The sequence below is a fragment of the Lygodium microphyllum genome, chromosome 19, assembly GCF_053477565.2.
Source record: "Lygodium microphyllum isolate KBCC chromosome 19, Lygodium_microphyllum_v1.1.10, whole genome shotgun sequence".
Classification (NCBI taxonomy): Eukaryota; Viridiplantae; Streptophyta; class Polypodiopsida; order Schizaeales; family Lygodiaceae; genus Lygodium; species Lygodium microphyllum.
The window spans coordinates 217,702-289,790 of NC_141153.1; the positions used below are offsets into that span (position 1 = coordinate 217,702).

The 72,089-nt window shown below is 40.4% G+C and overlaps 2 protein-coding genes across 3 annotated transcripts; both read right to left on the minus strand.

The window, feature by feature from the left end:
- Positions 1–6,050: 6,050 nt before the first annotated feature.
- On the minus strand, positions 6,051–50,849 carry LOC148019482 (protein CHAPERONE-LIKE PROTEIN OF POR1, chloroplastic-like). Of its 2 annotated transcripts, XM_087700969.1 has the most exons (5): positions 50,833–50,849; positions 39,335–39,647; positions 6,958–7,346; positions 6,772–6,848; positions 6,051–6,682 (listed from the first exon to the last, which is right to left on the minus strand). In XM_087700969.1, the coding sequence occupies exons 2-5, from the start codon at positions 39,579–39,581 to the stop codon at positions 6,532–6,534; spliced, it is 864 nt and encodes a 287-aa protein (XP_087557095.1). In that variant the 5' UTR covers positions 39,582–39,647; positions 50,833–50,849; the 3' UTR covers positions 6,051–6,531. The 2 variants fall into 2 exon arrangements, with proteins under 2 accessions (XP_087557095.1, XP_087557093.1); XM_087700967.1 differs by lacking the exon at positions 50,833–50,849 and having other exon boundaries at positions 39,335–39,684.
- On the minus strand, positions 39,972–46,154 carry LOC148019483 (uncharacterized). The gene is made up of 5 exons (XM_087700793.1): positions 41,155–46,154; positions 40,986–41,082; positions 40,436–40,546; positions 40,168–40,228; positions 39,972–40,084 (listed from the first exon to the last, which is right to left on the minus strand). Exons 1-5 carry the CDS (start codon positions 46,152–46,154, stop codon positions 39,972–39,974), a joined length of 5,382 nt encoding a protein of 1,793 aa, XP_087556919.1.
- Positions 50,850–72,089: the final 21,240 nt, after the last annotated feature.

The following is a 72,089-nucleotide window of genomic DNA, read 5'->3' on the forward strand; positions in this document are numbered from 1 at the left end:
TCTTGATCAACTAGTTAATTATTGCAAAGACTTTTGTAAGGAGGACTATGCAAAGTTTGAAGATTTAGCATGACCAATTGTGCAAGTGGAGTCAAAGGTTTTTGTTCACAAAAGACATCATTCACAAAGAAGTGTGGAAGGCATTCTTTGGAGAAGTTTTGTGGTTCAGATGTTGTTTGCTCTATCACCCAAGGAAATGTAGGCTTATGTTGAAGTCTATTGTATTCATTGTGTATTCCCTTATGAAGTATCCAGTGAGTTCTAATGAGCAATAGATGGAGACAATGAAATCCTCCAGCTATTGTCTATTCAAGGACATGGAGGCTAAAAAGGATGTGGAGGAGTGGGTTGATCCTCAAATGGAGGGACATGTTGCAATGAATCTAGACGTTGCTCATTTAAAGGCTGAGACTTTTATTTAAAAAAGAAGTGTTGAGCAATAGATGGACAGTGAAATCCTCCAACTATTGTCTACTCAAGGACATGGAGATTAACAAGGATGTGGAGAAGTGCTGAGTAATAGATGAAGACAGTGAAATCCTCCAACTATTGTCTACTCAAGGATGTGGAGGACGTTAATCCTGAAATGGATGCATTTGTTGTTTGCAAAGAATCTAGATGTTACTCATTTCAAGGCCGAGACTATTATTGAAAAAAAAAAGTGCTAAGGTCCCTAAAATGTCTAAGCCATCCTTGAGCCTTATTATTCCCTCTCTGCCAACCTTTCTAATCAAAGACAAGGAGTACTTACTATTGTCTAACATCCAAAGGCTCTTTAATTTGAGAGAGGAATATTGTTTTACAATTATTGTGCTGAAGCTTCTGCAAATGCTAATGGCATTATTGATTTTGAACGCAAGTCTAAAGATGAATTTCTCTTACTAGATACACAAAAGTCTGATGATAAATTCATTGATACACCTGAGGCCTTGTCTATGTATTTGGCCAAAGCAAAAGAAGTTGAGAAGGATTTACATATTACTAATGAGAAGTTTCACGAGCTTAATAAAATACTCAAATTTTCCAAGTTTGGGAGAGAATAGTCAAAGTATATTAAGTAACTTAAAGACCTCAATGAAATATATCAATTAACTTATGGAATACAAGTAAACTGGAGAATAATGAAAATCAAACGGTAATACTTTATTTCATTTTCATGAATCTCTAGAGATATTTTACATTTCATTTTCTCACATCTTCTTTTCATCTTATATTCTTTTTCTCTAGTTAGAGATTGTTGATGAGGATAATTTCTTGGGAAGAGGCAAAGGATCAAGAATCAGTGGTGGTTACTCTATCAAGGATGTTGTACTTGGACACTACCTTGTTAGAATTGATCCTCGTATTCTCTTGATTTTATACATCACATTCTCAGAGGAGGCTTCATGGCCCATTCTTTGTATAAAAGCTCTTACAAGGGTTCTTTGCTACTCACGATTACAGTATAATGCCCACAAAGTAATGCTTCTTTAAAAAGACAGCGGCCATTTGAATTTTTGGCTATCCACTTGGCCAATCTACCTCCAAAGCTAGATACTTTCTAGCATTCTTCTCTTATGCTTTGACAAAATAACAAACGAATATTAAATTCATTGTTGGCTACAAGAGGATAAAGTTTTTGTGTTGTAGAGGAAATATGCCCAAGGATGAAGACTATGAACAAGCTATCTCAAGCTAGCTAGCCCTTTGTGTAATTGGCTAATCAAATATCCTAAACATTTGTTGTATTCTTCAATCTTTGAAGTTATCTTCGAAAAAACCAATTGAATAACTCTTTGCTCCACCACAAAATAAGGCCCATGAATTAGAAGAATATGTTGCATCATATAAGAAGCAAGAGTTAGTTTCTATCATTTGTTTTTTTATTTTCAAAAATCCATGATTGAGTTCTTTCTTTATCTTACCAAATAGAAAGTGATATCCTTTTTTCCCCATACTTTCTTTATTACTTGAATAAAAATTATAATTGAAGATCTATACTCTTCTGGATACCTGAACGATATCTATTGTTACATAAGCACTTTCAAAAAGATGTTCAGATGTCTCCAAACCTCCATTTGCAGATTTGCAACTTAGAACGTGTTGGTCACATTTGTCTTTATCTCACACAATTCTCTCCAACACTCCCATACAATGCTTACTTATTTTTCATTATGATTTTTGAGAAATCTTCTTGCCTTTACACTTCCCATAGAGTATCTACTAAGACATCTCTTGTTTTTCTTAAAGCTATCCAATTCTTTCAACTAAACTTGTCCCCCATGAAACCCCATTCTTGAAAGTAATGCCTCATATTTATCAATGCACTCATCCGATGAGACTATTGGCTTAATTAAATATGTGTAATCAAGATGCAATCTAAGAAGCTTATCAATTATTCTAATCTCTGAATGCAAAGTACAAATATTAATATTCCTAAGAGAGATTGAAAGAATATGATCTCATATGCCCTTTGTATTTCTAAATTTTCATAAATCTAAAGATTCTCTAATTGGGACTCTTCTTACTGGCCATTCATTACTCCAATCTTTAGACCCCATTCTTTCCATGCAATAAATGCAAGGGTATTTTACATTTTCCCCATTGTACATGCCAAGCATACATTTGAAAGTCTTTAAGTCAATATTGATATGCCATTCTACATTGAAACTACCAACCCCATCAACTATTGATGTTTCTCATTTATCTTGAGACTTAATAACATCATGAATACCTATGTAAGAGAACAATCATTTCAAGCTTTGATGACTTTCAACTAGTACCTCAGCTACACCAATCCACCATATGTCAATCTCGGATTGAATTTTACAATGTTTTTTGTGTCCCTTACTATTATTGTATTCTAGTGATATAAATGTTGACTCTTTCAATCTTTTGTTCTTTTTTAAATTGTGCTTTGTCCAACTTTAACATAGACTTTAAAATACCATCACATTCTTGCACAATAAATTTATACATATGGACCATTGCAATTTGCGCTCTTTTAATATCAATCCAAATATTATTAAATGTGTTGTATCCAAAGACCTTTTTTGTTTTTTGTTTTTTGTTTTTTTATTTTTCGTAGGGCATAAACTCTTTAATATGAATATACTCCCCAAATACATTTGAAATTTTACTGTCCATGGCTATACTAGCACCTGAATCCGCAAAAGGTCAAGGCAAACCAAAAGCACTTATCCTATGACATCTAAGGTTTTTGAACCACAAGGCCACATATGTTTCTTCATGGCCACTACTTCATGCTTCTCGTGATCCTTAATCTATCATACATTGCTATTTGGCCAAATTCAAATACATCTCAATCCTCCATAACCTTAGAGTTGATTTCCACATGGAGTTCCACAATCCTAGTGGCCATCATCTACCCACTCTAGTTCTTGGACAACCTCAACATCTATTTTTCATGTCACTTATATCATAGATTTAATTTTCATGTAGACTTTGGGAATAATTTCCACGTCGTCTCCAAAGGCGGGGAGAGTATGTGTATTATAGGCTTCTCTAGATTCATAAGAGAACTTTACCCCCAATATCAACATCTACAACCTAAAGTCTATGCCAAAGATTCCTTGAAACGGAGATTTCTTGATTGTTATATGTAAATCATCGATCACATGCATTCATGGGCTATTTAAATGACCACTTAACTATAAATTTTACATAAGTATATTTTTATCGACCATTAAAAGGCCTCATTAGATGCCAACCTTCTACATATTAAAAATGTATAACAAGTCATAAAAATACCTTCTACTGAATCAATATGATACATTTGCATATTTTTGAGTGATCCCCAAGAAAAACTAGGAGGTTAAACACAATGTACATCTAAAACAAAGTTTATCTTGATCTAGGGACTTCTAGGAGAACATGAGATTTGTAGAGGTCCAACTAGTGGATGTGTCTACCCACTTACTATAGTTCAATGCATCTAGAGTAAAAATGCAATAGAGCCCACAATAAAACTAAGAGGACCAAAACTCAAATGGACTAACTTCTTAATCAAATTCAAACTAGCTACAAAGGAAAACAAGAGGAAACCACCTTCTTGATTCTAAATGTAAAATATTGATCAATTGAAGCCATGCAACTAAGTCAAAGAAATTGGAAAAAACATACACGATTTGCTATCGTGTTCTTGAAGTTTGCATCCTTCATCCACAATTGGTAGGGTTTTGTTCGGCCGCTTTGGACTTGAGTCTTTTTTCCATATTGTCTAATCTTAAGCAAATTTCTTCCCTAGGGTCATTAGTCTATAAAAATCACTAAACAAAAGTAGGTCCTAGTAGGTCAACACACTCAAATATGACTCGGGCTCATTCAAGACCTTAACCTCTCAACTTAGTAAAATCAAAGACCAATAGCATATCTTCTTTCTCAACAAGAAAAAGAAGTTTTTCAACATCATCATGGTCACAACCCTTGACTAAAAAAGCCCTTAATATATTGCTTCTAAACCTAGCTGCCGAAATCAACAAATTATTTACGAAGGTTATTTACAAATCAACAAAAGGCCTCTTAATATATTGCACTTTCTTTTGCAGCCCCCAAGCAGTGTTCTTTAACCTTATAGCTTGTTTATCCATGTCTAGCATAAACACTTGGTAAGCCCAAAACCAGTGTTTGGTTGCTTGGACATATGGTCACAACCTAGCTGCCGAAATCAACAAATTATTTACGAAGGTTATTTACAAATCAACAAAAGGCCTCTTAATATATTGCACTTTCTTTTGCAGCCCCCAAGCAGTGTTCTTTAACCTTATAGCTTGTTTATCCATGTCTAGCATAAACACTTGGTAAGCCCAAAACCAGTGTTTGGTTGCTTGGACATATGGTCACGAATACACCTTCGTAACATGAGCGTGGTCAGAACTCAATATAGAGCCAGGTCTGTCTCGCCAATGAGGAAAGGCATGCCCTCTGTAATCATAATTTTCAAAAGAGAATAGTGCAAACTTCCCTGACATTATTATTGCATACATTCAATTTGATGCACATAGGTTGTAATTTCAGCATGTACTTTCACGTCCTGAGCATTCACTTTCTGCTATTGGAATTACGAAGCAGCCATGGTGCATGATTACTCCTATCACCACTCAGGTAGGAGCTAATGTCAAAGGCTTTTAACCAGCGATTAGTAGTTTGGATGTGTACCAATAATTGCTCTTTTTTCTTGGGTCATTTTGCCTTTGCGACACTCAATTAATGAAACTCAAATCATATTGAGATCAGCCAAACTCAGCTGTCAATTTGCAGATTAAAATGAGATCAGGGTACCAACATTCATGAAAAGCAGATTGCGTGAGGATGATGGCTCAAAAACAAAAGAATATAGCCAATATCAGACAGGCATATTAGTTGATTATTATTATACTCTATTTAATCCAAGCTATAGGTGAAATTGAGGTGAATTTGTGCCAATCTTGATCTGATGGGGTATATGGCTATGTAGCATCCCTTATCGAAATTGATCTTAAAATTTATTTGGATATTAAGGGTAGATAGCAGGTTTGAAAAGCCTATATAAGCAAAGAGCATACACCTTTCTCCACATACAACGAGAGTTACACACCTTTCTTTAGCTACAGCCTCTTCCACTACAAACAGATGAAAATTCTGCTTCTGCTTGTTCTCTTCCACAGCAAGGCACCTTTTTCCCAATAAAAGTGGAATATCTTACCTGACCATCATAATGCTGAACTTGAATACAGAATTTCTATACTAGATCTTCACAATAGACCATGGTTGACTAACTTTCCATTCCCTAGCTAAAAACTGGGAAAAAAAGTGCCTAGAATGTTAAAGTCTCTGTGTTTTCGGGATTACTGGAGCATCATGTGATGTCTAAAAATTATCCTTTCAATAATTAATGCTAAAGAGTCAGATTCAAAACCCTGAAACAAAACAAGCCTTGCCATGTGCTTGACAAAACTAGTTGCACAGTCAAACATCACAATGCATGTCAGAGCCTTTCAACCTGACTAAAGCAGAGTATAGGAGCCATAGAAAGCTGATTTTCATATAGAGAAAATGTATAATGGAGCTGCTTGTGAAATGAATTTTCTTGTTTTCTTTCCTGCTCACAACCGTACCGTGTCAATTGTGGGTTCATGCTGCTCTCTCTCTTCACTACTGAGAAAATAAAGGCATTACATTCAGCTTGTCAAGAAAGAGGTGATAATAATTGCAGCCTCTGGGAACTTTACAAGTCTTGGATTACAAATTGTGCCTCTGTTCAGGAGCTTCGACAACACAAGGCACTGGTTAGTTACCAGGAGGCCTTGGAAGGCCCTGCACATGAGGGAAAATCGATCCCCACCTTCAGCAACTGGGTTTCCATAACTGCTTGTTCATCTCTTTTCCTATTTGATTGCACCTATTGCCTTGCTGTATTCCTAAGCTGCAAAGCTTCCAACTTTGGAGAACACTCACTAGGGCTGTCCAGTGTCACTGGCTATTTTAGCCCAAAACACTTTAAACCCACTGCTCTCCCAGTCAGAGCAAGAAACCGAGAAGGGGAATGTGAGCTTACTTTTTCAAAAATGTGCATGTTACAAACAAGAACACATAAGAAATAAGCGCACTGGTTAGTTCAAGGCTCCAAGTTCCTGGAAACACTGGTGGTAAAAACGGCACAATACATGAGCCAAAAACCCATCCGACCACCAGGCCAACAAATCTGAGAAAGGTGAAAAACAAATCTTAAAACAATCTGTAGAGCTTCAAGAATCAACACTCAATTTTTCAGAACACTCGATGGTTGCTTACCCAAACAGCAAAGCTTTCCAAATACTTTTCAGTGTTGCATGAAGAAAATACACGCATCCAGGGAATGAGAGAGCCACCTGCAAGTTTAAAACCCTTTCAAACACCTCCAAAAGGATGACCTAACAGCAGCATTTATTTACTCCCTTAATCATGGCTCAAGAAAAAGAAATTAAAACAACTCTTGACCTGGAATGCTGGTCCCCCTTCTGTCCCGCTTAAGACACTCCACAGAGCCAGAAATACAAAGAAAGCTGCCCTTACTAGGATGATATTGCGTGGAGGAACTTCAAACATACTGAATGTGAGTATATTCTGTGCCCATGGAGGCAACTCTGCAAATTTCTTCTTCAAGTTGCTCTTTAAATTATATCTGGATCTCCTCCTGGCATGGAAACTTTCCATGATTATCTTGTCGTATGCAGCTTCAATTGATGTCCTGCTTTTGTCATGTCCACCATATTCAGCAAGAAGATACTTATGTGCTTCCCTTATCTCTTCTTCAGAAGCATCCTGACTTATGCCTAAACGTTTATATGGATCGCGAATATTGATTCGTGGAAAAATCCGGGATTCGCCTGGGAACAAAAATGTTTAAATTAAGTCCCTGTTTCACAGAAAATATAATGACATGACAAAGGTCAACTAACTTAAGTCCCCTAGGTTTGGCCATACCCATTCCCATGTTTCCATGGGTGCAACTCAAGTGAGGACAGCTGCAATTCTATTTGGGGGGAATTATAGCACCTGATGAAAGGGCTGGCAACACAACAATGACATTAGGAACTGATGGCATGTGCAAGAATCCGATAAACAGGTTGTGCTGCAGCAAATCACTTCCAACCAGCAATTTGTCATCATTTTGCTGATATGGCAAAACATTAATCAACAATTTAAACAGTTGTGCTGATTGAATGTTGCAACACATTCAATGTTGGCTGGGCAATCTAAAAGGCGCTGGCTATTTAAGATGTGGAAGTGGCTGAGTGCTCATGGTTGAGCAACATAGTACGAGGGAATTTCGGAAACAAGGGAAACAGACATGGGACAAACCGGAGTTTTGGAGTTTCGGCCAAATTTTGAAAACAAGAAAACGGTGTTTCGGATTGTACACTAAAATAAACATGTTGTTACATGGATATGTAAATATATCAATCCTACAACAATATGTATCCAAATTTTATACAAAACTTTGGAGTCTTCATGTCGTATGGTCAAAATCATGATTCATTACATGTGTCACGAGTGAAGACTCAATGGTTAAGACATTTTAACACAGTCAAAACACAATTTTCAAAACTTTTAACAATAAAATAAATCTAATTTATGACTAATGAATCATCTAAAGACTAATATCAAGAATGGTGGAACCAAGATGCATAGTAAGTAAAATCAAGATACGTGTATGTAACCAACCTTCCTCCTCGGATAGGGTGATAAATAACCTAATTAAGCACTATTTACAGCAATTAACAAATTCACAAAACTGAAATGCACACTTTACCATATAATCTTGGACATTGGACACCTTGTCGGCCCCAAAAATGGTGCCCCTTTCGGTATTTATTTAACTTAATTGAAGAAGAAGTTGATGTACAATGGGATTCTCCCAATCCCTTTCCACATTCCAACTCCCTTTGTCCAAAAATGACTGGCAAGTCTTTAATCTGATTTTCCCCTTGATTCAAGCAATCAATTGGCTTTCTCCCGCTTTGATGGAGATGGAAAATGCCCCAAATTCAATGATTTGTTGGTCTCTTCTTGAATAGGCTAAAAACAGCCTCAGCCCTGTTGAATTCAAGTCTTGGAGCTTTCTATTTCAGGTATGCTTCCCGAGGCTACTGCTAAACCCTAATTTATTTTGCAGATTAGAGTTTACAATAGAGAAATTTGAAATTTCTCAGCCTCTGGTAATCTCAATGTTGTAATCTTCAGAGCAAGGCTGTAGAAAGGTTGGGAGATAAGAGAGAATACTAAGGAGAGATAAAATTCAAACTTTCTTCACGAAGAATTGAAGAAAATCTGTCATTTACTGCTACTGCCCTGTCTCAATAGCTTGTATATCAAAGAACTAAAGAAAATCAGTCATTTATTACTGTTGCCCTATCTCAACAGCATGTAGATGTCATCACCTGCCGTTGATTAGTCTTCTCCTGCTCTTGACTGCCTCAGAAGGTCCTCTAATGGCTGCAAATCAAACCAGCAACATCTCCTCCCCCTCTCTTGCAGATTGAATACACTAAAAATGTCTCTCTTCAGCCTCTAAAGACGTTTTTCAATCTTACATAGGTATTTTTGACAAGTGGCAACCTTTCCAAATGGTTTTTTCAACAATATCCATAATTAAATATTAATTTTCAGTCTTTAAATATCGAAAATTAATATAATAATTATTTTAATACCCTGAAAAATAATCTAACTGGCCAATAATTCAATTGGCTAAGCAGCTTTCATTCCCGAGTGTAACGCCACTTTCCTAGTGTCAACTGACACTCATGGCCAAATGAATGACCTCGTGCCAACAACTGACACTAGATGTGAAGAAGACTGCCAACAACTAGCACCAGATGTGAAGAAAACTCCTAGGGTTTGCATTGAGGAAACACAAAGTGTACGACCACAACAGAAACACAAAGAGACAAGCACAAACACAGAGAGCAAAACTCAAACCCTAAACACAAAACTCAAAACTCACTACACAAACAGAAAAAGGAAGAGAGAACACAACTCTGAAGTGAATGAATGTTGTAAATGAATGTAAGAGTGTACGGTGTACTCAAGGCCAAAGCAATGTTGGAGAGTAACATCCACCAGAGACAGATTCCAAGTCTGTGATCACCAATCGAAGTGTAAAGAGAGAGGAAACTGCAAAACGCTGACACAAGGGCTGACAGAGACAAAGGCGACAACTGTATAACGGAGAGATGATGCTAGGCCACTCCAGGAAGGTACAAACGCAACCTATAGGATGTCGCCTGATGGTGGAGATGCTGGCGATGGCAGCTGGAGGCCAAACGCAGCCTGGAAGATGGCACCAAACAGTGCGTGACAGTTGGAACAAGGCGCTAGGGCACTGCGAGGATGGAGAGAGAGGTGGCAGCAGTCGCGAAGGTTGAACAGCCACATGAAGGTAGACTGATGGCTGCAATCTGCACTAGAGAGTGCGAAACCTGTATAGACGGAATAAGGCTGAATGGGGACAGCCTGTCTCTTTATAGATGTAGAAGGGTACCCCTAAAATTAGGGTTTTTGAAAGACCACTGAAACTCTCTTGAACCGCTCTCCTTTTAGGGTTTTTCATTAATTAACTATGTTTTGGGACTGTTTAAGAATGCTAATAAGCTAAAAAGCGTGTTTTAGCTCAACACACCCTCTCAGGCCCAAAACTGAGCCAAAAGATTAGGCCAACCACTGTGATGTTTATTGACCCCAAGGGGTCCCACCCCAAAGCAACCAGGGCAGGCATTGGACAAAGGGTGCACGTCGGCTGCCCAGTGGCCTACTAAGACTATAGAGGTGATGGTTATTTTACCAAGGAAATCCAAGCAGTCACCTCAAAGAAGACATGGTATCGGACAAAGGGTGCATATCGACTGTCCAAATGGCCTACCAATCCCTACAAAGGCGGATGGAACCACATATAACTTTTTTTTTTTAAATAAGTGAGTTAAATTTTACGGCATGCAGTCGATTGAGTAATAGTAACCTAGAATGCAAGGTACATCCAACACATCACAAAACAATACAAGCTTACCCGTCCACTCAAGGTATCGATGACGAGGAAAAATGGGTAATGAGATATCCATGTGATGAAGAAGTATAGTGGTATGGTGATAACAACCGCCAATGGAAACAGCTTAGGATCCACTCAAGTGGTGCTCTGCACAATGAGATGCAAAGTATGCTACATACTGAAAAATGCTCATGCAGCAGGTGCCACTTGGACAGTTTCCCTCATGGGAAAATTGTTCACTTACCCAAGCGCCCTAGTACAAGGATGATGAAATCATGCAGTGCAAAGGATAAGGTACAATAGGGAAAAAGAAACCGATATCGAAGACGAAGTATTGAAGCCTGTAGAATACCAAGAAGGGTAGAAATCCCCTCTCAACCTGGATGTAGATGCCGAAGGAAGAGGAGCCTAATGTCGGTCTTCATATGATGCCGAGAACCATAAGGAATGAAAGAAGATGAAGTGGATGAAGCACCCCGCTCGAAGAGCAAGGTAGAAGTCACCACCATGATAGCATCGAGAGAGATGCTACACGATCCACCTTGGAAGGGGAAACTGCCATGCTGGAAAAAGAGCAAACACTCCTAAGATAATGAAACTGTGAAAGGAACAGTACGCATCCCCATGTCTCTAGCCTAAGTAGGACCAAAGCAAGCTACAAGTTAGGCTTACACTGAAAGACAAAACACTACAACAAAGATGAGAATCTGCAAACACAGTGGTCAATGGAGAGATTCTCCAAGGCAAAACATAACAGAAAAAAAATGTAACTCAAAATAAATACAATGAATGTATGTGTGTGAGTAAATGCAACAGAAGATAAAAGAATGGAAAAGCTAAGGACAATGAATCATATGGACTCGACTAGAGTGCGAAAAATAAATGCTAGACTGACCTAAGGTATTCGAAAGGACCTAGAGACATGCTAGTCTAAGAAGCTGGACCTAGAGACATGCTAGTCTAAGAAGCTGGCCACCATCGCGTACATCCAATAGCAGGGCTCTGCCAAGGAAACGCCTGATGAGGTGGAGAGGAAGATGAGATGGATGCATGGAGTGCAACATGATCAAAACTTGCAAACCAATCAGCTAATCCCTTGGGGATACTAAAAGAGATGGGCTGCTCAGGCTATACTTGAGCCACATGTCCAACAGCAACAACGGGTGCTGAAGGAGCAGATTAAGCAAGAGCGGAAGGCATAGCCCCACTGGACGGTGCAGTCGTAGTGGTCTGCTGGGGCTTTTTAGGTGGAAGACCTTAGGCCTTGGAGCGACACTCCTCGTTCACATGGCCTGCTCTCTGGTAGTGTGTGCAAAACCGGTTTTTCTTAAGGAGTTGCAATCAAATAGGTCTAGATTCTTTGGTTCCATTTGAGGAAGAGAAGTCACCCTTTGATTGGCTTGCCTTTACATCTTGCGAGTTCTTGCTACCGATGGTTTTCTCTCTCGAAGAAGAGACAACCAACCCCCTCTGCTCTGAATAAGACTATGATAAGGATTTCTTGTGGACTTGATCATGCAACCTCGCGTAACGCAAGAACTGGTACTCAAACTCATAGAAGGTTGCCAATCAAGGCTGGGAGATGATGTGTTGAATAAAATTGAAGTACTTTTCGGACAACTTATTCAAGAAGAATGTAACCTATCTCTCACCTTTTAGCCCCCTAATGAAGTACCATGGTGCAAAGAGGTAGAGAATGGGGTAGAGAAGAAGAAGGTACTAGAAGCAGAGATGGAAGATCCAACTCCTAGGGTGTGTGATGCAGATGTGGAGTGTAATCCACGGTTTTGGAAAGATGATGATGTGATATAGAAGAGGGTGGGATGGGAGAGAAGTGAGAAATGTGTGTGACATGCTAGTTTACATACGCAAAGTCATCTGAATCATGTATCTCAAAAGAATAAACAGACGAGGGTTTTAATTCATGCAACTCAAAACGATTGTATAAACCTAGCATTGGACCTGGCTAAGATCATGAAGATGAATCGCCAGACATTCCGAATGTCGTATATCCTCCATGATCGGAGAGGTAGCCAGTCTCACCAACCAGTTCGATTGTGGTAGCAAAACTAATAGGAGAGGTGTAAACATCACAATACTTATTGCGATAGTACTCCTCAAAGTCCTCCTCTATCATCATGTTAGTGAAATCTAGAATAGGAGTAAAAAAAGAAGGTGAAAGTAAGAGTGGAGTATCGTCCTCACCGAGTCTATAATGCCGTCTCAGGGCCTCAAGTGATAGAGAAGCCTGATAGGACATAATAGGAACTAGAGAAGGTGTCTGGGACATTATAATTCGATTACAAGTGGCAGTGTGTGCCTCGCACAAGGACTAGCTCTCCACAATATCCGCAAGATACTCTTTACAAGAGCCCTAGCTCTGATACCATGTAAAGAAGACTACAAGGGTTTGCACTGAGAAAACACAGAGTGTACGACTACGACAAAAACACAAAGAGACACACACAAACACAAAGGGCAAAACTCGATTCTTAAACGCAACAACTCAAACACAAACAGAAAAAGGGAGAGAGAGAATACAACTCTGAAGTGAATGAATGTTGTAAATGAATGTAAGAGTGTGCAGTGTGCTCAAGGGCAGAGCAATGTCGGAGAGTGACGTCTGCCGGAGACGGATCCCAAGTCTGTGATCACTAGTCAAAGTGTGAAGAGAGAGGAAACTGCAAAACGCTAACACTAGGGGCTGCCAAAGACAAAGGTGACAGCTACAAAAGGGAGAGATGATGCCAGGCGGCTCCAAGAAGGTGCAAATGCAAGATGTAGGATGTTGCTTGATAGTGGAGATGCTGGCGATGGCAGGTGGAGGCCAAACGCAGCCTAGGAGATAGCACCAGATAGTGGATGACAACTGAAGGAAGGCGCCTAGGCACTACAAGGCTGGAGGGAGAGGTGGCAGCAATCACAAAGGCTAGACAACCACGTGGAGGTAGACCGATGGCTGCAATCTGCACCGGAGAGTGTGAAACCTGCACACACGGAGTAAGGCTGAATGGAGGCAGCCTGTCTATTTATAGATGTAGAAGGGTGCCCCAAAAGTTAGGGTTTTTGGGAGACCACTGAAACTCTCTCAGACTGCTCCTCTTTTCAAGGTTTTTCATTAATTAAGTGTGTTTTTGGGATTTTTAAGAATGCTAATCAACTGAAAAGCGTGTTTCAGCTCAACACCACATACCACAAAGTATCTATGCAACATAACTTCTAGCAACTTTTGCCTTTGACATCCCGTGATTTACTCGAGTCCCGAGCTCATAGATTTACTCTAACCCCAGTTACACCTCACATGTGCAACATTTACTTAATCATGTGATTAAAAATTAATCCACATGTCAAGTGGCGTTTCAAAAATGCATGTGCTCACGAAGTGTAGCTGTGTGATGTGAATAATCTGTTCAAAGTCCAGTCGGCACTGAGATCGAGTAACTACTAAGTAATAACTATCAACATCAATGAACAATCATGATATCATATGCATGTAACGTGTAATGTCACCGGTGACTAGTAACTAGCAACTACAATGCTAAACCGACTCCTAACTCTTGAGGTATCATGAGTCTAGTCTCTAAAGTCCACGAATGCCTCGTTCGAATTCTAAGGATCCATGCATTATCTCCTCATCTGACTCTGAGGACCCTTCTATCCCTTGATTGGATTGACGTGCCTCCAAAACAGATCTAGTGCCATGATAAGGTAATGCCAAATAGGAATTCACAAAGAAGTTAAGAAATAAAAGAATATTGAAGAAAAAGGAGGAGGAGAAGGAGGAGGGGGGGAAAAATAATAAAGTAGAAGGAGGGTGGAAGAAGAAGAACTTAGAAAAAAAGAAGGAAGGAGAAGAACCTAGAAAGAGAAGGGAAGAAGGAGAGGAGGAGGAGGTGGAGGTGAAGTCGAGAGTTGCAAGAGGTAATGTGCTAGAGTAAGAGAAGGAGACAATTGCGTAGAAGACAAGGGTAATACTGAAAACCGATCTGCCCGTCCGCCATAAGGTGCGAAAACAATGTTTCTTCATTCCCATTTCGGTCTGAAACGACCATTCTGTTTTGGGGTACTATGCAGAGCAAGACTGACCAAAGGTTGATCATGACCAATCGAGGGATTGTCCTCGATTGAGCAGGGGCGTGCTCCACAAATACAAAGTGTGGGACTCTACCAAATAACACATGGACTAGAGTACACAACACAACGCGAATACACTATCTATCTTAAATACAAATGTAGTACTTTTGCAATATAATATATAAGGATCATTACCACTTTTGCCTTCTCTTTTCTTGAGTTGTGTTTTAATGAAAGTGTCTTACAAACGTATCAAAGCCAACACAACCATTGTGTGATAGTCAACAATCAGGTGAAGAGCAACTAGAACCAAAGGATCCCAAAATTTCCACTTTTTCTCTTGTAGTAAAATGATTTCTTCTTTAGACTTTGGAGAATTCATAAGAAGAGCTCATGGTGCATGTGGAGGCAATGCACAAGGAGACATTGGTGGTTCACAAGAGCTTACTATTCTTCAAAGCCAGCAAATGAATTCTTTTCAATTCTCCCAACTTTGAGGAGAGGTCATCGACATGGGGTAGCATGTGTAGCAAAGCTTAAATCTAATAGAGCGGTTGGTGGTTTCAAATTTAGTTAATTAAGATTTAATGCTGCAAACACTCATCTCGATACTAAACCACTCAATAGGGAGAAAACTAATGCCACTATATACGTTTTCCCACTATCGGCTTACATGGTCTACTTCCTTCCCACCTCAAGCCAGCCCAAGCACCCCTATATGCCTTCTTACAACTATGCTAGCCTTGGGGAAGGGGAGTTGTTTCTCTATTCTTGGTCAACACTCTACATGTTCGGTGAGCCTCCAAATATCTTGTAAACGCCCCGAACAACGTAGTATACTTAACAATTATGATATTCGCTTGTTTCCAAGATTTAATATAAAAGAGAATGAACACTTAAAGCTGAAAACCTTAAAAATTACTCACAAAATTACAGCCATGAAAATGTAAAAGTAATGGAGACAAGATTGAGGGTTGAAGATGGGCAAAACCCCCCCCCCCCGAAGGAATGTATTTCTGCTCAACCCAAGTCCCTTAGGGAAGAGCTCAGTTACAATCAACCTGAGAGTGAGGAGAAGTAATGCTCACTCTCACAAGATCATGCAAAGATGTACAAACACACATGCATTATCTATTATGCAATGATAAGAACTGATTTCTTTACAGTATGAGAGAAGAAAGAGGGGAAATCAGCCTTTCTCCATCGTTGATCAACAGTACATGGATAGGGCTTGCTTCTTGTTGCTAAAATGGAAGAAAGAGCTCGAGAAGGAGGTGCTGTAATAAATTTACAGGCTTGCTGTCCTGTAAAACAGCAGTGATAGAAAAGGGAATATGGAGGAATTTGATAATGGAGAAGTGGGGGATGATGATGGGGATGAATAGGGCCAGTTTCTGGCTATCTGTGGGTGCTGTACATGAGTTTACATCAAAGAAAAATGATGCTGAATGAAGAAAAACGAGCTCTTATTTATAGGAGAGGGAAGAGCTATTACAAAAGGGGAAAGTGGAGTAGCACAAGACAAGTGTCCAGCCACATGTCATGAGATGTGACAAGTGGTGGGACACTTGGAAACTTGTGTGACAAGTGTCTTGACACTTGTCTCTTCTCTATGGCCTTCCTTTTTGGGCTGAATACTGTCAAGAATAGAAACAACCAAATTTAGTAAGCACAATCAGAGTACAAAATTTACTATTTTTAGAATGACATCCCTATTTTTTAGGACTAGTATTTTTAGGCTAATTCGAGGCTCCTAAATTTGGGGACCTCCTAAAATTTAGGGACCTCCCAATATGGGTGTCATATGAAAGCTTTTTCCGTGTACATCGCAAAAACGGTATCAGAATCTTCATGTGACTTTCCTATGCAAAGAAATGTGCATTTCAAGCTTTCAGCCCACACATGCACATTGTACAAGCATTTCATGATCATGCCATCTTGTTGATTATAACTGTCTGTTCTGGCGGATCTAGCCCACACTTCAAGGCATCAATCCTTTCTGTGTGCGAGTCTAACCCTGATATGCGTGAGTTCTGGTCACAAGCGCCCAATCGGGCCATATAGGTGGAAGTGTGAACTATCTTTTCTCTAACCCACCGCGTGGGTCCACCATAACCTGTGACCACTCATCAATGGCCAGCTCCAATGCACTTTTCTTTATATCTAATTAGTGCCAAGGAAACAAATTTAATAAATCATTATACAGACAAATTAATGAAAAAGGATACAAATTCTATTTCTATAGAGTTGTGGCATATCTCTACCCGAGAAAGAACGAGCAATGATGACGATGAAGCTAACCATTCTTAAGTTCCACAACAAGGATGGGAAGCTTGTCAACACTTGGAGAAGAAATTGAATAGTGCCCTTACCTTTGTAATGGCAAACAGATGCCTTTAAGATGTTTCATGTGCAAAACAATCTTCAAGATGGAGCGGCTGTATGGTGAGAGCCATATCTCCAACATCATGAAGTGCGCACATACTAACAGGGAACGGAGGGGACAAGTCCTCGAGATGCTACAACGTCATCCCAAAATGGAAGCAGCTTGACGCCATGTCCCAAATTGGAGGGACAGCCCTTTTCTCATCCACAACAAGGGGACGACCGAGAAAGATAGCTCATAGTAACATGGGATAGGTTTTTGGAATGGGGATAGGAATGGGAACGTGAATAAGAATTACCATTTGCTCTCACCATAAGAGGGGGCCCTAACATGGGGACCTAGCTGGGATAGTATGAGGACGAGAAGCTAGAAAAGGGCCATCCCATGTTACTATGGGATTTCTTTCTCTGATCAGGGATCAATAAGGGGACGGTCTACGACAAAGAGACAGCTAGGGAATGCCTAGGGAACACATCCCCCTTGTCAAAGACTACAAAGGGAACAACCAAGAAGTAGTATGGTGGTGTTCATATGAGCACTTTCTGTCACATGTGCATACATAATGAGGTGACATGTCCACTTGAGACATCCTCAACGGCACGATTTAGTGGTCCATCGAACTGATTTTCTAGGCAATGTCGCTTAGTACTCTTTCAATAACACAAGGTTTGCTACCTAGACCCTCTCAAGTCCACATCAACAAAAGGTCTTGGCCGTTCCTACAAGAATCAACCTAAATTTCGGTTTTAAGTAAACTAAGGTCACCTATCCAGATTCACTAGCGCCGGTTTTTGAGCAACTGCTTGTACTAGATTGCCCAAACCAAAGCCGACTCGTATCGCACTTGGTTCAAGGAGAGTGAGAAACGAGGGGGAGTATGGGTACGTCTATCCCTCTACCTATATGGCTAATTCCCACTTCATTCCCCTAAAACGATATAAAGTCAAGGTTCTAGCTGATCCTATATGGTCAATGTTTCCTATGCTATAAAGCATCGAATCATAAGCAGCTCTCGGCTAACCGAGACCACCCTACCTTAGGGTGGATTCATCAAGAATCACGCCCTCCCACTTCCCTTGGTTGGGTAGTCTTAGTTGTCTACTTACCTAACACATTTATGTTGTACACATAAAATCAGCTTCCTTAATTAGTCCTTTTTAATCACAATGTTCATTCACGTAACTTAAGTCGCAACACACCAACAATGAAAATAATCCTTTGGAAAACAACTTCTTTGTTTAATAGAGATTCTTCTACAAGTATTCACCTTTCACCCATATGGAAGAACGGCACGAAGGCCTTTACTTTACTAAGATTTATGTCCCTAACTAGTGTCGGGGCCCTAAGGAAGTCCACCATCCTGAGTCATACAAGGGTTTGGACGATTCCTAGGAGTCTAAAAGTCTATCGGCCAAAGCCTCCCTGGCACCCTCAACTCCTCCTACCTAAGGATCCCCTTACGGAGCAACCTCTTGCCACCGAGGATGGTCCGAACTCTCCAAGGCAATAAAACCAATCCCTCTTGGTAAAGGGATCGATAGCTAGCCTTGGGGAAGGTTAGTACACTTTCCTTTTTATCATGTTATAAATTTGGTACATTAGGGTTTTGATCAATTTAAATCAAAATTCCTAAGTGCATCAACTAAACTCGCATGCACCTTTTGCAAACACAAGCACTTCTTTTTCAAGCAATAATTCTATACAAAATAGGGAGGCAATCAAAGTAAGGGTTTTAACTTGGCAACAATTCTTTCCAACTTGGTCTTACTTTCTTTTTTTGGATTTTCTCCTAGTCCCCTTCGGATTTTCTAAGTTCCCTTCCAATTAGTCTTCCTTCGTTGAATCTTCTCTTAGCTAATATTAATTTTTCTAACTTGTTTTAATCCTTGCTCGCAATCTTCCTCAACCTAACCTTTGTCAAAGGTTGGTTGATTGACCTTATTACAAGTATTGATTATTTTTCTGTACTTCTATAAGTTGGAAAATAGTTAAATTTTATCTTAATTTGTGGAAACCAAATCGGAACCTTGGAATCTCAATTGTTTTCTTTGGAAGCTACATAAGTCAACAAAGCAAGTGTTTTTCCTAGGAATTTTGGGATTCTATTTTCTCGAAGTAAGATTATATTGTCTTTCCGGTTGCTTCACAATCCTAGAGTTCGTATTTTCACTTTGTCATGTTGGCAAAGTGAGTTGATTTGAAAATTCTAGATTCTAATAGCTACTTGCTCCATTTAATAATTTCTAATGGCTAAATACACAATCTAATAATTTCAACTTGATTAATAACGGTAGAATTTTTCTCTATTAAAGAGGTTACTTCAATTCAACGAATTTAATGACCTACTTTAATTTTCTTAATTCACTTTACATGACTCATAGCACTCCCTACTCCAAAATATCATCTCCTCGAGTCCATCGCAAATAGAGAGTCCTTGTACGCTAGCTTTCTAACTTCATAGATCTTAATTAGAAGCTTCAAGCAACTAAGAGGATTCCTTGTGAGACGAAGATTTTACGGAGAGAAGAAGAGGCCATTCCACAGGTGCTAGAAGCAAGAGGGTGGATGAAGCTTCCACAAGCCAAAGAGGTGCTTCCTATGCGGGGATTATTGAAGATGATAACTTCTTCTTACTCTTCTTTTTCTCCTATCCTATTCCTTACTATTTTTCTCCCTCCCTCCTATCTTCCCTTTCTTCTTCTCTTCCTCTCACTCTTCCTCGTTCCTCCTACTCTCTCCTTCTCTTCTTCTTACTCCTATCTTTTCTCCTACCTCCTCCTCCTCCTCCTCCTCCCTCTCTCTCTCTCTCTCTCTCTCTCTCTCTCTCTCTCTCTAGAGAAACAGCAACTAGCCATGAGTTTTTAAAAAACCATTAGCCTAAGCCTTTGGCTAAGGTTTTCTAGCCTTAGCAAAGGTTAATAATAGTTCTTCCTATCACATACTCAACTGGTTTTTCGAGTACTGCGGACAGATGGAGACATGTAATTTAGCAATACAATCAAAGGTTGAAAGTGAAGTGATGATCACGAGGATTAATCCTCATTGCATGTCTCGATTGCAATGATGGCACGATCAAGAGGGTTGGTGGCGCAGCCTGCCCTATTAATCCGTCGTCCAATTAATTTCTCTTTTATTTTTCCCTTTTAATTCTTTATTTTCTAAGGTTTTTATAACCTTAGTTAATCTTCTTATGTGCCCCTTTATGCACAAGGTCTTTTCAAATGGTCAGGACATTACACATATACACCATTTTTAAAAAACATTAACAATTATAAATCGCATTTCATATATTCTTTATGCATCGCTCTCTTTCCCCAGACCTCCTTTCTTGGGTTTGGTTGTCCCCATGCCCATTCCCTGTCTCATGGTTCTATAAGTGAGTAGGTGCACCAACATGTGTTAGGACATTCTTTACTTGGAGGAACTATATATTGCAACAAAGGAAAGGCTAGGAATCCTTTAGGCAAAAGGAAGAGGAGGATGTGGACTCTTTACTAAATTCCTAATCATATATTCTTTCTCTCTAACTCTAACTGATGACGACGTTTTTTAGTTTAAGGACAACCTTAATACCACCATCTTGAATCAAGTATGGGCATATTCCACATATCCAAATGGTTGATTCTCCTTTGGCTATTCCGGCTATGGGGTGTCAAGTCTACCTTCATCTTCATTATCAGGTTCATCGTGGTTCTCGGCACCACACAAAGACCAACATTAGATTCCTCTTCATCCTTTAGCATCAACATCCATGGTTGTGAGGGGGTTAATCCCGTTCATTGGTACTCTACAAGTTTCAACATTTGTTCTCAACACCCGTCTCCCTTCCCTGTTGTACCTCCCCTTTGCATTGCATGATCATCATCATCTTTGTAAAAGGGCACTTGGGCAAGTGAACAATTTTCCCATGAGGGATACCGTCTAAGTGGCACCTTGCTACATAGCATTCTCATCATGTAGCCATTACTCTATGCATCTAATTATGCAAAGCACCCCTAAGCAAATCCTAAGTTGTTTCCACAGACGGTTCCTTCATCACCTTAGCACCACACCTCCATGCTTCTTAGCCCCTTTACTTCTTTCACCCTTGTTCTTTGTCACTCATACCCACAAGTAGTCAAGATAGCTTGTCTCTTTTGTAATGTGGTGAATCTAATCATCTCTTTCATTCTCTCCTTAGAGCACAGTTACTTAATAGGAGGAAAACCTTATTTCAAGCCCTCAAAAAAACAAGTTCAATGTGGTTCCATCCACCTTTGCAAGTCTTAGTAGGCCACTAGGCAACCCATGAGCAACCGTTGTCCAATACCTTGGCCTCTTTGGGATGATTACTTAGGCTTCCTTGGAAATATAGCCATCACCTCTAAAGTGTTGGTAGGCCACAGGGGAGCTGATGTGCACCCTTTGTTCGATGCCCTACTTGCCTTCAGGTGGGACACCTTGGGGTAAAAGTAGACTTTAGCTTTTCTTTATGTCCTTTTCTGGTTCTAGCTTTGGGCCTAAGAAGCGGTGTTGAGCTAAAACTGCATTATAAACTAATTAGTTCTCTAAAACAACCCCAAAATATGTAAATTACCCAAAATTTCATTTAACGGTCTGGGGTCCTAAAGAGTGTGTCCCATAAGTCAAACCCTAATTCGGGTGGATCCACTTATCTATAAATAGACATGTTGCCCACTATTCAATCTCATCTCTTATCTTGTAGGTTTTAGCCATCAGCTCTCCCTCCAATAGTTGTCTATAAATTGGCAGCCAGCCCTCCACTCTTTTAAAATCTCGTTTCTGCAAGTTTCAGGTGTTACCAGCTTGCTGCCCACACCCCGGTCACGGAGGACATCTCAGCTCTTGCTGTCCATCACTGTTCCCTATAGTCTGGTGCCTATTTCCAGCCCTCCACACGCTGATTGCTGTTGTTTCTGCCTGGCGACTGACTGCTGTTCATCTGCACTGCTGTCGTATAGCTTGCCACACCAGCAAACTGCTGCATTTGCAGGCTCCAACTGCCACCTTGACAGTTTTCTCTCTCCTGTCTGCAGTCGCTGCAGTCTTTCTCTCTCCTGCAGGCTGTCCTACCTGCGTTTTCACTCTTTCTCTTTTGCAGGCTCCGTTTTGTCTTTCTCTCTCTTGCAGGTTGTCTTGCCTGCGTTTTTAGTCTTTCTCTCTCCTCCAAGCTCCGTTTTAAATCTTTCTCTCTCCTCACTACTATCTGCATCAGATCCAGCTTCTCACTAGTGTTTGACATCCGGAGGCTGCCTTGCTGCAATTCGGGATCCGTTCGGAGTACGACACACTCTCCAACTCATTACCCCTGCCCTGATCCTAGAGATACAGGAGTTCAAGGTTCAGTATTCATTCACTGCATAGTGTGTTTGCTACATGAGCATCGTATTATTAGTAGTCATATCATTTCATTTATTCACTGTGTTCATTGTCTCTGAGTTACTCCCCTAACCCTAACTGTGTTCTTTTTATCAGTCTGTGCTTTGTCGTACGGTTTCTGTTTATGTTTCTGTGTTAGGGTATTTTTCTTTACATGGTATCAGAGCCTGGTACTCTCTGAGAAACCTAGGCCTTTGATCTGAAAGCTCTTCGCAAGAAGCAAAAACAACAGTAGCTTCAAATGACTTCGAACACATCAACACCAATTCAATCTCCAGATCAGCCTATGCCGAGAACCGAGCGAGAGTGGGCCGATCAGCTTGCTCCACAAAGTTTCGACATGGTGGGAGAAACATCTGAGTATGTGGAAGAAAAGATAGACAAGCTGACCTCTGAGGAATATAAACTGATCATAGCCTATCGACAAAAGAAGATTGAGGAGCTTGACTGAAGGATTGCCCTTCAAGAAAAGCTTCTAAATGAAGGTATGCATGGATTTCACTCTTCAGATGTTGCGCGTAAGTCTGATGATGTTGCAGGGCAGTCGAGACCTCCATCAGGGATGGGCCCCCCTCTTGGAGAGCAAGATCCGGAGTATGTTCCATTTTTTCAGACTCTTCCATCCTCTCCGGTACAATGTACTTTTGATTCGTCTTTTGTGCCGCCTTCTTTTACCTCTTCTATTTTGCAATATACTGGTAGAGATCATGTGGAAGAAAGAGTCCAGTCTGTTGACTACGGAAAAGGTCCTCTAGAGGACCAATTCTTGTATATTAACACACATCATGGGGATTACAAGAAAAAGCCAGGCAACTCTTCTTTTGTCCTTCCTTCTTTTCCGTCTACTTCACATAATCAGAATGAATTTGGTGTTCCTTTCACTTCATTACATGGTGTATCATCATCTTCACAGTTTCATTTTCAGTCTTTAAATGATAAAAATGAACAAAAAGAATCTGCACCTTATACACCTTACTTTCAAAACCCACCATCCCACCACATTCTTCCAGTGCTTCACCACTTTCATTTACACCATTAACATTTCCATTTCAGACACCTCATGTCGCACCGCACATCACTCCGAGGGGTTATGGAAACATAGGCACATCCTTTAGGACCTCATCCTTCCCTCAGCCGGGTGGTGTTCCACCTACCTCATACACTTTCGGGATCATTGCAGCCTAGGTATCCCACTCGGTCTCTCCCAAGTGTGGATCAGTTGCCTCCACAGTTTGCCTCCATGGCATTGCCTAGTGGACCTTCTGGTCATAATGATGTGTCCCAGCCTTACTTTGGACAAGGCTATTGTGTCCCAGTGCCTCCACCTACACCCGCACCTTATGGAAACATTCATGTTTCAGTGCCTCCGCATCAATCGACACTCATTGGACACTCACAGCCTCCTTCTGCCTACCCACCTCTTCCCCCTCCTTCTTACTGCTATCAGACACTCTCACCTCCACCATCCTTCCCACCATCATCTTACTCCACCCACCCAACACCTCATGGTTCTAGCTCATCTTCTGCCAAGAATGCATTTAATGACAAGACTCGTTTTAACGGGTCAAACTTTACTACTTAGTCGAATTTGATGAGACATGTCCTTGATTCACAGAATCTATGGGATCTAGTGCAGGGGTTGGAACCCCAACCCAATCCCGCGCTTGTTCCATACGAGGTCGTCCGCTCCTGGAAATGCTAGGAATGCCTCCGCTATTGTCGAGCTGATGCAGGGCTTATTGCCTGAGTTTCATTCTCAGCTTCAGCATTTTGACTTAGCATCAAAGCGATGGGCACACTTGACTGACCACTATGCGGCTCGAGATAGGACCCATCGTATTAATCTTGACCATGAGCTTCAGCTTTTCAAAATTACTGACCGAGATGACTTGAAAGTCAAGTTGGCTGAGTATCGCCGTCTCCTCGCTGAATTCTCCACTACGGGGGCTCCCAAGTCCTCTGATGATCACGTCACATTGTTCCAAAATAAAATCCCCAAGAAATACTTCAATTTATAGTTTCAAAGTCTACCATGCCTACATTCTATGAATTTGAGTGTCAGTTGTTGCATTACGCACGGTTATTCGATCAGTTTTATATGAATTCCTCTTCAGAGGGGGCTCTTCTTGCTCATTCTCAGAAAGGGCAACAAGGAAAGGGCAAACCAAACCAAACCTCCACTCAAAATCAAAATCAAACTCAAAAGCTAAATCAATCTAGGGATTCTTAAGGAAACTCCCAGTCACAACTCAAACCTGGGTGGCAAAATGTACCTTCTTCATGTATCAGCTCATACGTCAAGCTATCATTAAGATAATGCTTTTGAATCCATTATTTTGCAATCTCTCTTTTCTTTTAACCTCCCAAATATTCTAACTTCATTGAGTGTAATCTTGTAGGTTGAGCTGCAAAATGTTATGCAAGTTGTCGCGGACGCCTCGAATTGTGCATCTATAGGATGGAAACTCCAAGCTGAGTTTCCATCCATAGCATGGACACCATGCGCTCGCTACACATTGTCTAAATCTTCTTATGGAAGATATAGGTAAGTTGGAGTGGGTGGCAAGGATTATTAGCAACGCTTGCACAATCATTGGCTTCGTCAACTCCAAGGTCCGAGTTCTTGTGATTTATCACTTATACTTGGACTTGGAGTTGAAGAAGCCTTTGAAGACTTGGTTTACGGCCATGCGGCTTCTCCTCAAGCATCTCTATGACGTTCACAATAAGCTTCAAAAAACAATCATGTTGGATGAATTCATGGAGTGCCTTGAAGGGGAACCCACATCAAGCCAAGTGAAAGCAAAGAAAGTTTACCAGCTTTGCTTAAAGGAGGAATTTTGGATGGACATAAAAGGCATTGTCATTGCCGTCACTCCCATCTACAAGGTGTTTCGCATGACGAATATAGAGGGGGCTACTATTGGCCTACTCTATCATCTTATGGCGGATGTGATGGAGAAGTTACAATCATCGACCATCTTGGATGGGGAGGCCTCTTCTTCATGGTACTCTTTTTATTTTCTATTTTTTTTAAATGATTCATGCTTCTTTTTGTTTTAGGATTTATAATTCAAATTGTGTCTCTAATTTTTTCTTTTATCCTCTAAATCTCTATTCTCTTATACCTATGTAGTGACATCTTCGATACTACCTCTAAAAGTGATGATATTCTCTTTTTAATGAAAAAGAGATGGGAGTGAATAAAGTGACCCATCCATGGGTTTGCAGCACTCTTGCATCCTACCTTCAAAAAACCTTCTCTCTCATAGATATCAATGTCCTTGCCGACTGCAATGCCTTTCTTCCAAAGGCTTTAGCACAAGAGCACCATGGTGCCTTCCTCCAAGAGCTCATAAATTATAGTGATCAAAGGGACACCACTTTCGCACCCACCATTTGTTAAAAGCGGAAATCGTTGTTACCTCCTTTTTTTTGGGGGAGCATTTGGCTACCAATTGCCCCACCTCCAAAGAGTGGCCTTAGGCATTCTTGCATAGGTTTGAAAATCTCCTCTTTTTTCATTTGATTCTAGTTACAACTTGCAAGTTTAAAGTTTAAATTTATTTTCTCTAGGATTATTCGTTGGATATATATGAGAGGAATTGGCTCGCCTATTTCCTCGTGCACGCCAAAATTCATAATAAGCTTAGCACGCAGCAATTAAAGCCACTAATTTATTGTCGCTCCAATTCACGCATACTACACAATATGCATAAGATGTCTATAGCAAGACAAGTATACCCTATTTTTATACTTTTTAGTTCATAACTTTATTTATTAATTATGAATTATATTAGAGTTTCATTTGTTTGATCTAAGTTTTTCATCCTTTAAATGTATAGATGAATGTAGATATACTCTAGCACTCCGCTAGCACACTTAAAAAGTGACTCGTAAGAGGGACCTAGAGAAGAAGTAAATATTTAGGAAGCTTTATTTGGAGCTCGAGGATATAGACTGACAGGTCTCTCACACTCCTGCACATCGAGTCTGTATTGTTCGCCCTCATGCCGCTAGTGGTGGAGCTTCCACTTCAGCATCCACATTGGCTGCCCATGATGCTTATGGGACCTTTAGATGCTACACCAGGCACGGGAGTGACTCAAGAAACACTCCTAGTTCAGCCCATGAAGATATACCTATCACTATCTCTCACATAGAGCTTAGAGAGCCCGAGTATGATGAGGAGGGCAATGTCTGTCACAACTCTATAGAAACAGAATTTGTATCCTTTTTCATTAATTTGTCTATATAATGATTTATTAAATTTATTTCCTTTGCACTAATTAGATATAAAGAAAAGTGCATTGGAGCTGGCCACTGATGAGTGGTCACAGGTTATGGTGGACCCACGCGGTGGGTTAGAGAAAAGATAGTTCACACTTCCACCTATATGACCCGATTGGGCGCCTGTGACTAGAACTCACGCATATCAGGGTTAGAGTCGCACACAGAAAGGATTGATGCCTTGAAGTGTGGGCTAGATCCACCAGAACAGACAGTTACAATCAACAAGATGGCATGATCATGAAATGCTTGTATAATGTGCATGTGTGGGCTGAAAGCTTGAAATGCACATTTCTTTGCATAAGAAAGTCACATGAAGATTCAGATACCATTTTTGCGATGTACACGGAAAAAGCTTTCATATGATACCCATATTGGGAGGGTCCCTAAATTTTAGGAGATCCCTAAATTTTAGGAGGTCCCTAAATTTTAGGAGCCTCGAATCAGCCTAAAAATGCTAGTCCTAAAAAATAGGGATGTCATTCTAAAAATAGTAAGTTCTGTACTCTGACTGTGCTTACTAAATTTGGTTGTTTCTATTCTTGACAGTATTCAACCCAAAAAGGAAGGCCATAGAGAAGAGACAAGTGTCAAGACACTTGTCACACAAGTTTCCAAGTGTCCCACCACTTGTCACATCTCATAACATGTGCCTGGACACTTGTCCTGTGCTACTCCACTTTCCCCTTTTGTACTAGCTCTCCCCTCTCCTATAAATAAGAGCTCGTTTTTCTTCATTCAACATCATTTTTCTTTGCTGTAAACTCATGTACAGCACCCACAGATAGCCAAAAACTGGCCCCATCCATCCCCATCATCATCCCCCACTTCTCCATTATCAAATTCCTCCATATTCCCTCTTCTATCACTGTTGTTTTACAAGACAGCAAGCCTGTAAATTCATTACAGCACCTCCTTCTTGAGCTCTTTCTTCCATTTTAGCTACAAGAAGCAAGCTCTATCCATGTACTGTTGATCAACGATGGAGAAAGGCTGAATTCCCCTTTTTCTTCTCTCATACTATAAAGAAATCAGTTCTTATCATTGCATAATAGATAATGCATGTGTGTTTGTACATCTTTGCATGATCTTGTGAGAGTGAGAATTACTTCTTCTCACTCTCAGGTTGATTGTAACTGAGCTCTTCCCTAAGGGACTTGGGTTGAGCAGAAATACATTCCTTCGGGGGGGGTTGCCCATCTTCAACCCTCAATCTTGTCTCCATTACTTTTACATTTTCATGGCTGTAATTTTGTGAGTAATTTTTATTTTCAGCTTTAAGTGTTCATTCTCTTTTATATTAAATCTCGAAAACAAGCAAATATCATAATTGTTAAGCATACTACGTTGTTCGGGGCGTTTACAGTGGTATCAGAGCTTTGGCTCGGTCCTCACCCCCAACATTGGTAGTGCTTACAATTATAAGTTTGTTTGTTTTCAGCCCTTGCATTGAGTGCTTGAGCATATTTTTTTTCTTTAGTCTCAATGGATCAATCGAGTGCTATCCTTCAAGCCATTCAAAGTCTTAGAGAGGAGAATCAGCAAATTCGTGAGCAACTTCTCAAACTAGAAAAAGTTGAGAATCCCAAAGAATTCAAGGAAAGAAGCCCATCTACTTCAAGAAGACAAAGCCATACCAATGAAAGGAGCCGATCAAGAAGTCCAAAGAGGCAGTCCCATTCTACTTCAAGACAAAGAAAGAGATCGCATCGAAGCTCATCCTCTTCTTCAAAGTCATCTGGCACCTATTCTGATGGATCCTCTTCTAGTAATGAAGAGTCTCACCCTTCTCGTGGAAGACCTCATCATCGTCAAAGGCATCGACATTCTTCACCCTCGTCTCCATCTTTATCCCCATCAAGCACTTCATCATCTTCAACCTCAAGATCCGAGCATGGACGAAGGCATAAGAAGAAGAAGAAGACTAAGTCACTATCTCAACTTGAAAAGAAGATCAAGTTCAGTATGTATGATGGTTCCCGAAATCCTGATCTTCTTCTGAAGTTTATTCGTCAATTTCAAATTTTGTATGGTCGTGACAAGTATAAAGAAAAAGAAAAGATTAAGTTTGCAACTTTACATTTAACCGACTTAGCCCATACTTGGTGGACGGGGTTGGAATATGATCATGCTGCCCCAAAATCATGGCGGTCCTTTGTTCGCCTGATACAAAGCCAATTTCTTCCTGTTCATTTCAAAAGAGATGTAAAAATGGAATGGGATCGGCTTTGGCAAAAGAAAAATGAGTCACTTGGTGACTATACCAAGAGATTTTGGGAGCTACTTTTGAAGGTCCAACATTTCAAGAAGATCAGCAGTTCGGAAAAGCTTAGGAAGTTTCAAGGAGGTTTGCATTTTAAACTTCGTACTGCTCTTAATCATTATCATTGTTCTAGTCTCAGGGAACTCATTGACCATGCTAAGACATGGGAAATGGAGCACAATGGCAACAAATCATTCCAAAAGAATGATAAGAAGAGAGTAGCTGATGATGAGGAGTATTCAGCCCCAAATGAAGGACAAAAACAGTGGCAAAAGCAGCCATCAAATCAAAAGAAGATAAAGCCCTATGCACCTCCTAATGCTCCTCAATTTCGCTCCAATCTATACCCACAAGCAAAGCAATTTTCCGAAGAAGAAAAGCAACGCTCCATGAAAGAAGGGAAGTGCTTTAAATGTGGACAAACAGGCCACATAGCGAAGCAATGTCCAAACAAGGGACAAAGCAAGGTTTCTGACAACCAGCCTAAGTCGCCAGTGAAAATCAATGCTATCAGTGATGTAGTTGCAAACACAACTCACACTCTAGAGACGCGCAAATTATTAAAAGCTTGGGGACAGTTGCAAGGTAAGCAAGCACTATTCTTGATAGATCTTGGGGCGAATGAAAATATCATTTCCTTGCAATTAGCTAAAGAGCTTGGACTAAAGAATGAAGAGATGGACACTCCGGCAGAAGTTCGCCAAGCTTTAAATGCTGATGAAGGTGACACAGTGAAGACTGTGATACCCTACATTGGCAAGCTCAAGTTTCAAATTCAAGGCTACAGTGACGAAGATACCTTCTGTATCGGAGACCTTGATGGTTGTGATGTGATTCTTGGCATGCCCTGGAATCATAGAGTAGATTCAACCATCTTCTCTCAGAAAAAGAAGGTAGAACTCACCAACAAAGGCAAGAAGTACGAGATCCAAGCTGGAGTTTCTGGAGACACCATACCTATGGTAAGCCATATGCAAGTCTCTAGAGCAATTAAGGATTGTGTTCAATGTTGTCTGCTTTATGTCACTGATGTAAAAGATAATATGAATGCTGAAAACCAAGAGCAACTTCAGCTCTTGGAAAAGTATAAAGATTGTTTTTCGGAAGATCTTCCTTATCAACTTCCCCCAGAAAAGCCAGAAGACCATCATATTGATATTATCCCGGGCAGTTCTTCTCCTAATATAGCACCATACCGTGTGAGCCGTCCTCAACAAGAAGAAATCAGAAAGCAAGTCGAAGACCTACTCAACCGTGGGCTAATTAGGCCAAGTAGCTCACCATTTTGTTCACCGGTTCTTCTTGTTCAAAAGAAAGATGGCACATTCAGGATGTGCATTGATTATCGAGCCCTCAACAAAATCACCGTGAAGAATCGGTTTCCTATTCCCAGAATTGACGACATTTTGGATCGTCTAGGAGGCTCAAAGGTTTTCAGCCGCATTGATCTAAAGAGTGGTTATCATCAAATTAGGGTAATACCACAAGATGTACACAAAACTGCTTTCCGCACTTCATATGGTCTTTATGAATTCTTGGTGGTTCCTTTCGGATTAACCAATGCACCAGCCACCTTTAATCGAATGATGGAGCGCATCTTTAGAGAGCATCGACAATATGTCGGTACTTTCTTTGATGATATTCTTGTCTTTAGCAAGAATGAAGAGGAGCATCATCAACACTTGGAAATTGTTCTACAATTACTACAACAAAATCAACTCTTGGTAAATGGTAAAAAGAGTGAATTTTTCATGCATAAAATAAATTACCTTGGGCATGTCATCTCTTCTGAAGGGATTCAGATGGATCCTGAAAAGATCAGGATAATCCAAGAATGGCCTCATCTTCGTGATGTACATGAGGTGTGATCGTTTCTTGGCTTATGTTCTTATTACCGCCGCTTCATCAAGCATTTTGCACATATGGCTTCTCCACTTCATGACCTTACAAAGAATAAGATCTCTTTCCAATGGAAGGAAAAAGAGAAGGCAGCCTTCACAAGACTGAAAACAGCTCTTACTTCTGGACCTGTTCTTATCATTCCAGATCTGGTAAAACCATTTGTGGTGGAAGCAGATGCTTGCGGTGATTGTATTGGTGCAGTGCTAAATCAAGAAGGCCATGCCGTAGCCTTTGAAAGCCGCCGTCTAAATGATGTGGAGAAAAGGTATGACATTTATGAAAAGGAGCTCTTAGCAGTGGTTCATGCTTTAAAGATATGGAAACATTATCTTTTAGGCAATGAATTCCTTATTAAAACCGATCATCAAAGCTTGAAGTATTTCAAGTCTCAAAAGCATTTGCAGGAGAAACATGCAAGATGGGAAAATTTCTTGTCTATGTTTCATTTTCAAATTATGTACACTCCAGGGAAACAAAATGTAGTTGCTGATGCACTTTCTAGAGTGCCTCGCATTGCAACTATTACAGTGGCTCATCATGAAGATTTTCAAACGATGAAGAATACTTATGATGAAGATACTGATTTTGCAGCAGTTTGGTCAAATTTACAGCAAGGAGGTTCTCATCCAGATTATTCCATCAAAGACGGTTACCTTCTCATGAACAATCGCCTTTGTGTCACTCTTCCTGTTCGACAAAAGGTGCTTAAAGAAAGTCATGAACCCCCTTATGCAGGGCATAGAGGGAGGGCAGCCACTCTAAGTGCAATTGAGCGCTACTTTTATTGGCCAACATTACGAAAAGATACACATAACTTCATTGAGGCTTGTCTGGTATGCCAAAAATCCAAATATGATAGGCAGAAGATTCCAGGATTGTTGCAACCTCTTCCAGTGCCCAAAGATCCATGGGAATCTATCACAATGGATTTCATCTCAGGTATTCCAAGAACACCTCAAGGTCATGATATGATTTGGGTCATAATTGATAGATTCAGCAAACAATCACATTTTATTCCATGTCATAAAACATTGAAATCCGCACAAGCTGCAAGACTTTTCATTCAACATATCTTCAGATTACATGGTATGCCTTCTGAGATCATTTCAGATAGAGACTCCAAATTCACAAGTAACTTTTGGCGTGCTTTATTTGAGAATTTGGAAACCACTTTAAAGTTCTCCTCAGCTTTTCATCCTCAAACTGACGGCCAAACAGAGGTGATGAATCTCACTCTTTTGGATATGTTGAAAGCTTATGTTAGTGAACATAAGTCGCAATGGGAGAAATATCTTCCATTATTGGAGTTTGCTTACAACAATACAGTGCACTCATCCACAGGGAAAGCTCCAAATGAAATAGTACAGGGTAAAGTGATTCCTCCTCCAATTATTCGCACTAAAGATAAGATTTTTGCTGCTGATGAGTTTGCTTCAGATTTAAAAACCACAATGGATCAAGTTCGAGCCACTATCAAAGTTTCCCAAGAGCGACAAAAGAAGCAAGTAGATAAACGAAGAAGACCTTTGGCTTTTGAAAAAGGTCAATATGTCTTGCTAAAGTTTGATAAAAGCAGGCTCAAACAAGGTTCTGGTCAAAATTCATCTTTTCCAAAGCTCTCCAGTAGATACTTTGGACCCTTCAAAGTGATTGAGAAAATAAATGAAGTTTCTTATCGACTTGAGCTTCCTGCTCATTGGAAAATACACAATGCTTTTCATGTAAGTTTGCTAAAACCTTACATAGGACCAGAACCAAAGGAACCCATTACTGAAGATCCCCCAGAAGTTGAAGAAACAGAGCAACTCTTGGAACCTGAAAAGATTTTGTTTCTCAAGGATCGAACCACGAGAAGTGGCCTTGTGACACGAAAATTCTTACTAAAATTCAAAAATCTACCCACAACAGATGCACAGTGGGTAGATGAAAAATTCATGAAGGATTACCCAAATATTCTACAGCAATATCAAGAAGCTTTTCAGCTGAGGACAGCTGAATAAAAGCCAGAGGGCTGTCACAACTCTATAGAAACAGAATTTGTATCCTTTTTCATTAATTTGTCTATATAATGATTTATTAAATTTATTTCCTTTGCACTAATTAGATATAAAGAAAAGTGCATTGGAGCTGGCCACTGATGAGTGGTCACAGGTTATGGTGGACCCACAAGGTGGGTTAGAGAAAAGATAGTTCACACTTCCACCTATATGACCCGATTGGGCGCCTGTGACTAGAACTCACGCATATCAGGGTTAGAGTCGCACACAGAAAGGATTGATGCCTTGAAGTGTGGGCTAGATCCACCAGAACAGACAGTTACAATCAACAAGATGGCATGATCATGAAATGCTTGTATAATGTGCATGTGTGGGCTGAAAGCTTGAAATGCACATTTCTTTGCATAAGAAAGTCACATGAAGATTCAGATACCATTTTTGCGATGTACACGGAAAAAGCTTTCATATGATACCCATATTGGGGGGGTCCCTAAATTTTAGGAGATCCCTAAATTTTAGGAGGTCCCTAAATTTTAGGAGCCTCGAATCAGCCTAAAAATGCTAGTCCTAAAAAATAGGAATGTCATTCTAAAAATAGTAAGTTCTGTACTCTGACTGTGCTTACTAAATTTGGTTGTTTCTATTCTTGACAGTATTCAACCCAAAAAGGAAGGCCATAGAGAAGAGACAAGTGTCAAGACACTTGTCACACAAGTTTCCAAGTGTCCCACCACTTGTCACATCTCATAACATGTGCCTGGACACTTGTCCTGTGCTACTCCACTTTCCCCTTTTGTACTAGCTCTCCCCTCTCCTATAAATAAGAGCTCGTTTTTCTTCATTCAACATCATTTTTCTTTGCTGTAAACTCATGTACAGCACCCACAGATAGCCAAAAACTGGCCCCATCCATCCCCATCATCATCCCCCACTTCTCCATTATCAAATTCCTCCATATTTCCTCTTCTATCACTGTTGTTTTACAAGACAGCAAGCCTGTAAATTCATTACAGCACCTCCTTCTTGAGCTCTTTCTTCCATTTTAGCTACAAGAAGCAAGCTCTATCCATGTACTGTTGATCAACGATGGAGAAAGGCTGAATTCCCCTTTTTCTTCTCTCATACTATAAAGAAATCAGTTCTTATCATTGCATAATAGATAATGCATGTGTGTTTGTACATCTTTGCATGATCTTGTGAGAGTGAGAATTACTTCTTCTCACTCTCAGGTTGATTGTAACTGAGCTCTTCCCTAAGGGACTTGGGTTGAGCAGAAATACATTCCTTCGGGGGGGGTTGCCCATCTTCAACCCTCAATCTTGTCTCCATTACTTTTACATTTTCATGGCTGTAATTTTGTGAGTAATTTTTATTTTCAGCTTTAAGTGTTCATTCTCTTTTATATTAAATCTCGAAAACAAGCAAATATCATAATTGTTAAGCATACTACGTTGTTCGGGGCGTTTACAATGTCATAAGTGAGGGTGATTTTGTTGAGGAGCATACTGGCTCCTCAAGTGGCAAAGAGGATGCTTCTACCTCTGATGCCGAGAGTAATATGAGCAGTTAGGGCCTAGGGATTTGTCGCTTGATCATGTGTCTTGATTCAGATTGAACCATGGTTTTTATCTCAATCCATTTTTATATACATGTTTGTATGAGTTTGTATATTTGGCTCATAATAAAGTTGTTGGTTTTATTATTCATGAATCATGACTCATGACTCATACTATACTCTTGGGTCTTTTCCCATCGATTGTAGAATTGGATGTAGCTCTGAGATTTATTAGTCTGATTAGTATCAAACATGACAACTCTACTTCCAAGAATGAACTATCTCAAGTAAAACAAGAAGAGGGTCTAGTTGATATTCCAACCCTGCTGTGATGTCCCACAAGTTTAAGGACATGTCTCATCAAATTTCACCAAGTCGTATAGTTAGACCTATTAGAAGTTGTCAGTGAATGCATACTTGGCTAATAAGGATAAAAAACTATGAGGTGTCAGATAAGAGGTGAAAGAAAAATAGAAAGGGGGATAAGGTGGGTAGGCAAGAACACGATTAGGGTTTCCATAAGGTGCTAATACAGGAGGCATTGCAATGGAGATAAGAATGCAAGACCCACGTGTAAATGTGGATATGGATGCAATGAAAGAGAAAGATAGGATGGGAGTAATTTAAAATTGAAGTATGGATAGAATTTAAGCGAATGGAGATGCATTATTTTTGTGGAAATTGAAATGTAGATGAAGATTAAAAAGATAAATAAAATGATACATCAACTTCAAATTAACTTTGAGATCCAAAACTTCAAGGAAAAATAGAATAAGCAAAACTTACAAAGGGATTACTAATTTTTTTAATACCCATCTCTTCTTGTATTTACATACAAAAACTGGTCATCTTCAAGACTTACAATTGAATGAACAGTGTGAAGATTTTCCTCTTCGTCTTCATTATTACCACAATCTTACTTAGAAGTGGAAACAACAGGAGTTGATATAGAAGTAAAAGCACACATATCTGACACAGAAGTAGATCCAGAGAAAGAAAAAGCAGGCTTATACTCCATGCAAGTTTCTCCAATAGAAGTCCCAAGTGGAGGTTTCATCCTTTTTACAAAACTAATAGATGTGTGCATAAAATCTAAAGGGAAATAACCAATATTATCTTTCAATTGTTGTTGGGCTCGATGCATGAGGATCAAGTCGAGCTCAACCCATGAAATCTTGTATGGTTTGTAGACTCCATGGCAGTATGATGTCTCTCTATCCATGTTGGAACCTTGCAAAGCAAGCTGTGAAGCCCACCCTTGTTCAAATTTCGGCATAATCACAAGAGACGCAAGGGACACGGGCCCGAAACACAGGGACTCCATTTTGAAATGCAAGACCTATCTCCAATGTGTAGGATGGGATACAAGGGACGTGACGTGTCATAGGATTTATACTATTTATTGTGGTCTTCAATCCACTAGTTTTATTGTTTCTCAACTTGTATTGTTTCTTGTGATCTTCTATCCGAGGATTCATTATTTAGTTGTTATTGTTGCACTTTAGTCTTTTTATCATATGGCATTTATGATTCCTCGCTTTTAACTTTTACTACATTTCTTAGTTCATACTATTTCTTGTAATCTTCAATCTAAGTACTCATTATTTAGCGTTTACTGTTGGACTTTAGTCTTCAAGTCATACAACATTTCTTAGTCACCATTTGGCATTGACAATTATTACATCTACTCTTCAATTTAAGTATCCATTGTTCATTCAAGTTTTAGCTTTCATGGCTAACGTATTGTTTTAAACTTTTATGGGATATTTTTAGAAGATTTTTGAGTTAAGCTATTATATTTGTTCAGTTTCTTTATAGAGTATTTCAATTATGTCTAGAAAATATATAATTTTTAGGTCCCCATCCCCATTCTGATCCCCTAACCCCCATCCCCTACTTTCCTCCATCCGCCCCCATTCCCATCTCCCATCCCCCATTCTTAGTGACTCGTTTTCAATATCGACTACTCTATAGACTGAAGTGATGAAGAAGTGTTTGAAGTCTTTGAGATCCTAATTTTGATGTTGAGCTTTCCAATCAAAAGCCTAGGTTGCTTCAAAAAGTACCTGGCTCTCATACCATGTGAAGAAGTACTCCAACACAAATAGAATTGAACAACAAATCACAAACTAACAAAAGAACTTGGTAGGTTTAGGATAAACCGTAACTCAGAGACAATGAGTAGAGAAGATAAATGAATAGTAAATTAATAAATGCAATGCTCAATACAACAAACACACTATGCAAGGTGAATACCTAACCTTGAACTCTAGTGTCTCTTAAAGACCGAGCTAGAGAGTATGAGCTAGAGAGTGTGTCATACTCTGTACAGATCTCGAAACATAGCAAACAGCCTCCGAAAGCATAGGGCAGCAGCAAACGCAGATCCAAAGAGACTGGATCAAGACTAGACAGCTCGAAAGAGTTGGCTACAAGCCGGAAACTCCTAGAAGAATGCAGGTGACTAACTATAAACAGCAAACACAGCAATGTTGATGACATGGCAAGCTAGGGGCAGCTGCTGGACTGAAGATGTAGGCTGCAGATGCCTGATCAACAATAAAAGCACCAGTCTAGTAACTCCAAGGCAGTGAACAATGGCTGAAAGTTGTCGCCTGATGGCTGCAAATCAGTGGCCAGCAATGAACACAAGCCTAGAGGACAAAAAACAACCACCAGCTGACTGATGGAGGACTTGATGTAGGCACCAACTGATGGACAGCAACCTCAAACTGAGATATCCACCAAGAAGGAGTGTAGACAGCAAAGAACACACACCAACAATCTACAAAACAAGGAAAGGCTGAGTGGTGGGCAGCTTGTCTATCCATAGATGAGTTTATCCTCCCAAATTAGGGTTCAGCTTATGGGACACACTCTCTAGGAAAGCAGTCAATTTAATGAAAATTTGGTAATAATCATGTTTTGGAGATGTAATAAAGAGCTAATCAATGTATAATGCATTTTTTAGCTCAAAACCATCACTCCCCCACAATCCTAAGAAGCTACTATACTCCATGTAGCAATTTTACTTGTCTACTCTATACGCTACATTAGCACCCTCGATTGGGGATAGTGTATGATTGGGTTTTCATTTAAGTCTAAACTATGGAGCTAGCTCAAAACAAATAAACTTTCAAACAAAAAAAAAAAGCAAAAACCAGGTCCCATTCACTTTGGTGACTCAAAAGAAGATATCCACCACCATTGAGATCCTCATAGATCCTTGGGTAGTCCAAAGTGACATGCTTGGCTCAATACCTTGATCTCGTTAGGGTGGGACCCTTTAGGCCAATACAAGCTGTCTCTACAATCTCTATGATCACTCTTTTTGGGCCTCAGAGGAGGTGTTAAGCTACCTTAACTCATTTCCTAAATTATCATATTTTACTAGCATTTTTCTAGATCATTAAAGAGCCCCAAAAAGATATTTCTGCTTATTGTACGACACACGAGCAAGTTGGTGGTTGTTAGACAGCTCCACTCCTTGAACACACAAATTTGTACCTTCTTCAATTATTCATTTCAGCATTCATTCCTTCATCAGATATGTCTTGTTTTGTGTTTTGTGTTCTTGTCTTAGTTCATTGTGTTTTTACTCATGTTCATACACCATGTTTTCTCGACAAAGTCTAACCTAACACCACAATTTCCATTCAAAACATAGATATTTGGCAAAGTTGTTAGCAACGTTTGGCATGACTTTTTGAAGAGCTATTTCATTGCCCCATGGACACAAAATTCAAGGTATCTTGGCATGCACAAAGTATAGTGGCAAATGTCACTAGCTAAAAGAGATGTTGTATGGTTCAAACACACCTTATCTGAGATCAGTTTTCCATAAAGTCAACAGTTGACTGTCATAGCTACCCAGCCATAGCCAAGAACCTTATGTTCCATGCTCACACGAATGTAGAGATCAAATACCCTTATGTTGGAAGAAGATCTTGGATCTCAAGCCAGAGGTTTTGTATTGTCCTACACAGGTCAACCTCATAGATACCATCATGAAGGCTCTTCCATTGCCTTCACTTTTAACTCACTTGCATTCCTGAGAATTCAAGGATCTAAGTGAAGCTATGAGCAGTCATGGTCGTCTCCTCATTATGAGCCCCACATTGAGCTATAGAGGGACACTACAAGCTCTGTCCAATCATGTTCGCATTTGTTTAACATGGTCCAGTTTTGGTTAAGAGTCCTAATTTTTTTCACCCACCACTGTTATTTTCGGGCCCCAGACACTTTCATGATATTTTAGGTCATTGAGTCTTGTGCACATATTTTAGGACACCTATCAAATGGGTGAAATGCACTCAATCATTCTGTCTCCCATCTTTCCAGTCTTCTTCACTCCCAGCATCCTCTTCATAGGCACACACTCTGTCATGTCCAGGTGCAGCATTGTGTCAGCCTTCTTCATTCTTTTGTTGATTATACATTGCCTTTGTCAGCTCCTCCAAGTCCAGGGATACTATTCACACTTTCTGGGTTCTTCTCGCATTCCAGCAGAAACCAGGTTTGAGGGATAAAGTATCCTCCACGAAATAGTTGCTACAATGAAAATTCCGTTCATGAAGAAAAGCTGTTTTTTTGGCAGGACATTCACACTAAGCTGTGATAAGTGTGAAATCCCAATGTGAGACATCAGAAAAGTTTCAGTCTAAACGCGTTGCCACTCCTATTAAGTGTTGCATTTTCCAAAACTCAATGTTACATATGATTACAAGCCTTTGGCCTGGCTTTTCAAAGGTCCCTCATGGTTAGCCCATATCCAGCTAAAGGTTTGCAATATAGTCCAAGTGTTCCTATCTCTGGCTGTTACTTCATGAGCTTCACATAGTCTGGTCATGGCAGCTTCGTTGCAGAAACAGATCTTTACAAGCACGCACCACCTGATTGCTGAAACTATAAACGGCTAGCACTGCAATTCAAACGTTTCATCTTAATATCGCTACTTCTAGAATTGCCGGCCCTACTTCATCCATACCTCCTCCGAAAGTGGCATCCATAGCGCGTATGACTGGTAAAGCACACCGGCCAGACAGGTGCTTCGCTCTCTCGGGTGCCATCGGCAATAGCCTTCTTCCGAGGAAGTCTGCGGGCAACCATGAGCAAGTGAAGGCAGACCTGCCGGAAGTGATGGCAGACCTAACGGAGCAAGCATGAGCGTGATGGCCACAAGGAAGAAGTCCCGCAGCCGCAGCAGCAGCAGAGGAAGAAGAAGCGACCTCCATCGTCTCCGGAACCCTCGAGGTTGGATTAGCCAATGGGGGTCCAAATACTCACCAAACCATGTTGTCCTGCATTATGCGATTACTAGGCGCTCCGCGCCTAGACTCAGTCCGGCGCTTCGCGCCGGGATGTGAAGCACAAATGTTTTAATTTGTTCACACATTCTTCCACTTAGAAATGAATCAAGTAGTCTTGCAAATTTTAAACTTTATTAAAAAATCTAATAATTCAACACAATAACATCGATTATCTCAACCATAATAATTGAAAAACATAACTGAAGCAAAAGTGATTTTTAAATATCACTGAAAGAATTCCAACTATGACAACAGGTAAATGGAAAAGAAAGTATAAAATCTTTTCAAAAAGATAGTTGTCTTGTAGAAAATCAACTATTGAAAAGAAAGCTTTCTCTTCTTAGATGAATTATCAACCGTGGATCTAGCACGGTGAACATGTGTGGGCGAAGCTGTGACACGCCCCGCCCCAGATTGTGCTGCAACATCTAAAAACGAAAAAAAAACTTTAGAAATAAGAATATTAAATTTATAAAGCAAAACATTAATTAATAAAAATGGTAAGTATTACCTGGGGACGTGATAAGATTAGCTCTCACATTAGTAGAGCAGTCGGCGGAATTTGGATGAAACTGATGCAAAGTTACAAAACATGATAAATCTTTAAACTCCCATTTACTCCAGTCATTCGGTATGTGTCTAGTATGGGACCGAGATATGAAGTACTCAACATCTGTTTGTCTAACATAATAGCATTGGATCCATCCAAAATATATAATTTCTATATATAAAGGAGTGTTTCCATTAGTAAATCCATCATTGGGTAATCTTTCGATTACCCTAGCCAAAGTTCTCAGGATAATAGCATCCGTAGCAACAGTTCGCAATGCTTCTTGAAGTCTCATTTGATAAGGAGAGGCACGATAATATTCAAATATTGTTTGGGCCATCTATCAATAAAAATTAGAAAACATAAAAATATATGATTAAAAAATAATAAATAAACTTTGATGATATTGCACCAAAAAATTAATGCAAATATAATATAATAGAAAGATCAAATAACTTTTATGGTAGAAATAATTTAAACACAATGTATAGTAAAACAAACATACGTCTAACTTCACATAAAATCATGAATATCTATCCATACATGAGAGATATGATTAAAACATTAAAGTATTAAACCAGAGAAAATAAGTCAAACTTGCTTTTCATCGACAAAGAACTCACTACTGAAAAAGAGCATAAGAAAGTACAACACTACATTTTATAGATATGCGAACAAAGAAGAAAAAAAGGCTTTGATTGTATTAAAATAAAAACATTATGCAAATATAATATGAGAGAACAAACATTACATTTTTGCAAAAACAGAGGTTACAATACTTTCTGTAAAACTTCATTATATACAATATTGATTGTACCATTTACCATGTCCTCTTTCTCATTAATCAAGACTTTCAATCTATCCGGAGACTTTACTCTGGAGAAAGCAACATAGAGTTGACCATGAGTAAAGACTTGGGTTTTTAGATATATTCCCAAACATGATAACGTTTGGCCTTGAGATTTGTTGATTGTCATTGCAAATGCCAATCGGACTGGGAATTGCAAGCGTTTCATTGAGAAAGGAAGTTCCAGTGTAGTTGGGATGAAAGTTATCCTCGGGATAAAAACTCTGTCACCAATATTGGTCCCCGTAATTATCTCTGCATCAATGACCTTGTTATTGAAAGCCTTGCATACCAGCCTAGTACCATTGCATAAACCTTTAGAAGGATTCAAGTTCCTGAGCAATATTATTGGAGCATTTACTTTGAGCAGCAAGATATGAGGAGGAAGACCTCCACCGAGGTCAAGGGAATTTAGATATTCCACAGAATAGAGGAATGAGTTCTCCTCGGTTCTATCCAGAGAATCAGCACTGTAGTATTGTTTAACCTCTCCCGGCATCAGCTGCAATGCATGATTGTTTATCATTTCCACATCATTGTTTCGAGGTGCAAGAATGGCACGTCCACTAAAGAATGTTTTGTAATCAATTACACAATTCATTTCACAATAGACAAAATTGATCAAGTCTTGCATAGATCCTCCCTTTAACAACAATGCAGGTGGAATTTGCAATATATTATTAGTATGTGTCAAATCTTTTCCATCTCCAATGTCTTGCAACCATGCAACAAAATGACCCTCGTCTGATGCGACCCGCATATTCTGTGTAAGTTTCAAAACATTGAAATATTGCCACAAATTGGAACAACATATAGCAGCACCGACAATATCCTCACGGGTACCCTTTGGTACAACAGGCAATATTTGCCTAAAATCTCCACCTAGTAGAATAACTTTACCACCAAATGGCATATCACACTGCATTATATCCTTTAAAGTTCTGTCCAGTGCCTCAAAGGTATTACGATGCAACATAGGAGCTTCATCCCACAAAATAAGACTTGCCTCTTTTAACAGTGCTGCAAGATGACTTTGAACAGGTATATTGCATGTAGAATTATTATCTGCCTGTAATGGAATTTTGAACTTTGAATGGGCAGTACGACCATGTGGCAAAAGCAATGCAGCAACACCAGAGGATGCTGTAGCTATTGCAATGCGACCTTGACTGCGAAGCTTTGCAAGCAAACATTTGTATAGGAATGTTTTTCCGGAACCGCCTGGGCCATCTAAGAAAAATGGTTTACCCAAACCACTATCAATAGCATTCATTATTGCCATAAAACAATTTCTTTGTCCATCATTCAACAAAGCTTGCATTGTTAAGAATGTATTCTCTTGTTCTACTTTATCATATAGTTGTTCATCAAGGATCAAAGGATTTGTATACTCTTGCATTGTCACCTCAGGCAATCCATGATACTCTGTCAAATTGCGACCATGTTGATCTAAAAGTTTTTGAATATGCATCAATGCATGATTATTCGCCTCATCTTGCATATCGACATTTCGCCTATTTTGCAAGGAGAGTCGATGTTTTATATCCTCTGTCAGCGGACCTAAGAACTCTTCCCATAGAGCCCCAGGTCGGGCAGGCGAACAAAATACCAAGATGGATGCAAACAAATTTCTTAATTGAGCACCGGTTTGCATCAATGCAGCTTCACGCAAACACATTTGCCATTCATCATCTGTTTCCAACATTCCTTTTGCAATGCAAGCCTCCTTAAAAGTTGAATATACCACATTATCAACCGTACGCAATGCCTCAAAGGATGTGCACCCCTTGCATACAGTGAGTAGTAACCGCAAATAGTATTTTTCTCCACACGTAGGTGAAACAAAGTATATTCGACCACATGTGTTTCCTTGCTTTCTCTTTGTCCACATTTTTTTGCGTGCATTCCAAACCCAAAACATCGGAAAGTCTTGATAGAGAACTGTGTTAGCATCAGGGTGCAAACGATTGCATGTAAACCATTCTGTGAGAGTTGTTTTTTGAGCATTTTCATTTTGCACCACATCACGTATGTTATCAGAGTCACGAAAGGAAATAGTATTCTCTCCAGGTAAATGTATTTGCAATCGTTGAATATCGGGTTTCTCATCATGAAGTTTGAATTCAAATATTCGCCAACATGCTTCAGAAGCTGAAATATATCGTGCATCTAAGTACCTCTCAATCTCATCAATATTTTGTGCATCAATATTTTCTGCGGCAATATCATTGGATCCGGAACCACGCGTACTTGTAAACCGAATGGTTGCTCGATCATGGCCCTTATATACATATTTATACAAATATTTGACAGCTGCAATTGTCGAGCAAACCTCAACATTTATGTGAGCACTATACTTGGAACTCAAATAAGGATTGTAAGGCACTATCCATCGGTTATCCAAGAGGTTACCATTAGCATTATGAGTTTTTCCATCCTCTCGACGTCTGTATAAAGGATAACCAGATTTATCAACTGTAGTTGTATGTATAAACTTTTTTGGATAATCCTTTATACACTTTCCGTCCACCATGCAAGCACTTTTTGGATTGAACTCACCACACGGACCATGTATGTTACATTTAGTAATAATTCGATACAAATCAGAAAACCTTTCCTTATCAGGCAGCTCAGCGCACACCAGTCTATCATAATGATGTGCTTCTAGTGGCTTAAAGCGTGGTTCTAATATCAAGAGCGTATGTGAATGAGGCAAGGCTCTCTTTTGGAATTCTATGACGGACACATATCCAGCAACTTTACCAAACAACTCTTTTTTCACTATTGACTGCATCATGTCCTTATGTTTCAAATGAAAAACTCTAGCAGTTAAATCTGGTCGATCATGTGCAGTTTGACCAGGCAACAAAGCATCTGTAATTTCAGACCACTTAGGATTGCATGTCATGGTGATAAATAAATCAGGTCTACCTTTGCTACGTACAATTGCCATAGCATCTTGGTATAATTGGTACATGAATCTTGGTCCACCTGTAAAGCTAGATGGCAATACTATTCTCCTGCCCACACCAATCCCAGCGATATTAGTATCAACTGCATCTGAACCATTGACCATATCAGCCAATCCCCTATACATTTCAACTCGCAATGTTGCTTGATTATGACGACACCAAGCCAATCTACATTGTTCAATGCTACAATAAGCATCGACAATGTATTGTTGTAGCAAGCGACCACTCCTTAAAAGACATCCATTAGTATCATCTCGAATCTGAAGTCGAAAAGCGTAATATTGCATTTGAGTGATACAATCTTTATTTGCAAGATTATTGGCATTAATATGAGCATCAATAAATGCATATGGAACTTTAGTATGCCATCCATCCTCTCCATTTGGAAAAAGAAGAACATATAATAGTGGCATATATGCCTTGTGTAAGTTAGAAATATAAATCAAATGGCCTTGTCGTGTGCGAACTTGAATGCTACGATGATCAAGTGTATCATCATCACCTTGTCCAGGCATGATCGCAGCAACCTCACTTGCAATGGGAACTGAATATCGTCCAGACGTGGATCGATTCTGAAAAATGGACATTCTTATTTCTACTGATGGATTGCGTTGCAAGCTTGCACCAACTGCTATAAAGGCCTGTGCGTATGCATTGTGATCATGCATCATTTGTTGAAGCTCTTGTAGTAAGTCTGGCAAAAGCCCAGGTAAAACCCCCATGCGATTCAATAACTCATGATCGGTGTCATAAATATAAAGTTGTGCAAACTTTGGCATTTGTTGTCCATCCTCACTTGGCAATAGGGAACCCATCCGATGATATATTGATCCATGAACTCGAAAAGTATAACCATTTCCATTTTGAGGCAAAAGCTCATCAATTTTTGCACCCATTGAAACAAAAGCCAATGCGCTATTATAAGCACGTATATTTTTTTTGAACTCTCTGCTTTGTGGATGTGTGCCATCAAGCAAATTACACAGAGGTTGTGGTGGTTGTTGTAGAGGTGGCAAAATTACTTTCCCTTTTCTACAGCAATGCTTTCCAATCGAAGTTGTACGCATTGTTTTAGTTTCATCGTGCCACAACTTAGCCATGCAATGGTGACAAACCTTGCAAAGGGTACCAATTGCATGCAAATCTGGTTTTTGGAAGAGCAAAATTGTTACTGATGGATGAATATCCAAATTAGGTGGCATGTCATGGAGAATCGAACAAAATCCACCATTCTGAGGTAGAAACATAGGAGCTTGAATATTATATTGGTCATGTAGCATCTCAGTACTTACATCAGCATTATGGATAGCTTCATTCTCTTCTTGAATAAGGCGAGGCAATTGAACATCTAAGGACAATAATGGTGCACCAGGCATTTGAGCATTTATATCAATTGTATTTGTTGTAGTGTGACACAATTGTTGTAATTGCGTTCTTGCTCTTGCCCCGTGTCTACGTTCAGCTCTAGTAGCATCAAGCATTTGCCTACAATTTCTTAATCCACCATTTGGATTATTTGTGTTTCCATTTCTTTGTGGACTTGTGCTACATACCCCCACTCCGAAGGGTAGCAATTCATGGTTATCCAACATCTCAACATCTGTATTGTGGATAGTTGCGTTGTCTCCTTGACGAATAGGAGGTGGCTGAACTTTCAACGGCAATAATGGTGCAACTGGCATTTGGTCACTTGTAGCTTGGATGCTATTGTATCTATCTCTATCTATGGTAGCATGATGCAGTTGTTGCAATTCTGTTCTAACTATTGCCATGTGCATACGTTCAGCTCTCGTAACATTAAGCATTTGCCTACGCACACTCAAGCCACCATTAGGATTGTATTGTCGAGCTGCGGTAGACATCTGAACCTCAAAGGATACCAAATCATGAGCAGTAGAGCAAGATGCAGCCCGAAATTGATTGGTTTGATATAGCTGATTTGGGATGCCGACATCCATATAGTTTCCATTTGCATGATGTTGTTCATACATATATCTTGCATGGTCACGAACATGTAATTCAGTCCTAACTCTTGCAACGTGCCTACGTTTATGTCTAGTAATTTTGAGTGTTTCTCTACGTGCACGCAATACACGATCTCTAAGCACAGAATGTGTTGGAAGTACCATTGCCGAGAAAAACCTGATATAAAAAGAAAAATGTACTTTGATATTAGTAATTGCATACTTTTATGTCCCTTGCACACTAAAATTTCTTCCTATCTTTTAGGGAAGACTTTAGCAAAGATTTTTCTTCAAGATAAATTTGTTCTAAACACTATTTCAATATAAAATTTGAAGATTATAACATCACATAAGCAACAATATAATCTTACATGTGCAAGAATATAAATTGAAAGAGCATATTATGTCATTATCATGGGGCATACAAAAGTCCAAATGACATGAAAATTTTCCAACCCAACAATAGAATGACATATCTATCGGAGGATCCGACAAAAAGTTATTGAAATCGCCTGATATGCTAAGAGCACTATGCACTGGATGATGAACTCATGCGACGATTCAATAGGTTCAACATTGCAGAGAACCTATTGAGGCAAACTTTTAGAGAAGTGACATGCACATCGAGGCAAATGCTCTCAGGTGCAAGCACGCTTGCATTCCTTTGAGCCAGTAATTCACACACTCCATCCTCTATACGATTATTGCTCTTAGCAAGGTCTCGTAACTTTTCTGCATGGTCTTCCAAAGAACACCCTGGCCAGTGCTTACGAACCAACTCATAGATTTCTCCTATATAGCCCTTTATTTCATCTATCTCGTCTTGCAACATTATCCCATCAGCCAAGCCTCCTTCATATTTTTCTGCTAGGATTTTTTCGATTCTTTGAAGGCGATCACCAAACTTTTGACAGAAGGAGTTTGAAGCTCTTTGACGTTTGTTTAAACTCTTGATTTGCTTCTCAATTGCATCTAACCGATGCAGGATCTTTAGGGATACAACGGAAGTGTTGTGTCCTTTGACACGTTTGAGGGCACGCTGTACTGACTTCCTCCTAGCCATGTCTTTGGCTTTACGCACATTCATTCGTGCATTGGGAGTACACAAAACAATGTCTGGTACATGGACATTGTTTCTTGCATGAGATGTTTCAGCATGCTCCATACTGCCATGGTTACACAAAGTATTAAGAGATCACACACACACACACACACACACACACACACACACACACACACACACACACACACACACACACACACATCAACACAAACATAATAATGTTATCACACATTTTTATACTAAAACACATACACACATTAATTAATCAAATACTTAAAACACGTAATACACCTTAACAATGTAATGACACATATAACACATTAATTAATAAACGCATAAACACATCAAGAAATAATATTAACACACTTTCATATCAAAAGACTTTAATGTAGCACAAATCTTTAGTTATGAAAGATGCATTTGCTATTTTAACTTTGACCTATTTACGAAAGTTATAGAAATGGCTACCATTACACAAAAGGACTCACCTAGAAAATGAGACTTAGAGCTATACTTTATTGTTTGTAAGCTATCAAGTATATAGCTTTTAGAAGGAACCTAAAGAATGTGACTTAGAGTTATGCACTGAATATGTGAGAAATCATATGTGGACTTTATAGTTGTGCTTCAAATTGTGGGACTCTTCTTTCCAAAAATATTTTATTGAGCCTACTAAACTTTGGATTCCTAAGTTCAAATTGGAAAAAGAAAGTCATAGCACTTGATCAATATTAACCACTAAAATCATCCTTATGATATAAAGATAAGACAGATAATTTGAAACCACGCAAGCCTTTTTAAGATGTAAAGTTTGAGTCTTGCACATGGGCCAAAATGCCTATTATTTGGAGAAAAAAAAGTCATAGCACTTGATCAATATTAACCACTAAAATCATCCTTACTATGTAAAGATAAGATAGAGAATTTGAAACCATGCAAGCATTTTTCACATGGGGGTTTGGGTCTTGCACATGGGCTAAAATGTCTATTATTTGGAAAAAAAAAGTCATAGCACTTGATCAATATGAACCACTAATATCATCCTTATGATGTAAAGATAACATATGAATACATACTATTAACACAAACATAACAATGTTATCACACATTTTTTATACTAAAACACATACACACATTAATTAATCAAACACTTAAAACACGTAATACACGTTAACAATGTAATGACAAACATAATACATTAATTAATAACACGCATAAACACATCAAGAAATAATATTAACACACTTTCATATCAAAAGACTTTAATGTAGCACAAATCTTTAGTTATGAAAGATGCATTTGCTATTTTAACTTTGACCTATTTAAGAAAGTTATAGAAATGGCTACCATTACACAAAAGGACTCACCTAGAAAATGAGACTTAGAGCTATACTTTATTGTTTGTAAGCTATCAAGTATATAGCTTTTAGAAGGAACCTAAAGAATGTGACTTAGAGTTATGCACTGAATATGTGAGAAATCATATGTGGACTTTATAGTTGTGCTTCAAATTGTGGGACTCTTCTTTCCAAAAATATTTTATTGAGCCTACTAAACTTTGGATTCCTAAGTTCAATTTGGAAAAAGAAAGTCATAGCACTTGATCAATATTAACCACTAAAATCATCCTTATGATATAAAGATAAGACAGATAATTTGAAACCACGCAAGCCTTTTTAAGATGTAAAGTTTGAGTCTTGCACATGGGCCAAAATGCCTATTATTTGGAGAAAAAAAAGTCATAGCACTTGATCAATATTAACCACTAAAATCATCCTTACTATGTAAAGATAAGATAGAGAATTTGAAACCATGCAAGCATTTTTCACATGGGGGTTTGGGTCTTGCACATGGGCTAAAATGTCTATTATTTGGAAAAAAAAAGTCATAGCACTTGATCAATATGAACCACTAATATCATCCTTATGATGTAAAGATAACATATGAATACATACTATTAACACAAACATAACAATGTTATCACACATTTTTTATACTAAAACACATACACACATTAATTAATCAAACACTTAAAACACGTAATACACGTTAACAATGTAATGACAAACATAATACATTAATTAATAACACGCATAAACACATTAAGAAATAATATTAACACACTTTCATATCAAAACACTTTAATGTAGCACGCATCTTTAGTTTTGAAAGATGCATTTGCTATTTTGAACTTTGACCATCTTCAAAAAACAAAAAAAAAGGTGTGTGTGTGTTGGAATCATTGTGTTTGAGGCATGCAAAAAATTGGTGTAAGCTAAGTTTTCTCTAGGCACATTGAAAGGGAAGGTGAGTATGTATACCTACGTGTGTGTGTGTGTGTATCTGTGTGTGTGTGCTATGGAGGTTGAGCTGAGTATGGATGTAACTAATCTACGAATCTACCTAACCTAACTCCTACCCTATGTGGCACTCAAATATGGAGGTTGAGTTGAGTATGGATGTAACTAATCTACGAATCTACCTAACCTAACTCCTACCCTATGTGGCACTCAAATATGTGTGTGTGTGTGTGTGTATTCGAATCATTGTGTTTGAGGCATGCAAAAAATTGGTACTCAAATGATGATGAATAGGCAGAGGATAATGAGGTACCTTGTGCCACATAGGGTAGGTTAATGTAACTAATCTACGAATCTACGAATCTACCTAACCATCAATCAAGCAGAGGTCGACCTCATTGATGCTCTTATAGGCATTCAAGGCCGCGGCCGAGGAGCATCTTCGGCAAAGCTGCAGGTATGTATCCTGCAGTGCTTCGAGTGACCTCCCTTGAATTCAACTAAGCATGTGTGGTCAAAAAGCTATGGCGTTTACATGCAAGTGGCGTTGTTGACGGTCCACAATGTGCAGTCGTAGCACAAAGTAGCTGTTGCAAAGCAACACGCAACGTGTTAGGGACACGTGCTGGATGCTCTACTCAGGAAAATGCAGAGTACTTGGTATGTAAAGGCTTGAAAATGCCACCTTATACGTGCTTCATCAATCGCAGAGAATATCAGATGCAGTTGAAGCACTGGAAGCAGCTGGAGGCATTAATGAACCTGTAAGTTCTGTCCATTCTTTTGCAGCGATGCATATGCACAATGATTCGAATCATTGTGTTTGAGGCATGCAAAAAATTGGTACTCAAATGATGATGAATAAGCAGAGGATAATGAGGTACCTCTGCAGAAGCAATCGCTTGCTGAAGTAGCTCGCTGAAGTTGCAGCAGTCGCTCCCAGCAATGGTGGCAGACGTGGATTATGGAGTCGCACATGCACAACAGAAGAAGATACTTGGAGGAGTCGTAGCAGCTCTTTATATAGAGTTGGCTGGGTACGATTCGTTCGCCCGCAGGTCGAGGCCACACAGGTCGAGGCATTAAGTCGATACTCGTATAGAGTTGACTGGGTGCGATTCGTTCGCCCGCAGGTCGAGGCCACACAGGTCGAGGCATTAAGTCGATACTCGCAGCCTGCAGCAGCTCGAGGAGCCGATTCGTAGGAGGAGGCGGTGGGCGCCACGCAGGCCGAGGAGGCTTCAACGCAGGCTTTCGGGAGGATCCACGCGGGCGCACGCAGGCCGAGGCGAGGGCAGCGGGCGAGCGACTCGCGACGGAGGTGCCGACGCGTGGCACCCCCCGAAAGGGAAGGGGGGGGTCGGGGCTGCCACGTGGCAGCAGCCCCCGACCTCCCCTTAACATATAGTATAGATACTCTGAACTCCAGAGTCTGGAGAGTGTCTGTAAAATCCAAAGATGGGCTATGGTATGTGCGCACCATATATCAAGGTAGTCCTCCTTTGAGCTCCCTGACCCACGTGATGGTGTTGTGTGATTCGCGTTGATAGTTCCACCTACCACACATGAAATCTTGTCTCGCAAGCCTTCCGGCTTTCTTGTAAATATACTCGTCCCTTAGTTGTACCTTGGAATACATATGCCGTGTTACCTTCATTCTGTGCCGTATTACCTTGTCCCGTGATGTGTTACATTTCTGCAACTCATGACATATTACGCTTCCGCGTTCCATGTCGTGTCGTGTCGTGATACGCTTTCGCAAAACTGTGGGACCACTGATTAGAGGGTGATCCCTCATGAGGCGGGCTCCACGGGGTGGGTGTTGCCTGCCCCATAACGGGCCTCAAAAGGAGGGTCCAGTACACTTGGTATCAGAGCAAGCTCCTCGGCTGGTGCGTAATGACCCCCGAGTGAGTGAGCCTGGTAGAAGAAAAATTTCTCCTGTGTGAAAATCAAAGACTGCCATCAAAAAAGAAGAAATTGAACAAATGTATGCAAAGAAGAGGTGCCTCCTATTAGATTACCTGAAGATGGAGTCTTTCAAAGTGGAGTTATGTAAAACCAAGGTGGATAAGCTCAATGGCAAAACAAAGCCCCTTAGTACGGTGCTGTCGAAGCTTGAACCGGCGTATCGAAAAAGTTTGCAGTGACCTGGCATTATGCCATAATGAATAAAAAATTCTGAATGCATGTATTGCAAAATGCTGTGAGTATCTTCTGAAAGTGGGCGACTAGGATACCCCGGATCATGAAGGCACCCTGAAAAGAGGGATTGCTAGAGATGTTGGTGCAGATGCTGCTGTAGGCGGCTTGCCAACATCATAGCTTTAAAAGAAAAATATGTTACGTCCAACTTCACAGCATGTGACCAGGTCGACCCCAACTACCCACCCGGGCTCGAGCGACAATTTTTCCAGTGACTACAGTTATGACTCTGATGAGTCCGAAGATGAAGATGACTTTGCGGAGTCTAGTGCAGATGAAGATGACTCTACGGAGTCCAGTTTTGAAGAAGAAAAAGAAGAGCAGAATGCAGATGATGAAGCTAATAATGAAGCAAATGATATAGATACAGATGAGAATAACGATGTTGAACATGGGAGATCGGTTTGTACCGTCTCAAAGAAGACCAACATGGCAAAGGTTATGATGCGGTGGGCACAGGCCCTGAAGGGAAAAAGGGGCCAAACGGAGCCGGGTGCGAGCTCACGGGTTGGTGACCCTCAGTATGGCACGGAGTCGGATGCGAACTCACGTGGCCAAGTTATCGTTAAGCTGCCGAAGGCCATGGGCGTGTCAAAAGAGGACGAATCTGAAACCGAAACTCCAAATACAGATATTGATATTGTTGAAGACTCCTAGAGCCGGGAGGATAAACGAACGGCCACATCTTGTGTTGAAGGCTCATGATGCCGGGAGGATAAGCGAATGACCACATCATGAATTGAAGACTCCTGAAGCCAGGAGGATAAACAAACGGCCAATTTCCATGCTGATACCCAAGAAGACTCCTAGAGCCGAGAGATTAAACTGACGGTCACATACCATATAGAAGACTCCTTGAGTCGGGAGGATAAACGAACCGCCACATTCCATGTCAAAGACTCCTTGTGCCGGGAGGATAAACGAATGGCTATGCTACTTGATAATCTTTTCAAAGACTCCTTGAGCCAGGAGGATAAAAGAAAGGCCACTTTCCACGATGATTCTTCTGAAGACTCCTTGAGCCAAGAGGATAAACGAATAGCCATTCAGAATGTTCAAATCTTTCACTACAACATATAGACCCAATAGTGACGTTTAAAACGACGGAATTATTCATGGAAAAATTTACCCCCGTCATCGCTATTCATGTCGCTATTAGCGACGCGATTGATTCGTCGCTATTAGCATCGCTATTTGTGTCACTAACCCAATTAGCGACGCAAATAGCGACGGTTGCAGAGTAAATTTTCGACGCAAATAGCAACGGTTACAGAGGGGAAAAATTTTAGGTGGTAGGGCATGCAGCCATGCCACCCTTCTAGCTATATACACTAAATATTCTTGCATAATTCATTTGCCAATGTCACCTACACCTAATGTCTAAAAATTGTGTATCAGATTTTTAAAAAAAAATCGAATCCTTTGATTGCAAAAGCTAGATATAATCAATTCGAAAAGGTATTTCACAAGGAGCTTTTTCATCACTTGCTTAGGCCCGAGAAGAAAAAGAGCTTGTGATTGCAAAAGCTAGATATAATCAATTCAAAAAAGTATTACTCAATGAGCTTTTTTATCACTTGCTAGGCCCAAGAAGAAGAGCTTCACTTCAAGCTTTCATTATAGTCAGGACCCTGAGGTATGAATAAGTCCCATTGATCTTCTGCTCACTCCAGCTTATTCCAAACTTGTTTAAGTCTTTTTGGGGGAGCATTTGGACATCTGTAAGAGTTATACCATGGTGTTGGAGCCAGAAACATTTATATAGGGAGTGGTAGTGTCTCTAAGCTCTACTTCTTCCTTCTTGTTTTTACCTACGTCTAAGTTATCTTCTATCTCTTCTTTCTTGTCTTCACCCTCAATCTCAATGGATGGAGGTGTTTTAAGATCAAAAGAATCAAGCTCATCCTCCCCCTTCTCAAACTCCATTTCTTGAGCTCAGACTAGTTGCTGTACTCCAAGTAGATCCCTGAAACGAACAAATTTCTCTTTACCAAGTGATTTGGTAAAGATACAGCTACCTGGTCTTTTGTCTTCACATGAAGTAGATCAATCTGTCCTGCAAGTACCGTTTCTCTGATGAAATTGTAATGAATCTCTATGTGTTTGGATCCAGCATGATAGACGAGGTTGCTAGCATCCATATACACCTTAGGTTGTGTACATAACCCTCAGGTTGTGTAGATAACCCTCGTGCTACTCCATGTATACCTCTTCAAGAAAGTCACCATTCAGGAATGCATTTTTGACATCCATTTTTCATCATTTTCAGCCCTTAGAAGCCGCTAATGCAATGACTATTCTCACCATTTCCATCTTGGCAACCGAGCTGAAAGTCTCCTCATAATCTAGGCCATATTGCTGTGCATATCCCTTTGCAACGAGCCGGGCTTTATACCTTTCCAACAAACCATCTGACTTGCATTTCTCTTTATAAACCCATTTGCTTAAAGACATCAAGTACTTCATCCTTGTACTTCCGAATGTACAACCATGTGTATCAGTTGAAATCATCTATCCAACCGACAGTAGATTCTTGCAAATTCTGTTCTGCCATCTGTCCAATCAACAATAGATTCTTGGTAATAGAAGGTACATGTAGTACATCATGTAGGCTCTTCTTTCTGTCATCATAGTTGCAGCAGTCTACCTTCCTACTGGTGGGCCGTCCCGCACTCGTACCCAAAATCTTTCCATCCCTTTCAGCTCCAAGTCTTGCATGACTTCCCGAATAATGTCCTTATGAAAAGATCTTTTCGGGATGAGAAGCTCATATCCGCACTGCATTCTCCTTATCTCCCGAAGGGCGATAGTGCCCGGTTTCCATCTCCTCTTCTTCTCTGGTGGTCGTTGTGCTCTATGGGGAGCACTTATTTTGCTGCACTAGAGGAGGCTCCACCTTGTGCTCCAGGTGATTGGCTTTGGCGTGAGGCCTTCCCATGGCCGAGAAACGGGGACATGCTTGCTTGGTGCCTGCCATGCAAGCTCGAGGAGGGCAAGATGGAGAAGAGATAGAGGTTGGGGGTTCCCTCCTTCTCCTTTGTAGTTGTCCCCTCTCTTTTAGTGGATGCGGTGGCAATGGTAGTGGCAGTGGCAGTGGCAACCTCTCTCTCTCTCTCTCTCTCTCTCTCTCTCTCTCTCTCTCTCTCTCTCCCTTGTGTTGATCCATCTCCCTTCTTCTCTCTATACATCTCTTCATCAACAAAAAGAAAGAGAGAAGTACAAAAAAGAGAAAAACAAAGAGAGAAGGGATAATGCATTTATCTGAAAGCTTGAAGAAGAATCCTTTCGCGCTTCTCTCATTTTTCTTCTTCTCCTTTACGGGTTCCCTCCTTCTTCTTTGCAGTTGTCCCCTTTCTTTTTGTGGTGGATTGGCGGTGGCAGCGACCTCTCTCTCTCTCTCTCTCTCTCTCTCTCTCTCTCTCTCTCTCTCTCTCTCTCTCTCTCTCTCTCTCTCTCTCTCTCTCTCTCGCCCTTGCGAAAGAGAGAAGAGATAATACACTTACCTCAAAGCTTGAAGAAGAATCCTTTCGCGCTTCTCTCCTTCTTCTTCTTCTCCTTCACAGGTTTCCTCCTTCTTCTTTGCAGTTGTCCCCTTTCTTTTTGTGGTGGATTGGTAGTGGTACCTCTCTCTCTCTCTCTCTCTCTCTCTCTCTCTCTCTCTCTCTCTCTCTCTCTCTCTCTCTCTCTCTCTTCCTTGCGCACATTGATCTCTCTCACTTATTCTCTCTATACACTCTTCATCAACAAAAAGAAAGAGAGAAGTAAAGAAAAGAGAAAAACAAAGAGAGAAGAGATAATGCACTTACCTCAAAGCTTGAAGAAGAATCCTTTCGTGCTTCTCTCCTTTTTCTTCTTCTCGTTCACGGTTCCCTCCTTCTTTTTGTGGTGGATTGGCGGTGGTAGTGACCTCTCTCTCTCTCTCTCTCTCTCTCTCTCTCTCTCTCTCTCTCTCTCTCTCTCTCTCTCTCTCTCCCTTGCGCATGTTGATCTCTCTCACTTCTTCTCTCTATACACTCTTCATCAACAAAAAGAAAGAGAGAAGTAAAGAAAAGAGAAAAACAAAGAGAGAAGAGATAATGCACTTACCTCAAAGCTTGAAGAAGAATCCTTTTCTCGCTTCTCTCCTTCTTCTTCTTCTCCTTCACGGGTTCCCTCCTTCTTCTTTGCAGTTGTCTCCTCTCTTTTTGTGATGGATTGGTGGTGGCAGCGACCTCTCTCTCTCTTTCTCTCTCTTGCGCATGTTGATCTCTCTCACTTCTTCTCTCTATACACTCTTCATCAACAAAAAGAAAGAGAGAAGTAAAGAAAAGAAAAAAACAAAGAGAGAAGAGATAATGCACTTACCTCAAAGCTTGAAGAAGAACCCCTTCGTACTTCTCTCATTTTTTTTCTCCTTCAGGAGTTCCTTCATTCTCCTTTACACTTGTCTCCTCCCTCTTCGTGGATGGTGGTAGTGGTGGCGGCCTCTCTCTCTCTCTCTCTCTCTCTCTCTCTCTCTCTCTCTCTCTCTCTCTCTCTCGCTTGTTTACAAACCTGTAAAATGCAATGCTCGAGTTTTGACACTTTTTTACGAAGCCCCCCTCTCTCCCGTTTTTTATTTCTCTCCATCTCTCTCTTCCTTCCCCTCCCTTCTTCTCTCTATTTCTCTCCCTCCTTCCCTCCCCACTCTCACTCAACTCATCTCATTGCAAAGACAATCAAAGATAGAAAATAAAAAGCTTAAGAAACAAAGATATTGAAAGAAATGTCACCCCACCTCTCTTTATCTCTCTCTCCCCCCTCTCCCTTTGCTTTTCTTTCTTAACCTTCCCTCTCATTCTCTCATTGTTTTCCTATTTCTCTCTCCATCTCTCTCGCTCTCTATTTTTTCTCTCTATCTCTCTTTCTCCCTCTCTCTCTCTTCTTTTCACTCTCCTTCCTTTCTTTACCTTACCCTTCTTTTCTACCTCCTCCTCCTCTCTTCCTTCCCTCTCCCTCTCTCTATTCCTCTCCCCCTCTCTTTCTCTCTCTATTTTTCTTTCTTTGTTTCCTCTCTCTTTGTTTCTCCCCCCTTTCTCTCTTGTTGTTTCTCTCACTCATCCTCCTCTCTTCCTCCCTCCATCTCTCATTTCTCTCTTCCTCTTTCTCTTTGTTTCCTTTCTCTCTCTCTTTCTCTCTTCCTCTCCCTTCATTTTTCTCCCTCCCTTCCTCCCTCCCTCTCTTTCCATGTATCTCTTTGCAAAAAAAAAAAAAACAAGAGAACACAAAAATAAAGCAAGAAGAGGCAATGTACCTACCTCAAAGGCCTGAAGATAAAACCCTTTGTACCTTCTCTTTGCACCTTCCCTCCTTTCTCCCTTGCACACTTCTCTTTCTTCTTCACGTATAGCGGTGGCGGCGGTGACGATGGTGATGAGCTCCCTCTCTCTCTCTCTCTCTCTCTCTCTCTCTCTCTCTCTCTCTCTCTCTAAGCTTTAAGCTCTCTCACTTTCTCTTTCATTCTTTCTCGCAAATGTTTTCTCGGCAAATGTTATGCTTGGGTTTTCGAAACTTTTTCCTTAGACCGGCATCGCTATTTGCATTCATGGCGTGGCACACTCCAAGCTGAGTTACTCGCCTCGCCTCTCAAGTCCACTAGCAGTTTCTGCACACTCATAGTGTCAGGACCATCCGTTATAGCAAGTGAACACAACTTGTTTTAACTTGGTTATTCTCCATTCTGTACTTGTAAATCTAGTCAACAGATGGACGAATTGAAGTGTTTCCAATATTACTTCTCTTCCTAGTCAGCCAATTTTGGAGCCCCAAGAGGAACACCAAGGAAAAGGGAATTCTCTTGCAAGAAAATCTATCTTGTAACATCAACAAGCTTTTATTTCATTCTTTTGATCATCAAAACAAAGAAAACCGCAATTCTTCATGCAGCATCATAGTAGATTTCTCCCACGGATTTGATAGAATTAACCATAATCTTCAACATCTTCATAGAATCCATCAATAGAACAAAGAACACAAAAGAATACACCATCTTTGAATGGAAATCAATCACATAATATTTATCTTCAATGTCTTCATAGTCTTCTCTCTCAATCTCTCATATACAGTTACATTGTTTTGATAGAATTGACTATCTCTAACTCTCTAACTCTCTCTCTCTCTCTCTCTCTCTCTCTCTCTCTCTCTCTCTCTCAATAATACATCATCTCCTCACTACAATGCTCTCATAATAACCCTCAATAATCCTTCTTAGGTCGTGGATGCACCTCCCAAGAGGTATGTTTGATATGAAGAGTCACCAAAGCCACTACAATGTCTTTTCATAGCTCACTATTGTCACTGTCACTTAGTCTTCTCTTCAGTCTTCAGCCAGCTGCTTCTTCTACTTGTTTTAGCTCTTTTGAACTTAGATTCATCCTTTCCAAAAGTTAGAAAACTTTCTCAAAGTCACACATACTTTCTACATAACACTTACATAAGGTCTACAGAACAGTTACAGTACAGTACCAGAATAGCTACAGTACAGTTACAGTATAGAGACAGAGCAGAGACAGAGGCTTTACAGAGGGTCTACAGAAGGTTACAAAAGGTCATCAGAACCTCATAAATCATACTCAAACCATTCCAAACTATCAAAAACTATTCAATAAGCTTCCAAAAGATCTCAATCTTCATCAATCATCAATCCATGCTTCATACAGAAGACAATCAGAACAAAACAGAAGGTATACATAAGGTATACAAAACCAATCAGAACCTATCAGAACATCACAGAACCTCATATCTCTTGAGAATCATCATGAACTTTCAAAACATAATCAATATCATCCAAAACACTCTCAAATACTTCCATTAACAACCATACATCACTCTAAATCCATAAAAAATTATTCATTCAGTCCTAAAAAACAACAAAAATCAGTCAAAAATTCAGTCTTTTTCCAGTCTCAACATATCCCCACACTTAGAAAGGAAGCATCCTCGTGACCTAAAGAAAAGAAAAATATAAGTTCATTAAAGAGATCAATTTTATCTTCCTTCATATCTTCAATAATCTCTCCAAAACACGATCCCAACTTATCACCTGTATATCTGATAGAAAAATACTACTAAAGGAAAACTTTCATTATTCATTAACTCATCTGATTAATCATTTTAAAAATCATAACAAATTTGTAAAGGATATAAGAGGTTGTCTTCAACTTTCCACCATAGGCTTTGCATCCACCAGCAATCGGTTGAAAAGAGCTCTCGAACAGATTATTCTTAATCAGCACGAACTCATCATACACAATTAATACAACACATACACAAACACTAACACAACCATCTGAATGACACCTCCAAAAAGAGATATATATCATTGAGAATCATCCAAGATACATTGCAAAGGCATCAATGAAGATGATCCCTTTTGAAGGCTTGGTGGTTTCGAAAGCGATCCATGGAGAAGGATTCATCTACAAATGTCTTTGGAGAATTTTGAAAGAACTGCAAGCAGCACATCCTTTCTAACAAGATAAGGTATCTGCTAGGGAGACATAGGGCATGAAAATACAGGACATCCAACTGGTGGGAATCAATGTTCACATTGACATTCATACAAAGTTTTGGAATGGCCTTTTGATCATTATGGGAATGCCTATGCATGTATGCTAGATGCCAAGCAAAATGAGCTGTCAATCTCACGGAAGGATCTAGAGATTGTGAATATTGGTGAGCAAAATGAAGGTAGTTCTGGTATGCTTGACTAGCAGTTGTCCAATCTCCTGGAATTATTGGCCAGTTTATTTGAGGTCCTATAAGAGAATCATTCGAGCTCCATGCTCTTCTTTTGGGAATCTGCTGATCAAACCCTTCATATTCACTAACCAACTGAGGGGGTTTGAGAGATAGAAGTGGCAGGAGATGGAAATGGAATAAGTAAAAGTGGATGAAGAGATGGGTAGGCAAAATCATAAAAGGAGGAATAGGTTAAAGAAGGAGTGGTTGAAAATTTAAGAAAATCAGTTTTAGGAAGGGTGTTAATTGATAAATAGGAAAGGTAGAAGGTATATGGATAGATGGAGAAGGGCATGGTGGAGAAGGAGAAAATACTCTATCTTCAATAAAAGAGCAATATGTAAATATGGGAATTTGAGGAAAAGATTGAGGTTGGAAAAGAAGGGGTAAGATGACTGTTGAATTGGTTTGATAGAGGGAAAGATAGGTATCATAACGATGAGCCATTTGTTGGTAATACAGTAGGCTAGGAACAGAGGGACCTAAGATTGATCTTCTCTGATAGGCATAAAAAAAGGTTGAATCAAATGGATTATTTTTGGAAAGGTGAGCTAAGAGATCCACCCTCAGTTGGTTAGTGCTGTGTACATAGGTAGAAGCTGTATTTTGTCGTTGATTCAAGACCATAGAATCAATCATGGAGTGCCAGGAATTATCGCGGCAAGTAGTCACTTTTGAGGAGTAACTCTGGAACATGTCATCTATGCACAACTCCAAATAGTTGACATACAAAACAACTTGTAAAACCACATCTCCCACATACCAGGCCATATCTACTTCATCTGGAATCAACAAGTCTCCCCGTAGATACATATATGACAGCAACATGGTATCCGTCGTGACAGAATCTTCAAACACCATACGGACCACTTCTGTCAGTAACTCAGGAGACCAAGCCCCACTCCAACCATCCTCTGGAAGAGGAAGATCCATCATTGAAAGCTTCATGTAAAAGGCCAACTTTTGCAATTGATAGTGTACAAAGAAAGAATGGTCTGGAGGAACATATTCCTGGAAATGCTCAAAGGTAGACCATAGTAGATCCATCCTGGACTGCAATCGTTCCACTTTATCTTGGAATAAAGGACACAAGGTAGCCTTTCTCTGGAGAACTGCCAAGTCGTGCTGTGAGAGAGAAGGAATCAGTGGAACATTAGGGCTTGGAGGAACAGACCGTGTGACTGTGTCAATTGGTCTTGCAATTGCTTGATTTGGGAAGCTTATGATTCCACTGTGTCATTAGTAGTCTGTAAGGCTGAAAGTTTTACATCTAAGAGAGTTTGAAACTCTTGCGCTTCTTTGGACATCCTCTCCTTCTCCTCTGAGATTCTAGTGACCTCTGATTGAGCTTCTGTTAACTGAATCTTCAAAGAAGATATCTCTTCTCTTTGGGTCTCAATCATTTGGGTTTATTGCTCCATATGCTTAAACAGATTTGCTAGTGTGTCTTTGGTAGAGGCTAACTCGGATGTTGCCTTATGCAACTGGTCTTTGGATTGCATCAGTTCTTCATAAAAGGAAGCATACAACTGTTGAACACAGGCTGTCACTGACAGTTCAATCGAACTCTGGATGTCTTTATATAGGAATGGAATGGCATCTCCCGACACTAGACTATTTAGTGAAGGGACTGATATGTCCAAGGAACCCTCTCTATGTGCCCTGAACAGGTTGTTACATGTGAGATAAGCAGGGAAGTCACTGCCAGATGTAGTAGGAATTGGAACTGAAGGAAGAACTGAAGGAGCCTTATTTGCCACCCGCTTCAAGCATTTGTGCTGAATGACTAGGGGAGGAGGAGAATCCAGATCCTCTATATCAATTGGTTCTAACTCTTCTGAAGGTGGAGAGGGTATTGGATCAGATGGAGGAGGTGGAGGCACACCCTTCTTTAAACCTGAGTATGTCAAGAAGGCAGACATGTAGGATCCATATGTGACATTTGTGACATTGCCCCTGGTTACTTTAACGAAATGTTGATCCATCTTGGTGAGTAGGTAAGTGCTCCAATCAATAGCTACTCCTTTTAACACCATCCTTGAAGCTGTAAAGAGCCTCTTTGGATAAGTAATGGGATGGTGTTTTGGCAGGTATAAACCTGTCTTGGAGGAACTAGTAGACCAACTTCCACACAGAATCAGTGATCATGGAAAAGGAGACTCCTGAAGTGTTGATCACTTTCTTGATATCCAGAATTTCCTTGGTCTGTTTCTGTAACAGCTTCAAAATCTCATCGTTAGAGAATAGCTGTCGAGCTGTAACAAAGGGCTTTCCTTTGTAGGGAAGAGACAAAGCCTTCCCTAACCCTCGGGGTGTCAATGTCATGGAAGTACCATGGACCAGTCCCGACTTCTTGCTATATGAGGCAAGGAACTCATCACACATGGATGGATCTTCTGGAACCAAGGGGAAGGAGGCAGCCACGAAAGTCGCGAGTCCTGCCTTCGCGATAGGCTCAAAAGTGAGTAGGGAAGAGTAATCCCTACTAACCAACGGGACATACTGGATAGGGGGAGGAGCATGAGGTGCCATTCAGATGGTAAACACACACACCACAACACAGACAGTCACAAAGGATGTCTGCAAAACAACCAAAGGGCTATCAAAAAGAAATCAATCCAAAAAGAAGGACATTCATATGCACATAGACGTAACTAACCCAGTTACCACCCCAGACAATACACAGCCTAGAAAAATTTCGGCATGACCTCTACACATATGCAACAGAAAGCTTCATGCGATGAAACATTCAAGCATCCAAATCCCCGTATCAGGCAAGAAAGAAAGAACTACACACCGCACCCATAATCGTAACACATAGACAAATCAGACTACCAGAAGAATGTACATCAAGACTTGACCATCAGTGTCAACTAAAAACTTTGACGTGCCCATTCCACGAAGCGTGTGTATTAAAAAGGGAAAAAAAGTACAGTGAGGGGGAATTAGTTTAATGAAGGGTTCATTTTAATAAATTATTAACAATGGGTGACATTTTATTAGGTTATAAACCTTAATAAGAAAACGGTGGTTCCTTCTTAAAATCTTAATTACAAATTATTAAGGTAAATCGGTGCTTTATCGCAACCCAGACTACGATTTCCGGACTCGGTCTCTAAATGCAAATTCCTTAATTAAAAATTAAGAGTGATGTGGAGCGCTTTTTTGCCAGTGCGTGCTTCTTCGTGACGGCTGGTTCATTTTTATTACAATTAAGGTGCCTCTTAAGCGCACGTAGCGCGTGCAAAGTGAACGGCCGATTCATTTTTAAATTATGAAGTTGTGTGTTTAGCGTGAATGCGCATGGAAAATGTGGGTGAATAAATAGTTCATTTTAGCAATTAATTGTGATTAAGGGAGAATGAAAATAAATAAAGCTCACAAAATAAATACTTGGTAGGGGTGTGCATGCAATGGCCGGAAGGTGCACGGAAGAGTCCCCCAAAAGCAATGAATCCAGTCAAACAAAATCAAAGACCACTGACTGAACAAAACAGAAAACACCTTAGTGGGTTTGATAATTTTTAATGTATTTTTATTTGTATTTTAAAAATTTTTATTATATTTTTTTGTTTTTTTAAAGTTTGGAGTGTGTGGGGATTATAGTTTAGGTGTATTTGTTTTGATTTTATAGTGTGGTTTGGTTAATTTATTTTATTATGTGTTTTTGTTTGTTTTATGTGTGTTTTTTTATTTTTATTTTTTAATAAATTATATGTGGTTGTTTTTTTTCTTTCAAAAGTATAATAATTAAATCAAAATATAAAGCACATGGATATGTGATGAAAGGAAAAAATAAAATTTCAGTCATTTAGGAAATATCCACAATTTATGGTATAAAAATAAGTACTTTATTTGTATGTGTATTCTATTTTTTTTTCAAAGAATATTGATGCCTTGTATGAAAATATTTTGAAGTGAGAAATGAGTGAAAAAAGGTCAGGGGATGGAATTGTCTAGAATTTTTTTGAATTTTATGTGTATTTTTTACTAATTTTAAATGAATTATATATATATTTTAGATAATTTTGAAGGAATTATCAAATATTTAATTTTTTGTAGTTTTGGTTGTTGAAATTTCCACATGACAAAATTTCCAAAAAATTACAAAAATAGTGAAAAATTTGTAGAAATTTTTTTGTAATTTTTCTGAAGTTAAATAAATTTTTAAATTAACTAAATCAATTAAATTATGTAAATCATGTTAGTTTGGTAAGTAGGGTCAAATCAAGTCAACTAAGTCAAGTTAGTCTGGTTAAGTCAGGCTAAGTCAAGTCAGGTTAGTCAAGGTGGATTAGGTTAGTTTGGGTTAGTCTAGGGTTGACTAAGTCAATTAGGTTAGTTTGGGGTCAGTCTAGGTTAGTTAAGTTAGTCTAGGTAAGTTCTAACTAACCTAAGGGAGACTAACTAACCTAGGGTTAGTTAGTGGGGTGGGGCTAACTTGAGTGAGGTTAGTTAACTAACTATAGTTAGGTTAGGGTTAATCTAACCCTAGTTAGGTGAAGAGAGACCTAACCCTAATTAGGTTAACAGACCTAACCCTAGTTAGGTTAAAAGACCTAACCCTAGTGAGGTTAGTTGTTAACCTAACCCTAGGTAGGTTAGTTTTACTCTAGGGGGGTTAGGTTAGGACTAACTAAAGTAAGGTTAAGTAACTAACATTGGGTTAGCTTAACTAAAGTGAAGTTAGTATAACTAAAGTTAAGTTAAATTAACTAGAGGGGAGTTAGTCACCTGGGCAGAGGTGGTGGTGGTGGGAGGAGGAGGAGAGGTCGGGCGGAGGAGGAGGGCGAAAGGGGGGAGGACGACAGAGGGAGAAGGAGAGGATGAAGGGGGGTGGCGATGGCCGCCGCGGAGGAGGGAGGAGTAAGAGGCGGAGCAGAGGGTGGAGAGGGAGAGGAGGTCGTAGAAGAGGAGGCGGCGACGATGGTGCAAGCGGCCGAGGCGCAAGGAGATGGAGGGAGTTGGAGGTCGCCGAAGGAGCGAGGCGAGGGAGAAGGTGGTGGGGCGAAGAGCAGGGGCGCCGCCCGCAGGTGGAGCATGAGGAGGAAGAGGACGAGGGAGGCGTTGATGAGGAGGAGGGAGGAGCGTGTGCGGTGGGAGGGGAGGAGAGGCTATGGAAGAAGAAGAAGAAGAAGAAGAAGAAGAAGGAGCAGGAGGAGAGGAAAGAAGAAGGGGAGGAGGAAGGGGAGGGAAGAGGAGGAGGCGGGAGGAAACCAAGCGACAGGTACGTGGGTGTTTTTTTTTTTCTTTTCTTGTTCATTTTTTTAATATTTTTCATTTTTTTATTTATTTTTTCCTTTTTTTAAAATAAAAATATGGATTTGCATTGATGAGTTAAGTGTGTGTGTATTGTTTGTTTGTTTGTTTTTTTCTCTTATTCTGTTTTGTTTTTTTAAATAAGTTTTTTATTTATCTATTTATTTATTTTTTAAATTATATGTATAGGTTATTTACATTTGTTTTTCTATTTTTATATTAAATAATGAAAAAAAGAAAAAATAAGAAAAGAACACATTCCCAGCCCTTGCGCATGCGCGGGTAGGGGTAAATTTTTTTTTGCAATGACGAGTTCAAATGGATAGGGATGGGGACGCGCGAGCCACGGACGCCACGAGGCATCCTAAGGCGCGTAAAACCAAAAACAGGCACGTTCACGCGCGAGGCGAGAAACACTGTTAACGGGAAAAATAAAGAAAAATTAATAAAATCCAAACCGTTTGTCGGAACAAAAATTTGTAAAAAGGAAAAATGGGCCGACAGACAAGGGAAAAATATTGGAAATATGCAACACCGGTTTCGGGACAAAATCATGGTGTTCACATGGAAAAAACACAAAAAAAACCCAAAAACACATACGGCATTAATATCGGAAAATCCGCTCATCGGAACAAAGTGCGATAAGAAGGAAAAGTGTGCAGAACAACGTGTCCAACAACCCTATCATGTCAAAACATAGTTTCGATCGAGATAGGACGCGTTCACATGGAAAAACCCCAAAAATGGGCCGAAAAATGGACTCGAAAATTAATACGGGAAGAACCGTGCGTCGGAATAGCAAGCGGTAAAAAGGAAAACTGTCCGAAAAAAAATAATTCATAGCATTGGCACATCAAAACTCAATTTGGGGGAAATTAAGAGGGGTTCACGTGGAAAAAACACGAAAAATGCATTAAAAAACGCTCGAAAAAATTAATAACTAAAAAACCGACAGGCGGAAGCGGGGGAGGAAAAAGAAAAAAGTGGGGGAAAGGCTGGCAAGACACGATTGTCAAATGAAACTCGAATTTCGGTGAAAATAGGGTAGGTTCACATGAAAAAATGTGAAAAATAGGCGCGAAAAAGACTTGAAAACCCCCAAAAATTAATAACGGATGAACCGTATATCGAAATGACACAGAATAAAATGGAAAAACGTCAGGGGGAATGAGTAGAATATGGCTGATGCATCAGATCAGGGTTCTGAAGCAATAAAGATGCGTTCACATGGAAAACTATCCAATTTACGGGAATTGCTTCAAAAATTAATAACTTGAAAATCGTCTGTCAGAACAGGGGTTGGTAAAATGAAAAAATAGGCAGTTCGAAGGGACGAATAGGGCTGTAAGGTTAGATTGAGTTTTTGGTGAACGTAAGGTCCGTGCATATAAAAGAAGCGCAAAACCAAGAATAAGGGCAAATGGTCAAGAAACAACCCCTAGGACAGGGTGAAATAGAATGTAAGGGTGGGGAAGGGACCCCATCAGGATAATATGAAGTCATGGCATAGATGCATGATTAGAACAGGGTGTATGCATGGGGGTATGCAACATGGACGCACATGGACGCGTCCCCACACTTAAGACCTTAACAGGAAGGTTAAACCAAACTTCATGGACATGGTACCTCACATTAGACTAACCACGACGTCCCCACACTTAAAACATGACCATTACTGAGAAATAGAAGGTGTAGAGTTAGAAAAACTTGGCCCATATTGCCGAGGAGGGACGTCGACTATCGAGGTTGCATTTGGAGGCGTCGTCGGCTGCAAGAGGTAACAAAGTATCTGCACAGTATACATCATGTGTCCTTCGTGGCAGGGACCAAGCGACAATACCCAGGGAGGTAGCTGGTTGAAGGAATCACAGGAAATTTGTCGATGACGAGGGATATTGCACTCAACTCACGATCACTCAAATGGATTGAAAGAGTAGGCACTCGCCCCATGACTAATATCACTCGAGGAAATAATGATGAAACCCATAGCTCACACCCAGTTTAGGAATCGACAAAGAAATGATGCATAGGGAGTATGCCAGGGTGTATAATTGATGGTGCATTAGTGCGTCCAATCCGTCTGGCATAGGTGTAAGGAAAAAGGCCAGGGAGCCTTGCAGTGCAGTGTAGCAGAATGATGTGTCCTGTGCTGATGGCAGAACCCCAGCCTGTGGGTGCATAGGGAAATAGGAATGTACCTGACTCCAAAGGTCGTAACGTCCCTCAATCCTCACCTCTCAGTAATTGATTAAAGAAACTCCAGTCACACTCAGCCCACCCTCTGTCTCACACTCGGTTGATAGACACAGACGGCAACCCTTTCCTGAAACCTATTGATATAATCCTCACTGTCACTTGTGCAGAGGTTGTATGCCTTGTGCGCAATTGATGGTGCAACTGTGCATCTTGCCTTGTGCCGGCATACAGTGTAAGAAGGAAGGCCATGGAGCCTTATGGTGCAGTGCACAGAAACAGATCGTGCTTCGTACATTGAGAGGCCCATCCCGTGCATGCAACACTCTGCTCACACATCTCACCTCTCATTTAATTTGAAGGGAAAGACTGGTCACTCACCCCACCCTCTGTCTCACACTCTGTTGATAGATACAGAGGGCAGCCCATTCTCACATCCCCATCCTGTTAGGATGAAAGCTCACATCACTCAAGGGGTTGGTGATGAAGATCATGTCGGCTGTTGGTGTCATCAGGATTTTGAGGGCGAGGCGTACCCAGGGAGGCAGCCTACAAATCTCGTACTTCAATGATTTGTAAGAAGAGTCGTCTGTTAAGAAGGGCAGATGGATTGATATTGCAGAGACAGCGCACCAAGGGAGGTGGCTTCAAATTACTTGCCAGAAAGATTCTGCTGATGAGTCAGCTCTCCTGAACTGCAGGGTGTTACTACCTTTTCCATAGTTAGCTTCTCGCCCAAGGGTGTTTCCACCTTTTCTTGGAACGAGGCCTGTTATGACAGGGAATTTCTTCATTTTCTTCCATAACAGTTTGTTTATTTTTGTTATTTTCTTCTTCTTTTCTTTTCTTTTATTTTATTTTTCCTTTTTTTTGTTTCTTTTTTTTCTTTTTTTTGTTTCATTAAGAAAGAGAATGGTAGAAATACCATATGTTAGGACCAACCTCGCCACCGTTGTTGGATCAGACGAGAAAAGAACAATGTTGGGTTGAGATGTTTTTGCGAGGGGGTAGCAAAACGAGACCACCTCATGAGGAGAATCATAATGGCTATCAGAAGCACGACAAGAAGGATAGTGCAATGCCCAAAAGGGAGAGGGTAGGTTGACTATGATTGTCAAGATTCCTAAGGAGGGAAGTACTTCTTCAGGCGATAGCCATTGATCAGGAAAGGGTCATCAGAGGCATCAACGGTCTGCACCTGAACCTGCCCATCCACGGTTGTTGGAGCTTGCTAGGAAACTTGCCAAATCTTGAATCATAGGCTAGGACAAGATCACCTTCTTTGAACTCCTTATGCTTGATGAAACTATCATGATAGGCCTTGCCTCGCGCTTGAGTGGTTTCCATGCACTGTAGGGCCATCCGTCGTATCTCATCCAAGCATTCCAAGTGCAGGAGACGACATTGCAGTGACTCACTATCTCCCAAGCATTCTTTAACTGCCACTCGCAAGAGGGCAATTCCAGCTCAACAGGGAAGACAGCTTCTGTACCATACACTAGCTGGAAAGGGTTCTGTCCTGTTGCTGCCTTATGAGAGGTTCTATACGCCCAGAGGGCCTCGGTAAGTCAATCGTCCCAGTTGCGACGATGTGCGGCAATCGTTCTTGTCAGAATCGAGCAAAGGATGCGATTGGTGACTTCAACTTGGCCGTTGCCTCTGGGGTAATAGGGAGTGGACTTACGATGGCGGATCTTATACAACTCCGTCAACTCCTCCATGATTTTGTTAAGGAAATGAGTACCTCTGTCACTTACCATCTCAAGGGGACTGCCAAAACAGGTGATAATATTCTCGTACATGAACAGGGCTACACTGTTACCATCGTCCCGCTTTAGGGCTTTAGCTTCATACCACTTTGTGACTTAATTAGTACACACCAAGATGTATCTATTCTGCTTTCGTCTGGTGGGTGGATCAATGGGACCCACAAAATCAATCCCCCACTTCTCAAACGGCTTTAGGGGAAGAATAGGTTGCAGTGGCATGGCACTTGTTTTGGTGGGTTTTCCCATTCACTGACAAGCATCACATCTCTTGCAGTAGTCATATGCATCCTTGTGGAGGGTTGGCCACCAATATCCTACTAACAGAGCCTTCTTGGTTGTCGCTTCTCCCGTGAAGTGTCCACCACATGGTTCGTCATGGCATGCTTTCAATACTATGCCAATTTCATTTCCTACAACACATCTTTGTAGCACTTCATCTTTGCCTTTCTTGTACAGGGCTTCGCCTAGCAAGGTGTAGGGGGCTAATTCTAACAGAAGCTTCTTCTTCTCACGACTTGAGATGCCAGGAGGATATTGTTGAGGTGCCAAGAGGTTGGCTATGTCTGCATCATCCTGTTCCTCTTCTTCTGTTTGAGGGATCTGTGATAGATGATCAGCTAGGACATGGGAACGGCCAGGCTTAGTGACTACTTCAAAATCAAACTCTTGGAATAGGAGCAACCATCTCATCAGTCGTCCTTTAACATCTGCTTTGTTCATCAGGAAGGACAGGGCCTCATGATCCACGTAGAACTTGAAATGTGTTGACAATAAATGGTGTCGAAACTTCTCCAGTGCAAACACCATTGCCAAGCACTCAAGCTCTGTCTCACTGTATAGTTCCGTTCCCTATCAGTGACCTTTCGGTTTGCATAATATATCGGTTGATCTAATTTAGAGGGGCCCTTTTGACATAGGACAGCATCTAGCCCTTCAATTGATGCATTTGTGTGTACATGGAACTCCTTCGTCCAATTAGGAGATTGCAAAATAGGTGGTTGGATAAGGCACTGTTTTAGGGTATTAAAGGCTTCTTCACAGTCATCTGTCCAAAGGAAATCAGCTTCTTTCCTTAGGAGCTTGTGCAGAGGTGCTGCCTTAGTTGCAAAATGTGCAATAAATCTTCTGTAATAGTCCACATGGCCAAGAAATCCTCTCAATTGCTTGAGGTTTATTGGTGTTGTTAAGGCAGCAATCTTCTCAATCTTTGCCGAGTCTGTTGCAATCCCTTGTGCAGAGACAATATGGCCCAACAGAACTCCTAAGGAGACGCCAAAGATACATTTGTCGGGGTTGAGAGAAATCCCATACTCTCGGCATCTGTCAAAACATTGCTCTAGGTGTCCCCAGTGCTCACAGTGATAGGTGTCCCCAGTGCTCAATGAAGTCATCAAGATACACCTCAATGAAATCATGTAGATGATTCTGGAAGACAGCCATCATTACTTATTGGAAGGTGGCAGGAGCATTATAGAGCCCGAATGGCATCAATCTGTAGGCATAGGTCCCCCATTCTGTGGTGAAGGTTGTTTTGGATTGGTCCTCTTCTGCGATTTGGACTTGGTTATATCCACTGAATCCATCCAAGAGGGAATAAAGCTCATGGCCTACCACTGTGTCCAACAGTTGCTCTGTAAAAGGGATAAGGAAATGATCCTTCTTTATCTTTGAATTGAGCTTTCGAAAGTTGACACATATTCAAAGTTTCCCGTTCTTCTTGGGTACTACCATAATGGGCGAAACCCATTCACTATTAGCCACAGGATAGATGAACTCTGCTTTAAGAAGTTTCAATAATTCGGCCTTCACTAGAGTAGAATAATTAGGATTCATACGTCTTTGTCTTTGCCTTACAGGTTTGGCATCAGGCTCTAAATCAATGTGATGTTGGCATATTGTGGGATCAATCCCCTTTAGGTCTTTGTACGACCAAGCAAACACATCTAAGTTCTCTTTGAGTAGGTCTTGAAGGACCACTAGTTCTTCTTTTGAAAGATTGAGACCCACTTTCAGGTGACGTTCGGTACCTTCAGCATCCAAGAACGTTACGTGTCTTTCACCTTCCACTTCGCGGATAAATGTCCCACGGATTGCTTCTGGATAGAGGTCTGACTCTTTCAAGAGAGTAGTATCCTCGTTTGATATCCCATTAGAACCAGTGTCCTCCTTCTGAATAGATGACTCCTTTGTCTGTTTAGGTTGCTGGAAGGGTATCAGAGCTTTGTTTGCTTCAGTGTGAGTGGTAATTTGTTCTAGACTTAGGGATTCATCTTCCGAAGATGCGTCCAGGAATATCACATAGCACGGATCTTCTAGAGGCCGTGGCTCTGAGGGCTTTGGCTTCTGTTGGCAGGGGGCATCATCATCATATTTTCTTTGGACTGAACAGTCAGGGCGACAGGAGCCACTCGTGAACTTAATTTTTATGCTTCTCATCCATTGCTTATATAGATTCTGCATACTTTGTGGTCCATTGATCAGCCCGAACGGCACCATGGTCATTCCCTCCAGTACCCTGAGATATTCGACCTCTGAGGTCTCTGTAGAGACATCAAAAAGATCATCCTCTATCAGAGGAAATTCTTCATCTGCACTTTTATAACCTGCTTCATTTTCTTCCTCATCATTTCCATCCTCTTTCTCTGGAGGCTCTGTCTCTGCTTATGTAGAGGCTCTATAGGAGAATAACAGATGTTATGCCTCAGCATCTGCTTCTACTTCTGTTATAGCTTCTAACTCTGCTTCTGCCTCTGGCTCTGTCTCTGTATCTGTTACTGTCTCTGTGACTGTCTCTGTATCCGCCCTGTCTCTGCTCTGTATCTGCTCTGCCTCTGTACTGTCTCTGCTCTGTAACTGTACTGACTCTGCTCTGTCTCTGCGACTGTCATATAATAGGGAGAACAGTACATCCATACTTCTATTTCACTGTCAGAGGTGATTTTCGAAGTTAATTCTAGTTGAGGTAGGAGGTATTCACCCATGGATAAGGATTTTGCTTCCCTTGGCAGTTGGCTTATAGTGCCCACTGTTAGGGACCGTACCTTTGTTTTCTTAGGAAAGATCTGCTTGACGGCCTCTTCATCTCCTGATGTACCATCTGTTACCTCATTAGAGGAGTCAGTTACAACTTCAATGGATGTGGACCCATTGCCTTTTTGCGATCCATACAGCTTTAACACCGCTTTGTTGGGTCCTGTGCCTAGGGTTAGGGTTCCTTTGAACCAGTCCGTCCTGGCTCTTGCTTCAAAAAGCCAAGGCCTTCCTAACAACAGAGGGTATGAAGTCCCATAAGAATTTGGTTTGACTACCAAATATGTCAGCCAATAGTCGCTTCCTACAAGGGTTGTTTTTACGTATGGGAGGATGCCCAATGGTTTGACTCTGCTTTGGTCTGCCAATCTGATAAGCCACTGTGTAGGTTGAATTCCTTGCAACCCTAAGTCCTTCATTGTGACATCCGTCATTATATTTACCGATGAGCCTCCATCAATCAATGCATCTGAAATGAAGCATCCTTCTATCCATACACTAATCTCTGGGGTTCCAGGATCTA

Excerpts from the sequence above, each read along its gene's own strand:
- LOC148019482 (XM_087700969.1), bottom strand. The coding sequence starts at position 39,581 with ATGGAGGTCGCTTCTTCTTCCTCTGCTGCTGCTGCGGCTGCGGGACTT. Across the intron at positions 7,347-39,334 it reads GGATGCCACTTTCGGAGGAG|GCGAATCCCGGATTTTTCCA; the intron begins GTATGGATGAAG and ends TTTTGTTCCCAG. Across the intron at positions 6,683-6,771 it reads TGGAAAGCTTTGCTGTTTGG|ATTTGTTGGCCTGGTGGTCG; the intron begins GTAAGCAACCAT and ends CACCTTTCTCAG.
- LOC148019483 (XM_087700793.1), bottom strand. The coding sequence starts at position 46,154 with ATGGTACTTCCAACACATTCTGTGCTTAGAGATCGTGTATTGCGTGCA. Across the intron at positions 40,547-40,985 it reads ATAATGAAGTTTTACAGAAA|ATGGCCCAAACAATATTTGA; the intron begins GTATTGTAACCT and ends TTTTATTGATAG. Across the intron at positions 40,229-40,435 it reads TCCTGAGAACTTTGGCTAGG|TTTCATCCAAATTCCGCCGA; the intron begins GTAATCGAAAGA and ends ACTTTGCATCAG.